The 72,089-nt window shown below is 33.7% G+C and overlaps 3 long non-coding RNA genes across 3 annotated transcripts; all 3 read right to left on the bottom strand.

Moving 5' to 3' along the window:
- Positions 1-11,818: 11,818 nt before the first annotated feature.
- LOC145691648 (uncharacterized) lies at positions 11,819-15,495 on the bottom strand. Its single transcript, XR_014132460.1, has 3 exons — positions 15,470-15,495; positions 14,395-14,545; positions 11,819-11,987 (listed from the first exon to the last, which is right to left on the bottom strand). It is a non-coding gene; the product is annotated as an uncharacterized LOC145691648 (long non-coding RNA).
- Positions 15,496-45,859: 30,364 nt separating this feature from the next.
- LOC145691647 (uncharacterized) lies at positions 45,860-48,411 on the bottom strand. Its single transcript, XR_014132459.1, has 3 exons — positions 48,385-48,411; positions 47,316-47,466; positions 45,860-46,042 (listed from the first exon to the last, which is right to left on the bottom strand). It is a non-coding gene; the product is annotated as an uncharacterized LOC145691647 (long non-coding RNA).
- An 11,106-nt stretch (positions 48,412-59,517) lies between these two features.
- LOC145691645 (uncharacterized) lies at positions 59,518-65,168 on the bottom strand. Its single transcript, XR_014132458.1, has 3 exons — positions 65,136-65,168; positions 60,919-61,048; positions 59,518-59,672 (listed from the first exon to the last, which is right to left on the bottom strand). It is a non-coding gene; the product is annotated as an uncharacterized LOC145691645 (long non-coding RNA).
- Positions 65,169-72,089: the final 6,921 nt, after the last annotated feature.

Raw genomic sequence — 72,089 nt, 5'->3', positions numbered from 1 at the left:
TTATTATTAATACTATAGTAATAATAATAAAAATTGAAGCGAGCTTACCGAGTTTCAACCGTCCGACCAAAGCAAAGTTTGGGTACCTGTTCGTTCGTCTGCTCCATGACAACTTCTCATAAAGACATTTCACTTTAATGAAACTAGTAAGTACCTTCTTTAATGAAACTAGTAAGAAACTAGTAAGTATCTATAGCTTATAACTTGGATCTGCAAAATATAAGAGATAAAACTAACCAAATGGTGCAAGTTTCCACTCATGTATACAAAATAAATTTGCAATATCAACTACGTGGATCTTTTCCCATAAAGAAGCCGAAACCCCTACACCGAAGAGCCCTCCGGGACTTGATCATTGTCAACTCGGACTGAAATTGTCATTTGAAGCCAAGACTTTAATATGAATCCAAACATTTCTTTAAAATAAACGAAAAGTTTGGAAGTTATGAACATTTTAATATTTTTGCCTTTTTCCATAAGGAGTCCGTATTAGCCTACACTGAAGAGTCCCTGAGATTTGGCCAATTTCCACTCGGACTGAAATTGTCAATTGTCATTTCTTTAGAATAGTCGAAAACTTTGAAAGTTTTAAGCATTTTAATATTTTTGACTTTTCCCATACGGGGGTCATAGCCTCTACACCGAAGAGCCCACCGAGATTTCGCCATTGACCGATCGGACTGATATTCTCATTTGAAACCAAAACTTTAATATGAAGCCAAAAATTAAACTTTTACATCAATTTGAACTGCCTGGGTTCCGGTTCACCCCATTATTATGTTTACTTTAGTTAAGTGGTAATTTGTGACAGCTTCACATCATCAAAAGAATCTCTCACTTCAACCGCCCCCAGGAGTCCGTGCTGCATCCGCCACTGGAACTAATAGACACTTTTCCTATTCTTTTTGTCACCCTTGGTTGTGTAGGGGCTCCCTCGAACAAATAAAGAAGCGGTAATATTACAATTAAGGGGTTCTATATATATTAGGTATTTCTTTAGTTACCTACCCGTAACCGCACAGGGCCATCTTCGGTAGAATAAAAAATGCTACGTTATATTCCAATCATGAAGGGGGAGAGGATGTTGTAAATATATTTCTTATTCATTTTGTCTCCCCTGCTTATCAGAAATTATTTTCTGGTCGGAGGGTACTGAAATGAGAGGGACAAAATAAAACGTCGTGCCCCCTCCCATATGGTTGCTAAAATTATTACTAAAGAAAGCATTTTAAACTAAGAAGTCTAATGTTACTACTGTGTGTAAGGATGACTTATTAAGGGTTATAATAATAATAATAATAATAATAATAATAATAATAATAATAATAATAATAATAATAATAATAATAATAATAATAATAATAATAATAATATTATATGAATGTCTTTGAAGCACCGAAATTGTGTGATGCGAATCATTACATGCAGAACTTTAAGATGGGTGGTCATAGGAGAGAAAAAAAGAGGGTTTTTTCTGTCTGACTCTCTAACGTAAAGATTGTGTGCTGGAGGTAAGAAGCATCATCATTCTACAATAGGTTGCTTTTACGTAGAATATCAGCTACTTCAGTTCTCCTCCTTCGGGCTACTTACCTCGTGTGGTGAATTCAAAATAATTTCAAATCAAGACAAATACATTGTAAAACTTTTCCGTAATTAAACATATAGGGAAAATTAAACATTTAGTGGGGAAATCTGTTATCAAAATGTCCAAACAAGTAGATAGAAGACTATTTAGTGATAAACATTGTGAAACTTTATAAAATTCTCCAAATCAGAATTAACAGTTACTGGAAAACATTCATTATGCACCAGTGAGCATATAAACAGTGAGCATAGGGGAACTAATTACGAAACTGTTTGCAAACAAAAGTAGGGACACTAATGGAAGTGCGACATCGATATTTTTTTCTTTTTCTGGTATCGTCATGAGTTTTACAAATATGCTACAATTTGATTCTTTCCCACATAAGAAAATAAATAAAAAAACATAGTAATAAAATGGCAATTACATTTCTATGGGGTTCGAACCAACTATCACCGGCACACAGATTCGTTGCATTTACTAACTGAGCTATTTGTTTCTATACTTGAATTGAAGCTGTTCTACGGTAAAGTCGATTTTTCATTACGATCGCACTACCAATATATCCTTTTTCGTAGGTAATTTCTACTGTTTGCTCTATTTATACGTTAATACTTGGCATAGATTCATATATTTGGGGTTTGCAGATAATGCACGTAATAAGACATATTAGAAATGTTTCGTTAAAAGTTTCGTTTGTAGATTTAGTCCATATTTCTCTCAGTGACATAGATGTCGCTGCTTTGTGTTGAACTGCAGAATTCCCTGGCGTTCATCAAAATTTCCTACTTTAGCAGAGTTGGTAATTCTCGTAATTTCGGCCGATTTAAGGTTTTTTGCTTCTAATTTATTTATTTTAAGATAATATTAAAAACCGGTTTGACACAAGTATTAAAAACGGGTTTGTTATTAACTTTTGCTGCTGGGGAAACCTTCCGAAATTTCGAGCATATAAAGAAAAAGGACATATTTTCAAAAAAAACTTCAAAATAAAGAGACACGTCATTTATTTTGCTCATAGTTGTACATTACAATACCTGGGTGACCAAGATATGGACACCCATTGGACACACAAGGGGAATCAGCAAATTTTGACATCTAACCTACTGAAGTTTAATTTAATAAATAACCAGTATTAATTCATAGTATTTTTATTTATTTTGTTCTTGCAAAACATGAAGCAAAACCAGTACTTGCGGGAAAACGAAGTGAAAAGAGCCCTATGTTCATAAGAAAGTACATGTATCTGGGAATAATCGGTGAAAATAAATTCGACTTTATTATTGAAAAAATAAATAATAAAATTAAAGGTTATTCTGAAAGGTATCGGTATCATTTTCCGATCCAAATGCGAAAGAAAAGTTTTATTTTTTTAAAAAGTTGTTGTTTTTCTCTGCCTCTGTATGGAGTTCTGATTTTTATGTTACATTTTTATTTCTTCTGCCTGACGCTTTTCTTCTCTCTTCAACTCCATTACACGATTTTTCTGTAACTTCTGCTGCCAAATTCTGGCTTTTTCGCTGAGTTTTGATTCAATATACAGACGGTATTGTTCAGATGTAACACCTGCAGGAACACCTCCCTTCCTTCTTTTAGACAACTTCAGTTTATCCTCAGGCCAAGAGAGCTCTTTTGAAAGGAGGTGGAACATCAGGATCACACCATACTGAATTGTGGGATGTAAATGAAGAGGAAGGAACTGCTGTTGGTTCTGAACTTTTGGCTTCTGGGTTTCTGAAGGGCTGTCCCTTGTGTGAAATTCCTTCATCAGGGAACCTGCCGTACAAACGTCTGGATTTCTGGTTGTTTCTGTAAATCCTGGAGAATATTGAGCAGACATGGGCATGGTTTCAGAGAATAGGAACAAACTATTGGACGAGTCATCTGCTGCGGGATTTATGGTCTGACTAGGACCCAACTCTTTGAAAGATTCATCCAAATCTGTTTGTGTTGGATTTGGCAAAGTATTGTCGTGGGTAGGTGTGGGAATGTCTTGAACAATTTGAGCTACATAATTTATATGAGATATGATTTCAGTTTGGACCTACTTGTTGTAGCGTTGTGACTATAACTCCTTCCAAAGATAAAACGGAGATGTATCCTCGTAGGATCCATTCCATGGTTGCATGTCCTCAAGACAACGTTTAAACAGTAAAATCTTTTCTCGTGAAATTCGAGACTCAATAACTGTTACAGCTGTTCTGAAGTTGGTCGTTGAAATAACATTTATTCGACATGAGACAAAAATTTATTGGACAGATTTTCCTCTGAGGCCCCTCAGGGAGTTCACATTTTAATTGTATTTCCTGCTTTTCGCCAACTGTGGCTAAACATGCGGAACGAAAATGGATATTGGCATGAAGTTGTATAGAACCTATTCCTCAAGTAACATCCCGGCAATTGATCGTTGTAACTCAGATATGGAAATAAATTGTTCGATTTGAAACTGTGATCTCTAATTCGGCCATTTGTTTATATGTCTGTATCTCCATTCCAACGTCAAATGCAGCGATGCTTTCTTACGAATAGGTTCTACAGAATTTCTTGACCATATCCCACATCTCTTCATTGCCTTAAGTTCATCCGAAGTTCCCGAAAAGGCAAACATACAATTCACATTTGGACTTGTATGTTTGGACAATGTATGTATGTACATTTGGACAACAGAACGAGGTCCCACAGAGAACAACGTCTGATACATTTTTGTACTCTTTTGACCTCTAGAATCACCTCGCAAGTGTTGTAGTAATTATTTTGAATCACCTCGTATATACGATTTGGAACGTGCGGAAAACGTCCATAATTAGACCAAAGTTGCTGACCTACACTGCCCATTACTGGTAAAAGTCACAAGCTATCGGTTTCCTTGTGCCAGTTTTTTCAAATAACGTTCATGGTACTTTTGCAGTCTACATTTGTGTTATTAAGACATTTTCAAATTTTACCAGTTATGGACGAAGGATGTCCATTATTGGCAAATAGCAACTTTATTTTACGTACCAGTCATGGACACCCCAATATTGACCTTTCAAACTTATTAATATACATTTTTGACGCACTTATGCATTTAACCCTTATCCGGGCAAGACATTTTTGTAACGTAAACGGGCAACTGGGGCCTGTGAGGCTCAGTATATATTTTAAGTGCAGAATACACAAAATCAATACCTATTGTCACTTACTGTTTAGACTAGTCTAGAATGTACCGGTATATATTTTTGTCAAGTAGCGAAACTTCGTGTCATGCTTTTGTAAGCCGCCAAGCAGAATAGCAAATCCGGTCCAGATATTTTTGTAACGTAAACGGGCAACCGGGGCCTGTCAGGCCCAGTATATATTTTAAGTACAGAACACTCAAAATTCAATGTCTGTTGCCTCATACTGTTCCGACTAAAGGTTACAATAGTCAAGTGTTCAATATCTAATTATGTGACAATTTGATCTAATATTTGACAGGAATTTCACTAAAGTTATACGGGGCCTCCTAGGCCCCGGTTGCTCGGTTACGTCAGGAAAAGATTTTCAAATTAAAAAAAAAAACATTAGCTTTACCAACTCGATATGTTCATGATTTTAACTTCGACGAAAGATAGAAGAATTCGGTATTTTATGTCTTCGAAATATTTTTGGTTATTGAGAAATTTTAGAAAAATGAAGCTACTGGGCCTGGGAGGCCCCGGTTGCCCGGATAAGGGTTATGTACCAATATTAGTGCGCAGAAAAACGCACACCTTTCAATTTCTCTAGCTTTATCATAGAGCTGCAAAGTGACTTCTTACCTTATTAAACTTCTTAACACAATGTGAAAGCAAGCTTGTGAAATCAAAACCACGATTTTTCCCCAACTGGAAAGTTCGTAAATCTAGCAGACTACAGCCTAACGATCTTGAATGGAACCAGTATATCATGCATATAATTTCCAACACAATGCAATTATCCCTGTGTGTGTGTGTGAATGTCTATTTTTCACACATTTCCTTCAGTGTCCATTACTGGCAGCAAATTTATCCGTATCCATGACTGCCGTGTTTACCTTACGTAAAAGTAGATAGCGCTTAAAGAAATGGACCATTATTTAATGATTTTGTTTATTTTGGTTTTAATGGGTAGAGATTGACATAGCCTAGTATTTCCATCTTTATTTTAGTGACCACAATGCTAAAACTTATTAACTCACAAATAAAAGCCTTAACTGCCAAAGTATTTTCTTCCAAAACTTTCGTAAGCATATTCTCATATAAAAAGTATACAGATAATTCAGAAACGCCAGGATATAAAATAGTACATGCTCGATACTCCTTTCGATATAAGGTTTTTTTACCACTGGCTGTAATCATTTCTCTCGGCAATATTCATCGTTATCATAAAATAGCCATTTCTATCTGGATGCAGTGTTTGTAGGTTTCTTTATGAAAATTTTCCGACAAGATTTTTTCCCTTTTCTTATCAAAGTTTCTCGAGTTCGTTGAGTGTTCAATTCCCATTACAGAAATTGTATGATAAGGAAGTGGTAACTGCATTTGTTTAGTTCATTTTTTATTGTTTCTATTAGTTTTACATTTTCCTTCACTTTTGTATTAAAAAAAACACAGAAATACACCTAGTCAACAATCCACGCAGCTATCGTAATGATTTATATCTTAGGAAAATTTATATTCGTCAATCAGTTAGGACCAGAATTTACCTGGACGTTTTATCGAAGTTTCCCCAGGTTAGGGAAATTTCCTTCAAACTACGAAAACTGACTGGATGCTGTGTGACGTCCCCTTATGCTTCTCGGGTTCTCAGTAAATGTCTCACACAGATAGAACAAGGAGATTGCAACAAATTTTGTATTAATTAATGACAGTGGTGATCCCTGGTATATGCCGGGCTAACATTGCCATAAATGCCGAAAAACCAGAGATGTAGCAATCGTACCAATTGAAACAAAATAAGTCAAAAATTAATAGATGATTCGACTTCAGCAATATTATGAACAACTTGATATTTATGACAGTCATACTTTGATGATAATTCCTTTCACAGACTATTTTGCTGATTTCCATTCAACGGCAGAGCCTAAGGTGCCTATCTGCAAAATATTGTACACTGTAAAATGTATGCCTTTTTAGTCATTTTAATATTATTTGATTGTTAGTATTTTTTAAGTATAAACATAACTTACATTTTAACAATGAAGTGATAGGACAAGTTTACTACTCGTACTACTCTCTAATATAACGTACAACTCAGACACAGAGAAAATGAATAACAGGACAATTTTAGGTAGTCAATAACACTAGTTAACAAATTTAAACTTTTGTTTGTTACATGAGAAAAATCACCTGATCTTAAAGGAACTTTTTGCGCTGAATTCGAATATGCACTCGGTTTCTCTCCATCACGTACAGTTTTCCCGTAACAGAGGGATTTTCGGGAAATTCCGTCAAAAAATTCCCTTTTCCAGATATTTTATTCCCCTAGCTCCTTTCCCCTTAGATATAGTAAGATAGAAATTATACCTAAGTATACCCTGATTTATATTTAATAAACCCTCCAAGTTTCGTAATAATCGCTTTATTCTTTCTAGAGAAATAAATATATTTGTATGTATACTGTGTGCACTGTTTATTGCACCTGATAGTAATGCTTTCAGATCTCCTGAGTTGGGGTAAAAACGATTTGCTTTATTACTACAAACACAGACATAAAAATGAATATTTACAATAGTCAGCAACACACTTGTATTGCTCTCTGTAAATACTTCCAACGTATATTTTTTTTAAACGTACAGTATATGTATATCTTAATACATATATATATATATATATATATATATATATATATATATATATATATATATATATATATATATATATATACAATTCTTCAAAGTTTTTTCGTTTTGTTTATGAATGTTATCAAATGAAACAGAATGCAAAAGAAAGAAAGAATGGAATACAGACTCATTGTTGACAACAATGAACTAATGCAGTCTGAATTTTCTACTACGGTATCGTTTCCCCCCTCCCCCGTGCATTTCTTTCTTTCTTGTGTTCTTGACACCTGGTGAGGGAGTTTTGTACATTTTTATATTGACGTGTGGTTTAACACTACTTCACTTTCAAAGTTGTCTTTGCTGCTAAGAGTGCTTTCATGTTTGATCTTAACGGCATTATACTCAACTAAGACCAGAAGTTTAGTTTGTGATCAGTACAATGGCGTCAAGAGGACAGCGTTCGTGTGTTAACTCACCAAAAAGTTTTTGTTATGTGTGTGGCCAGTTTGTAGTTAAAGGACAGTGTAGATCCATTACGCCATCGGTTAAACTAGCATATTATAAATATTTCGGATGTCGTGTGGGAGATCAGGACGAAACTTGGGCACCCAACATAATTTGTGCGTCGTGCTACGTCACTTTACTTGCATGGGCCAAAGGGAAACGGAGGTTCATGAAATTTGCTGTACCAATGGTGTGGAGAGAACCCACCAACCATCTGGATGATTGTTATTTTTGTCTCACAGTAGTTAAGGGACATTCTAAAAAAAGCAAATACACAATAAGTTATCCCAACGTTAAATCCGCAATTAGACCTATTCCGCACGGGGATGAACTTCCACTTCCCGAGCCCCCTACCAACTAACTGGGAAGAGATATGGCCAAAAGACTCTGATGATGATCATGACCTTGATGAACCATCGACATCAACATGTACATCCAAGGATCCAACGTTCATCCCTGACTGTGTTCGCGAGCCACATTTCATCCGGCAATGTGAACTTAATGACCTAGTCCGTGATTTGCACCTGACAAAACAAGAGGCGAAACTTCTGGGATCAAGGGTCCAGCAGTGGAACTTATTGGATGCAGAAACGAACATATCAGTGTACAGGAAAAGGCATGTTCAATTTTCAAGCTATTTCTCAATGCAAGATAATGTGTGCGTATGTACGGATATAAATGGGTTGATGGCGGAGCTAGGAATTCCTTACGTTCCAGAAGAATGGAGGTTATTTATCGACGCGTCAAAGGTCAGCCTTAAAGCTGTCCTTTTACATAATGGAAATAAAAAAAAAACCTTCTATACCACTTGCGCACTCAGTGAAGATTAAGGAATCCTATGACACCATGTCAACTTTGCTAAATCTTATAAATTACAAGGACCATTGTTGGCAAATATGTTGTGATCTCAAGGTAGTTGGTAATTTATTAGAACTGCAGTGCGGTTACACGAAGTACCAATGTTTATTATGTTTATGGGATAGCCGAGCTGATGACAAACATTATGAAGTGAAGGAATGGGAACCTAGAGTGAATTACGTACCTGGAGAATGCAACATCAAATACGCTCCTTTGGTAGATCCTAATAAGATATTACTACCGCCACTTCATATCAAGTTAGGACTTATGATAAACTTTGTCAAAGCCATGGACATATCTGGTGAAGGTTTCAAGTATTTGCGAGATAAGTTCCCTAACCTGAGTGATGCTAAGATTTCAGCGGGAGTGTTTATTGGTCCCCAAATTAGGAAATTAATGCTTGATGATAGCTTTGACAGCAAGTTAAACAGTGCTGAGCTAGCTGCCTGGACAGCATTTAAGTGTGTTGTTCGCAACTTTCTGAGCAATAACAAAACTGAGAGTTACACAGAAATCGTACGTAGGATGTCTTTAAAAATCCACTTTTTGCACTCCCACCTCAGCTTCTTTCCTGCTAACCTAGGTGCTCTCAGCGACGAACAGGGGGAAAGATTCCACCAAGATATAATGGCAATGGAGAAAAGGTACCAGGGACGATGGGATCTTTCAATGATGGGGGACTATTGTTGGGGTCTTGTTAGAGAATGCAACATTTCTTACAAAAGAAGGAAGTAGTGTACGTTTTTGTAACCCAATGAAAGTTTCATATATTGTGATAGTTTTGATTGTCTTTTCATGACCTTTTGGTACATTTGTATTATTGTTTCTTGTAAATTGTCACACTTGTAAATTATATTGTATTATATTTTATATATGTGTTTGTGGTAATAAAGCAAAACGTTTTACCTCAACTTAAGAGATCTGAAAGCATTACTATAAGGTGCAATAAACAGTACACACAGTATACATACAAACATATTTATTTCTCTAGAAAGAATAAAGCGATTATTACGAAACTTGGAGGGTTTGTTAAATATGAATTAAAGTATACTTAGGTATAATTTCTATGTTAGTATATGCAAGGGGACAAGATCTTGGGGTGTAAAATAAACGAAAAGTGAAATTTTTGAGGGATTTTCCCGAAAATCCCTCCGTTACGGGAAAATCGTACGTGATGGAGAAAAACCGCGTGCATATTCGAATTCAGCGCATTAAGAACAGGTATTTCCTTTTATGTAACAAAACCTTTGTAACTAGTGTAATATATAATATGAGTTTCAAACAGCGGGTCGGGACGTTTTCATCTTAGGGCTCTAGCGTCTTGCATCACTCGCATCGAATATTCATACGATTTTTTGTATCATGTTATCACACAATGCTCTTTCAAGTAGAATTAAATCGAATGATTGAATACTTCATGCTATCGCAAAACTAAAAATATTCGGACTTCTTTTAGGAAAGGCTATATTTCATACTGCAAATAACTGTTTTATTTCTTTTAAATTTCGATCGTATTTAATTGTTTCACCTAGATTGAAAGTATAGTTTCAGTGATATGCTGCTTATAACAGTTCCCTATCTTTAATTGGTTCTTAGGGATTCGTAGAACTGTTTCCTCTAACATTATGCAAACTGAAGCAAGAATGTGAAAGCGTAATAAAGAATATTTGGTTAACTTTTGAACTAAGAGGAATAATAAAGGAAAATGTTTCAAGAACAAAGGATAAGGAGACTCAAAAATTACATCTAAATTTAAAGTAACTTCAACATCCTCTAATTGAAACATTCTATATATTAGAAAACTAGAAAAATTTAAAATATTTAAGAAATATATTTGAGACGTTGAAAATTGTCTCTCAAAAATAAATCATCTTCCACTGAGCAGGAAATGATTTTTTTCCCTAATTCATTGTATTTAATCTTATCGATATATGTAAGATGTTTATTTACAACCCGATACTTTATCAGTTAAAACATAATCTGTTTTTAATCTTCATTTAACTCCTTTTCTCGTTTTAATTATTTTGTAAAGGACTATTTCTAATTAAGTTCTTATCTCTACGATAATATACTATTCATGATTTGTAATCATCCAGCATAATTGGAAAACAAACGTCGAATCACATCCTTACAGCAGAAATACATTTTTAGAGATATTCTCAAAACTAATTAAATACCTTTTTGAAAACGGGATCTGAAGAAATTTAAAACAACAACAAAAGAATCATAATCAAGGCTGACATAAGCGTTGAACTAAAACAAGTACCAGTCATTAAAATTACCGGGAATCCAAGCTATATCCCATTGCACGAGAATGGGTGGCTCTTTGAATGTGTTATCGCACTCCGAAGTTTCATTAGTCGTGGTTAAAAGTTTCGTTTTAGTTTCGAGATTTACTGCTAAAGAGTATGTTCTGAATCATTAATTGCATTTTTATCAGCACCAGTTCCTGCACGGGAGTTTTACCACTGAGTACGGTTACAGAAAGTATGAGTGTTCACTACTAGCCCACAAAAGAACACTACTGTACGAGATTTGTGTTTGCTTCTTTATGCTTTATGCATAAAATAGGCACAAGTAAAGCCCAGATATTCTTCTTTATCTCATAGAGTTTTCCATTAATGCATTATTAGATTGCAAAATTGTGGAATGCGGCGGAAGTATTAGAAAATTGATTCATATTCGAGTCCAGGAACGATTGTGTAGCTGCAGGATCGAGTATTTCTCGATTCTTAAAAGTAGTCGATTCTGCCCATTTGTAGAAGTGATGAGTGCTACTGTGTTCAGATTTTGAAACCAAAATTTCCTGCAGTGATTAAAGTTACCCATTAAATATGTACTATCGTCTTATAAATTAGATTAAATTAAATAGTAGGTACCATACTGCTATTGCATCAAATTGAGTTATCTGACTGTCCCGAATAAATCTGTTGAGACACAAGAACACTGAACCCCATCCCAGTAGCAGAATTCGAAAACCGGAACGTATGACAACTCTGGTTAAAATATCTTCGTTACAAATTTCATAATTGATTCTTTAAAAGCTTCAGCATCGAAAATCTCTGCACTTCGTTACTTCTGTTTTCCTTTGCGCATAAAACGAAAAAAAATGCTAATTAAATATTGTTTATTTATGCTAATCTATTTCTATATACACCTATAGTTACAATAAATGTCAGAATTTTCATTGGAACATTCAATCATCAGAAGTATTGTTTAACTAATTTATCCTGTTTTGATTTGTATTCCCTCTGTTCGTTTAGCCCCAGAATGGGAATCCTGAAAAAGAAGATGTTTCATTAGAGGTTGATATCCATTGAAACAATAAAAACATATTATTTTGTAGTACGATCAATATATCTCGAAATCACTATTCAATTCATACATCTATCGTATTTTATCATTCAAACTTACAAAAGGAAATTAAAAGTTTATTTTTCTAGAAAAACCTTGTAATTTCAATTTTGTGTAAACTTGAGAATTATTTGTAATCGGAATACAAAGTGATCGATGCTTAGCAAATTTACTTTGGAAAGACTATATTTTCCTTTGGGTCACGTGATTAAAAACGTTATATTTTTAATATTTATTTAAAATGAACATAGTTATATTGTTATAAAGAACATGAACAAATGTTGATAGAACAGTAGTGGGATTCATATATTGTGCTTTTCAATGTATACTATTCTATTTGTAAATAAATTAATCAATCTTAAACACTGAATATATATACTAAACTCAATGTGAAAATTTCAGTACCGACCTGTTCTCGGAACACTGTTGCAATTTGATAGATATCAAGACAATCGTTTACATACATATTGATGATTTTTTTTATTCTATACGACCACCGATTATTAAATAGAAAAATAATAGAGCAGGAACTAAACCGAGTAACTAACTTGCAATATCTAGTCAGAATTAATATTGAAAACAAGAAGTACTGAACTGAAACAAAAGGATGATCACAATTATAATTGGGGAAAAGTGTTATTAAGAAAAATATTTCTTTCCTGTGGATGTAAAACACAGCAAATTATGCAATGGCTTTCTGAGCATCATGGAAATTAACTGTTAGGACTTAATAAACAGTTTTGTGCACAATGTTGTCAGAAATTCACAAAAGAGGGAGAGACAGCAAGAATACTATACTAAACATTGTTCGACGTAAGCTCTAAAATGAGATAAACAAAGCCACGTGAAAATAAATCTCGCTGATTTGCTGTTGTCCTACCGACGCTTGTACTCCTACGCAAAATAGTTCACATGATTGGATCATTACTTTTACTATGAAGCTTCATATAAATCTGCTATATTATTATAAATGACAACAATATAATACGGAATATCTAATAATACTGCAATCGATTGTGGCTAATGAAACAATAGAAATAAACACTAAGCATGCGCAGTAATTATGGCGTCAACTCAACTGTGGACGGGTGTTCTGCTTTTAGTGTCTGAAAGATGTTTGGCATGAATCCCGGTTCCGCGAGTATCGTGGTGAAACACGAACAAGGCAAACCTTTATTCACTAAGCAACAATTGTTTACCAGCGAAATTCGAATACTTTTTTTTAAATCTTTCGGGTTTTTTCTTTCTTTTCCGCTGTTGCTGTAAATATCTGGCCAACACGAGAGAATATTGTCAAAATGCACGTGTATTTATAATTTGCTCCTCCCCGTGGGGAGTGATAGTGATACATCACCAGTCAATCGTATTTGTGACAAGCGGAAGGATACAAATATTTTGTTTATCGGAGTTTAGAACTTACGCTGAACAGGGAATAGGTAATATTTCCATCGTTAAAATAATGCAATTTTGAAACAGTGTTATTTGATCTGTAGTTCATTTATACGCTTTATAGGTCGGCATGCTGCCTCGCACTTTATATTTCAATCATTTTCTTCTTCATACGGCAAACATTTGTTTTAAAATTATTCTTTGCTATAAACGTAAACCTCTCTTACCCTTCGAATACATATTAGAAAAAAAGTGAAGTGATAGAAACACATGTCGACTCAAGTGCTTAAGAAGTGACTTTTATATATAGAGAAAAAGAAAGTACAAATTGCCCCTTCTCTCCTTAATTGCGGAATTTAGCGAAACCCTGTAGGATATGCCTAAATGTTTTGAATAAAGAGTTTAAGTGTCAAGTGTTTCATATCCCTAACAAGTTCCTAGCTTTAAGCAATTTCGATATATGGTCTTCTTATTATGACAAATGTAACCACTATTCCTTGTTTTTCTCCGACTTTTCTTGCCTGTTCTAAGGGAAATAGAAAACGAAAAAATACGATAAAATGTGCATTTAATTATTTTAAGTGAAATGCATAATTACCAAATTTTATCTCCCGAAGCTTACGAGATTTTGAAATATGATATCTTATTTCAACAATTGCAACCCTCACTTCACTTTCTTTCCGCTTTTTCCCCATCCTTTGCAGGAGAAATATGAAAATAATACTGAAACTCGTTTTCAAAAAAATTAAATAAAATCCTAGATGTCCGATTTCATGCTTCTAGCCTTAAAAAATATCGATATATAGTTATCCTGTCATACAAAATAGAATCGTACCGTCTTCTCACAAACATAATGATATGCTGAATAGTTCATTCTTGTATCATTGAAATTACACTGCAAAATGTAAACGAAAGGACACACCACATAAATTAGTTTACCCACCCCAATAGTGGTATCCAAATCCGAAAGTGTTATCTCCTTTGAGATCGTCATTTTCCTTTGCAGAGACTGGCTTCTGTCGAAGAGGAATTGGTGCTCCTTGACGATAGGCTATAGCAATGCATACAAACACTGCTACCAAAGTGAAGACCACCTGTGGTGTAAAGAAAATGTAATCTAAAACATTATGAAAAGTTAACCGTCACTATTTCTATGATTTGCTAAAATATGCCAAAGCGAATAAAGTAATTTTTAAGAATGTAAAAATAAAAATGGTTTAAAATGTTTGCCTCAAAAATTCTAATTGGACAATATTATTCTAATTCATTGCGCACTCAAAAACCTAAAATGTTCTTCTTAGATTTAAGATAATCAGGAGTTGAATTTATTCTATTCTTTCTAATGGTAAATTACTGTAGCACAACAATCGTAAGACTATTAGCATGTAGCCTTCATTCTAACGTATTTCTGGTAAAATATTACACACAACTTCAACATAGTTCCACTGAAAAGTTAACACGGTTTCTTATACAAAAGTGTTATTTACAATATCTATACGTAAATATTTCAAGCACCGAAAGGAGCTTCAGTTAGACATCTGAAAACTAAAATGTATTCAAAATTATCAAAGTGAAATCGATTCTTATGTGCGGTGAACATGTCATATCTCCCTCAAAATTCCCCATAATGTGATATTATGTTCTTTATCACACATATGAATACAGACACTGGATAGGATTCTCATAGAATGTATACCTTTATGAGGATTTAGCACAATGTATCAAAATTACAAATAAATTAATGCCTTATACTTATGATGAAATTTGATCTGTTCTACAATAACCACTTTCAGTACGGGTAGCCGATGGTACGATCCTCTAACATATAAATGTGTGACTGAAGACATCGTGTTCAGGCGTTTTATTGACGGTGTACCTCCTTCTCACTCCATGTACTTACTTTTCGTTATAAATTACTCACCTTTGTCATCCAGTACACAATATTATGCAAATGATTTAATAATATTAGTAATTTGTATCATAATTATGTTATTCCGAATTTACATAGAAAATCTCACCTTTCCGATCATCGTAATAGTTAACTTTCAAGCACTAGCACTAATTCTTAAAGATTGAACAGTTTGCTAACCTCTTATACTCAAATCTAACCTTGAGTAATTCAATATTTAATGAATCACTTGTCCATTAAAGCGTTGAAGTAATTTAATGGATCTTTATGTATAATTAAACAATGGAACGGCATTACATGATGCGTGAAAGCTCACTTAATAAGCACGTAGTTTAAAAATTATTTGAAAATAAGTATGATGTATAGGTATGTACTTCATTTTGAAGGAATTTTCTGGGTTTTGAGCAAATATTCAGGACTGTAATATTTTTGTGATAACAGCTTCCCGTTATACAATTATTCAATGTATATTTCGTCTCATTGTAGACAGTAAATAAATGTAAATAGTTTAAAATGAGCGCGTAAATATTTCTCAATTTAATTCAACATAAACTAATTACCGGTAATTAATCATGTTTCCTGAAGGTTTTTCTTGTGTTACAGCTGAATATAACATAAGCAAGTCTAACGTAACTAAGCATAACTCTTAGTGGTAAAAAATAGTTTATAATTGGATTATGACAAAGTAATCAATAATATCACTATATATTGGCAATAATAGAAGGACACTTATATAAGGTGAAGAAATATTACAAATAATTTGTTATTGGTATTGCTACTTAATGATGCTGTGCACTGAACAAAGAAGCGAAAGTTTATCTTTCTTTTTATGTGTATAACCTTACATTTACATCGATAAATTGTTACGATCTTAAAAATCGTCAGAAATTCTTTATTTTCCAGAAATCGTAAGTTTCGCTTAATGAAGATCATTATTATTATTATTATTATTATTATTATTATTATTATTATTATTATTATTATTATTATTATTATTATTATTATTATTATTATTATTATTATTATTAATGGAGCGAACGTTAAGTCTATGAGCGAAGTAAAACTAGACATTTTTGTGTCTTTCAATCTATCTTCCTCTGTTCACGATAACTTTCTTAAAACTCCACCGATTGTAACAAAACTATTAAGTATGTGCCTTTCTTCAGTGTACAGATATAAATCTATTCTTTTCAGGATGCAATACATTAAATATTAGACCATAAAAGGATAAAATTCACACACAATTTGAAGAGATTCATATATAATAAATTTTTCAGTACAAACTACATAAACATTATTAGATTTCGATAGAACATAATGTGTTATTTCCTTATAGTATTGCGATTATTCTTACGGCTTGAGACAAAAAATTGCCAAGAGTGAAATTCTAAATTTAATCTTCCTAACTTAGAAAAACTATATGTTGTGCGATAATTTTTACAGAATGTAGCACATATTTTCTTTGAAGTTTCCTAATTAACCTCTGAGAATTGGAGTTTGGAAAATCAATAAAAATAGTAGTGATACACTTTTCAATTTTATAAAAGATATTTCATGATAATGTTTGTTTAAAAGTCCATGTTGATACAATATTTGACACATAATGTATATCGATACTTTTGTCAACCTTACTACTTGAAGTTAGAAAAAACCGGAATTCACTATTTGTCATCCGAAATCGATTAAGACCTTTATCCGTAATCTCTCATGACTACACTTCATTTGCATATTTTTACCCATAGGTTACTGCATTATTTGTAAGTGCCTCAGATCTATGTCTGCAACTGAAAATATAAAACCTAATTATAAAGATAAGGAGGAAAACAACAGAATATAAGTAGTAATTAACTGTAGTCAACAGGAAATCTTTCAATATAAGATGCTGGGTGTGTTTGGATATTGTAAATAAAACATAGTTACAAATAACAACTTGTCACTTAGATTCTAGGTTTCTTAAGAAGTACTCTAAAATAATTCATGTCATCTTTTTTCTTATTAGTTACTTAATTAATTACTTCATACTTAATTTTTCAAAACACATGAGAACATTGATACCGCTTTCTCAAAAATTTTAGAGAGATACATATTATCATGAAATAAATTTAGTCAAAGTTTAAAATTTGGTGAATGTTCTCTAGAACTTAAAAATAATCGTTTGTAAATTTGGGTGCTCATGCTAATCCTTTTCTTTGGGTAAAAGATTGACAAAAATTAGTATTGCCATTTTTTGCCACGTAGTCGGTTATTATCGCAATTTATCATTTTTAATGAACCTTTAACACCTTATGCTATTTCTCTGCGGAAGCTCATGTGGTCCGGATTCTACGTCAATCAGTAGGTCCCGTCTCATTTGGGCTCGTTGCTGAAACGGACATTAAACTCAAAATCAACTCAACGTTATGTTGTTTTGTGGTTCACCACAAATTCCTATTCCCTGTTATAGGACATGGATACATTGATGCTCGTTTCTCAAAATTTTGGGAGTATGTTGACCCACTCATTAAATTAAGGAATTATCAGAAAGTAAAATTTGCTTAATGGTGTACAGGTTTCGAATAAATAACAAGTAGGTAAAAAGATTCATTTTTTTAAAATTGCCATGATTTCAACACGTGATTGCTTGTTGACATACTTTACCTTCTTTGACATGATAGGCCAACTCTATATCACCTTATATAGTTGGCCAAAGGGGTCTATTCTCTTTTATGCGCCGAAGATAAATTGTTGCTTCTTTCTCAGAATTTAGGATGGGTGTATTACCCGTCACAAATTTCAAAATTATTAGAAAGCAAAAGTTGGTAAAATTTCTTTATGAGGCAAATATATTTCCGTAAATTATGGTGATCCTTCTTGTACCAATTTGTGGGTAATATTTCTATAAAAGTAAAAATTTGAAGGGTCTGACCTATTATATCCCGTTTTATGAGGCTTTAGTGTCATATATTTATATTTGTGACTATATGGATCAATATTCTCTTTCGTAAGCATATGTATACACACACTCTCGTTTTAAAGGTGGAAGTGGTACATGAACCTATCATTTATTATTGATAAATGATCTACAGTTATAATTGCTAATATGATATGTAATTATTGATACTTGATTAGTAATTAATGAAATCGATTGATATGGAAAAGATTTTACACTTTGTACTTAAGCCAAATAAACAGTCTAAGAACATTACTAAAAATTTAATACTGGTACAATTTGATATGTTGATCAGTGGAAAGTTATTGTTGATCCAATCAGATTAGTCGACCTGAGCAAATAAACAGTCTAAGATCGTTACTGAAATTTAATATTGGTACAATTTGATATGTTGATCAGTGGTAAGTTTTGTTGATGCAATCAGATTGGTCGACCTGTTACAAATTTTTATTTATTTTCTTTGAATTTGAAACATTTTGTTTAAAATTTTTCAAGAACTATTTCAAAGTTTTTGAATCGCAGTATTGTAGTTACGACTCATAGTATAACGTTCTAGCTGAAAAGTTATCATTTGTGCAATCTGATTCCCTAATCAGTGGAAAATTACTTTTGATGCAATTTAACAGGCTGAACACTTTCAAATCTTTGTTTAGTTTGTTAAGACTCAAAATTGTTGCCCACTTTTTCCATATTTTTTTCTTTTTTTAATTAAGATTGAAAAGGTTTACTCGAAAAATTTTCAATTGGAAACTTTTGGTTTGAAAAATGTTTTATAATTTTGGTTTAAAAAATTGTCGAATATTTAGACTTGAACATTTTCAGTTCCAAAATTATCACGTGTTAATACATGGCAATTCGAATACTTTTCCATTTTTTCCCAGAAAGGGTGGATGAATAGAACAACTCAAATTTATGGAGTTACAAATTCCAGTCCAAAAAATCATTTAAAATTTTTCATTCTTTGCGAAATCCTAAATTTAAGGTGGAAAAACTTTAAAGAGAGATCATAAATATATCCATGTCCTATGAAAGAGAATAAACAACTGTACTTAATATAACGTAAGAAAGTTTCATCAAATCAATTAATCAAGGCTAATAACCTATCTCGTGCAGTTTGAATAATTTGATATTTTTCACGTTATAAAAGGACAGTCAAAACCCTCAATAATGTATACTTTTAGAAGTTTACCCACGAACGGGATAGAGATGGACCAGCTAAACTAAAAGAGGAACATATCCCGATCTTATAGTACTATACAAGATTTTTAGCTTCGGCATTTTCCAACATTTAAGAGAATTACCTTATGAATCTCTTCAAAAATTTAGTAAGTTGCTAAAGTATCCATTCTAGAAATTTAGAAGTATGGTCCTATGTACCTTCACATCATTGACCTTCGGTCCTGAGCCAGGGGTCATTAAGCCATAGTGACGGCTATACTACTATCAGCAATACCCTCTACGGATGGTAATATGAATTTGGAAACCATACGAAATAACGATCCAAGCATTGTCCTCACCGTTAAGGACTATTGTAGCAGATCCATATTTCATAAGAAACTACACTCTGATGGAGGAAATCTTTGGTGCTATCTGATATATTATTGGACAAGTACTTAAATGTTAAATATTAACAACGGCAATATCTTTTTAAATTCTCCAAGAACATAGGTAGCATTGGAACCTTTCATTGATGTGAAGGGCGGTAGTCTAAACAGAGATATATATCTAAGGTCCTTCTAATGAGAAGAAAGAAGAAAACACCATTTAATAATAAGAAAAGGCTATTACTTCAAGAACAAAGTACCAATGTAATCAAGATTCAAAAAGAAACATAACAATCAATTTTAATACATGTAGATCAAGAATCATCTCATGTTTTTCAGTTATATCCTGAACCAACTATCCCCCCCAAAAAAACGCTAGACTGCGTTATCTCTTAATGCTGGAAGAAAATAATTGATATCTCTCAAATCAACTCGAATCGATGAAGACATATGGCAATGAACAACATGCTCTCGGCTGTTTTCTTTATCATTGTTGTACCTTAAAATGAAAAATGTTTCCACTTTTAACAGCAGGAATGTTTTAATTTTACAAATTAATTTGGTTGCTTAAGATTAAGCCGAAATATGAGACATTTAAATGTAATGCTCAAATCGAATCAATCTAAACCTCATGTTTGGTTTATTTTTAATGAGTTTATTAAACCATGATTTGATGTAGTTAGAATCTCAAATGTTTATTTCTTCAATATAATCATGACTTCAAAATAAAATTAAAGTCATGGAATAAATATCTTATATTATTAATTAATTTAATGGTGGATTCCTGCTCATTTTAGGTTTCATTACCAGGGTTTAAATCTGAGAGTTAAAAATCATAGTCTTCAGTGCATAGATCTAATAATATATAAATAAAACAAGTGTTGTAACTTATTTTAAAGGATACTGATTAGATCATTGAATGAAGTGGCATTGTGAATGTAATGTATTCAACTAGTCTAGATTTAAAAATATAATCTAGGTATGGGCTTACTTTGAAGAGGGCGGTCTTGGTTAGGTTTATCTGCACTTACAAGCATTGAATTGTCATTCAAATGAAGCATGAAAAAAGTTGACATAAAATCATCGCGTATCATCAAGCTTCTTGCAAATCTCGTCAGAAAAAAATGGCTTCTAATTTCGTTAGCTGAACAATACACAGATGAAGAATAATTGCAAAGAAGTAATACAGTTCATAAAGTTTCACAGTAACCCACTTGAGCCACATAGAACGTAGTTTCAACTTTCCTTGACGAACTCAATTTTATCAGCAACATAACGATTCGTTTCGAATTTCAAATGTTAGAACATGTCTGCCCCCCCCCCAATAAAAAATAAAAACAAAACAATCAATCGGAGTACATGAAGGTTCAAGAGCAACGTTATACCCCGCAGTTTCTTCGGAAACAGAAACACACGTTTTGTCATCAAGAGAAGACATCCTTCTGTCACTCCTTTGTACATTACTATGTGATGTACTTGTACATGGATCATTCTGCAACACAGAATTATCATCATTCGACACAGAACTACTGGTGCTTCCTCCGTCACTCCATCCTAACTGAAAGTCTAGATCTTCACCTCCTACACCAATGTCACTTATGGGAGACAACGACAATACACTGAACACATCTGTAAGTACGTCAACATTCACATGCTCACGGCTGTATGTAGAAGCCATTATACCAAAATGCTGATGTCGAGCTCAACTAGGAAGAAGGAAACACAGAATAGTACAGTGCTGACATCTGCTGGATGTATGGTCAATGATATGCTTCTCTTCTACGCAATATGGCCGAATTACGTGTCTTGTACGAGTACGACAGTTATATTGCATTTAAAATGCAAAACGTACGTAATGTGGGAAAATTATGCAGTTCCCCCTTATGAAGTTTCCTCATTTTGCCGTTCCCGTTCATTTTGGATTTCGAATATTGATTTAGGAATCTTGTTTTCAAATACTTTCAGTCTGCGATTTTCCCTCAGTCAGTTACCATGTTTCGCAACCATACAGCACAACAGGCATGATTATCGTTTTATATTTTGAGCTACAAATTCCTCAACAGAATAAGCGACATCGAAATATGTTTAACTGAATAACAGCACGAAATCCCTGTTTTCAGTTGACATCAAATTTTTTAGTGATTATGGTTTGGTCTGTTAATAATGATCCTAGATATTTGAAAACATCCACTTTGTCGAAAGAAAAATATTATTTGGTATTTTAACGCATCCATAAAATGCAGTATTACGATCCCGACAAACTTCCATTTATTTAGTTTTCTCTGCACTTACTTTTAAGCCTATATCCCTGCAAGCGTTAATTAAAATTTCTGCTTTCCTTTCTATTATTCTATCATCACTTATTAAATTTACATCATCAGCATTCTCCATAACCTGGCAAATACAATTCAGCTCTAGGACCTAATTGCTGTCTTTGATTTTCCTTATCGTGTTCTCCAGAACAAAGTTAAATAATAATGATGACAACGCATCTCCTTGTTTCAGGTCATTCTCAACTTGAAAGCTCGTGAACAAAAATTTCTCTACTGGAACCTTACTTTGGGATTCATTTAAACATATCTTAATTTATCTATCTTTTTCAGTATTGCAAATTCTGAAAGCATGTTATACAATGTTTCCTTCCTAACAGAGTCTAAAACTCTAATAATTGATGAGCCAAGATGTTGTATTCTTTCATTTCGTTTCAAGTATTAGTCGAATGGTAAATATCTGGTGGATAGTTGATCGATTTTCCCTAAATTCGTGCTGATAATCTCCAATAATTTCATTTGCGTATGGAGTCAATCTTGCTAATACAATGTTTAAGAGGATTTATTGGATGTTGACAGAAGAGAAATTTCTCGATAACTATTAAATCTGTTTTGTTGCTTTTCTTCTGAACTGGAACAATGATTGATTCTCTTCAATCTTGAGATAATTCCTCCTTGTTCCAGATAATGAGTTTGTGTATCTTGCTCTACAATTTTTCCCCTCCAGCTAAAATTAAGTCAACCAGAATTTCGTTTACACCCGGAGATGTGTGTTTATTTTTTTTAAATAGCGATTTCTATTTCTGTCTGGTAAGGTTCTGGAATATACAGCTATGCTGCATGCATTTCACTTTCTCCACGCGCATTAGTTTTTGGCTATTTGTTAAGCAAATCGTCAAAGAAATCTTTCCATCTATTTAAGATGCTATCTGTATCAGTGAGAACTGTTCCTTTAGGTTTCTGTAATATATAAGCACGAAACTGATAGCCTTTCTTTAGTTCGTTGATGCATTTATACATGTCCCGAATGTTTTTGTTTTCACTATTATCTTCACGTTAATTAATTTTAACTTTCAAAAGTAGCGTTTCTTTGTTCTAAAAGTTTTAGAAGTCACTGACAGATGACAATGAAATTTTATGTAGTTATTTCCTTCGGATTTTGTAGCCAACTCAGTTTCTTATGTTTTCTCTTCTCTGCTACTTTAGTACATTCCTGGTTGAACCATGCATGCGTGCTACGTATTTCTGCGTGCTCCAATATTTCTTTTGCTGAAAGTTTAATGTTATCTCTAATTTCAACCAAGTATCGTGAACACTAGTGCACTCCGAACCTTCTAAAACCGAGAATCTATTCGACACTTCAATCTGACTCCCCTCTCACCTGACTCTCCTCTACTTAAAAAGAATTAAATCGCTTCGTTTTCAGATATTGAATAATTCCTTTATTCAACGATAGTCTTTCCCTTACTATCATAATCAACTCCTCTGAACGACCGAACATCAGTTGTGCTAGACTGTTCTTTTCTCTCTACTAAAACATGATCAGTTTGAATATGTGTTTTTCCATCTGATGAAGTGCAAGTATATTTATGAATGTCGCGATGTTGGAATTTTGTAATCTTTACGATAAGGTTTCTGGATATTGCACAGTTCACGAGTCTAACGCCATTGTCACAACCTTCCTTATGGAAACATTTATTCCCTATAATCGGTTTGAAAATACCCTCTGGTCCTACCTTCGCATTGAAACCGCCTAACAGAATTTTCATATGGTAATGCAGGAGATGATCAAATTCCCGTTCTATTTTTTGGTAACAACTATCTCTTTTTAATCGCCATCCTTATTTTCTGTTGGGGAATGTGCATTTAAAATAATATTACACCACCGACCCTTATGAGAAGTAAAAGAAAATATATCATTAACAAATTCAATCTATGTAATTGCTGATATTACGTATTCGTTTGTGAACGGAAAGCCCTGTTTCTAGTTGGTAATTTTTAATTTGTTTCCCGTAGAAGAACCTAAAATTTCCCGACTTCACTCCAACATTTCCTTCTCATCTAACTTCCTGATATCCTCCTAGGCCCAACCTCTATTTCTAAACTCATTTTTTACAAATTTTAACGCGCCTGCCCTATAGAGACTTCTTACAGTATATTTTATGTTACAAATGTTATGTCGATTTTACTTTGCGGCATTCGTGCCAAGTTATCAGTTCTGATCCGAGGATTCTGCGAACTTATCTTAACAATCCTCTCTTTACAGGGTGAGGTTGTTAGCCTCACAGCAAATTCTCAAGCTGGATTATCACCCATTGTCTGCCCGCGACTGCTTACTCAGTATATTCGCAGCTAACCTCTATATCCCAGAGGCCTTATCCTCGATCTACAACCTGAGGACGCGCCGTGCCGTGGTGACAAGAAGACGACATTTTACGGAAATTAATACAGCTATATTTCAGAAATACAACAGGTACTGATTATCCGAACACTGCATGCATATATGGATTCATATTAAGACTGTGAAAGTTTCGATGCCGTAAAAATCGTAAATTAGAGACTAGAGTGAGTATAGTATTACATAAATGCATCGTACATTTGACTATCCGAACTATTCTTGATGTATGACATTGTTTCGTTTTATAGCTATATAACTTTATAATATTTTTGCAAGTGATTATACTCTTTACCTGTTCTCTGCCAATAGCACCTGTATGAATTTATAATACAAAACTGAAATAAGGAGGAATAAAATAATAATAATAAAAAAATAGTGTGATATTTCGCAGGACATACTATGTAAAAGGCGCCTTGTATTCTTCACAGGTTCTGTACTACCGGTCAGTATTTTTGAATTTATTTTAAAAAAGCTGGTATAGAGGATATCTAAAACCACTTATCTATAATGTGATGTTTCATAGGGCGCCTTATGTAAAGGACGCACTGTACCTTTCACGGGTTCTTCGCCAACAGTACTGTGTGTATTTACTGTACAGAACTGTGCTATACAGAAGAGTAAATAAAATCGTTCATCTTTGATGTGATCTAGGAAGGGCGCCTAATGTAAAGGGCGCACTGCACCTTTCAAGGGTTCTTTACCTTTAAAAGTGTAAGAATTTATTACAAAAACATGTACCATTATTTATAGTGTGATATTTTGGAGGGCGCACCGGGACACGTCCTGGTATCCCGGTGGGCCAGCACGGGCCTGGCTTCAGTAGTAAGTTTTTCATACACAAATATCCTAATCTTCAATTATAATTGTGTGACTACGATCGTCATGTTATCAATTCATATTGAGAATAAACAAACAGAATATCAATTATTTATATTTATATTTTACTTTTCAAGTTCAGTTCATATTTAAGCAACACTTACTGCCCTTGTCGTTCTATCTTTTTCAACATATTTCTCTTTTTTCTGTAAATATTTTCAATTGTAGTTGTGTTTCTTACATTTCTTCTTTTTCATATACTCTTTACACACTTCAGGGTAAGCTTGATAATAGGAACGATCAGTAATTGTATTCCTTCGTTTTCCTCCCAGTCACCTGTTACTACATCATATTTCTTTGTTGGTAGTATTCTCCTTCCTGTTGGCCAGCGTAACAAGTACCCTATTTTCTTGTTGAACATCATCCCATACCTTTCCTCTGTATTTGGCAGTATATTGTAACGTACCTACTACCTAGCTACTTAGCCTTCAGTATCGTCACTGGGAGAGGGGGTATAAAATTCTCCTTCCATTTTATTAAGTATAATAGAGGCAGATATATGGGGATGGTAGCGCGTTAAAATTCCGATATTATCTTAATAATAAGATCGAACCAAATCTTCTACAATAAGCAAATAAGATGGCTCTTATCTTCGCAATCATCTATCCGTAAAATATACGTATATTCTAGGATACAGAAGTGAAACTCAATATTATGATGAAATAACAATAAATGAAAATTTTTACTGCATCCAAAATTACGATCAAGAAACAATGAGCCATCTGAACATCTGCGTTGGACCTTACAAACTGCAATAAGAGTTTGTACTTCATTAATAATAAGTAAATGGTCTAATAACGAAGAAAATAATTAATTCCATCTCACCAATTTGAGAATTCTGAACTATAGACATCAAATATAGCAGGATACGACAATATATTACATATCACACCAATATAATGATATCACTTAACAAACTCACTTTTTAATATGTATATGCCACTATCAATTTGACTCTTTAAAAACTTTAATTATATCTTGGAATATTTGAACAACTTCACTTTTTAAACAAATCTATTTGAAAAATACACTTATCTTTCCCAACTTCCGTTAATATTTTATGGTATCTATCGGAAATTTAGCGACGTAAATTCATTGACGTATTAGATGAACTATTCCAATAACTTCCAGTAGACTTTTTCCAAGTTTGGCTTTCAGAACGATTATGAACCTATCGCCTTGTAAAGTGCTATATGTACAAAATAATTCTACCAGTCGCCGCTAATGGCGCCACTAGTAACAAGTACTTAACAGCTGACAAAAGTTTCTATCCATTTTTTCGAAATCCTAAATTAATGTAACTCATTACAATATGCACCGACTGATTCATAGTGCCTTCCAGTTCTTGTTACCGTTGTATAATATTTGATAATGATGCATTGGTAGTTGTAATCAATTTTCTAATTTGTCCATACATTTTGTTAGTGGTTAATGTCACCATTGTATCAATAACATTCACACGGGTCTTATATTGTCATTCTTGTACTTCTGGCAGTCAGTTCGTGCCTTTGCATCAAACATGTAGAGCAAATTCATATCTACTTCTAGTGATTATCACAAATCACAAGTTCAGCATAATAAGTTGTTTCTTGTGTAGAGACTGGTACAATCATTTTCGTAATCAATGTCAATGTCAGATTTTTAACCATATCAAAGTGTAGCTGGACATTGAAATCTTGGTTTCGACCTCCAACGCTCCTTGCAAACAAAGAATTGTACTTTTTTGAATCCCATTGTTAATTATTTAGAGGTCTATATCTGGGATTTGCAAGAATTGCCGTTTAATGAATTTCTTGATATTTTTTTTTTTACCAAAGATCCATCTTATTAATGAAATAGCTTTTACATCATTTGATCTGGTATTGTATTTATCTTTTTCCGTGCGTTTTACTTGCTACCCCACACAGAGTTTGGTCCTGAATTCGTGAAACTGAGGTTATTATAGCAATGGGCCTGTTATTTTAATTCGAGCTTATAGTCATGAGGAGTTTATCCTACTTCTTGTTTCATGAAATGAAACATATACTTGGGTTACATACTTTAAAGATCTGTGGTCGATTCAACTACAGCACAATCTATTAGAAGCTTCCATACGATACGGTCTTTGTTTGACTAGCACGTACACAGAAGGGTGTTTAGGAGATATTATGACAAGAAACAAAGTACCTTTGTGTACATAGATACAGTATAAAGGTTTCCAAGAAAACAGTACATTAGACGCCCTCTTGGTGGCTTTAAATATTGGAATCTGTAACCTACCCAAGTTTCATAATAAAATAAAATATTTTAAAAGAAAAAGAATGTGAGATGAAACTCCGGCTTACTGCAAAGCTGGTTAATTCTCTGTGAACTGGAAGCACTGCATAAGTAACATTGACTGCTGGTTGTGCGAGTTTCGTGTCGTTCGAGATGACGTCACGTTGCTACCGAGGTTTTCGCTCTAAACTAAGAGCTCGGCACAATGCTACAAATGAGGTGAGTGGGATAGGTCGTTTAAAAATATCAAACAAATAATGGGTCTTTAAAACGTTTATCGTATAAGTGAACCTTTCTTTATTAACTTCTTTAAATAATATAAAAGTCCCAGACTAGTGAGTTTATTTAGATTTTGACAGTATTATCTGTTATTTATGGAAGTATTATCTTCTAAAAACAGAGAAAGAAAAGAAAAGAAAAATAACATAGTAAATCGTATTGTAACTTAAATGGTTTATGTAGGCATAATTGAGCCTCAGTTTAAACATGTTGATTCTTGTTTTTTCTTGGAAGTTATATTAAAGTTGCTAGTCAGGAATTGAATATACTGCTGTTACGGAAAATTCGCAGGCAAGTGGAGACTTTGAAATGAATTTTAAAATTTCCTAGAACTTTTAGAGAAGGAATGTTCAAACGATTGGACTTGGGAAACTTCAAGTTACAGTGAATATGAGAATAAGACTATATTTTAAAATTGCAAGACAACAATTTTCGGAATTGTGGTTCATCGTATACTCTAATGAGTTTGATCTTCTGCTTGGAAATGATTTTTACACGAAATATGATGCTCTGATAAACGTTGCCGATAATTTATATAATATAAAAGCTCGGAAGTTAGTAGTTCCTATGATCCAGCTGATGAACTTTTGTGTGCCCAGACTTCTCACGCTTCTGCATATACTTCTAGGAAAGGGGTGGGTGGAAAGCAGCCGCTATGCGACCTTGGTTGTCCGAAAGCTTCACCTCAGCCTAGATTTCTTGGAATTTCTAAACAGATTCGATTCGGTCGACATCAACAACCAGAGACAACGGAGTTAACACCACGTTTGACCCTGGAGTGGAATTCGTTTTTTATCAGTCCATATTGCATTCACCGGAGACTAGACCGGAGGAATCTCAAGGTAATTATACGGTTCCTGATCAATTATTACAATGTGATTCTAATTTACAGGAATATGTTAATAATTTGTTAACTTCCTATGCAGATGTTATTCGGGATAAAATTGGTAGAGTTAAGAACTTTACTTACAAAATTGAACTTGCTGATAAAACTCCAATTCGTTTGCAACCTTATCAACTACCAACTCATAAGCAAAAGGAATTAGATTCTTTTATTGCCCAGCTTTTAAAGGACGATATTATAGAAAAAGTAGATTATTCTCCTTACACTTCGCCGTGTTTCTTAGTAACAAATTCAAATGGAAGCAGGCGCCTTGTAGTTTCATACGGAGAAGTGAACAAAAAGGTGATGGTAAACAGCTATCCTTCTCCTAACATGGAGAATGTAACCTGTAGTATTTCGGATAATGATATATTTTCAAAACGTGATTGTAAATCTTGTTTCCACCAAATTCCTCTGTCTAATGAGAGTCGAATAATTACTGCTTTTGTAACAAAGAATAAAATCTATCGATATAAATCGGTATAAATGGGATTAGTGTTTTCACCTGTTGTTTTAAGTAATTTGATGTCAAAAATCTTCGAAGGGTTAATTCGTAAGAATTTAGAGATATATTTTGATGACATAGTTTTATTTAGTAAAGATATTGAGAGTCATAAAGCTCTATTAGAGGAGGTTTTATCCCAACTAAGAAATTGGGGAATTACTATTTCTAAAAAGAAGTCCTGTCAATTTCAAACTAGTATAAAATATTTAGGGTTTCGTTTTGAAAATGACAACATGTCAATAGACCCTGAGAGAATTAAAGCTATACAGGAGATACCCTAACCCAAGAATCGTAAAGGGGTTAACAGGATATGTTCATTTTTTTCTTTCTATTCAAAATATATTTATGGATATTCAGAGTTAATTGCTCCCCTTCAAGAATTAAGATCTGTAAAAATGCCATTTAAATGGACTAAAGTTCATGGTGAAGCCCTACAAAAATTAAAACATGCCTTTTGTAGTAAGATCAGTTTGAAAGTCCCTGATATGAATTCCAACTTCGTTATACATTGTGATAGCTCTTTACGTCATTTTTCTGGGGTTCTCAGCCAATATGATTCGGAAGGGAATCTTAGACTTGTGTCTATGTTTAGTCGGGCGATTCCACAATCTGATTGGAGTAAAAACATATACAAATTAGAACTTAAGGCTCTTTCTTTATCTTTAGAAAAATTTGAGTATTATTTAGCAAATCCCTTTGTAGTATATACCGACAGTAAGAGTTTAACTTGGTTACTTAACAACCATAAAAGACAAAGCAGATATGGAACGATCTTAGAGAAAATCTCTAGGATTAAATTCCGTATAGTTCATGTAAGGACAAAAATAAATTTTATAGCCGATTTCCTTTCAAGGGTTGGAAACCATCTAGAATTCTATACAAAAGATGATAATACAATTGAAGTCATAAAAGATCATGATAAAACAGTAAATTTGTCTTTCGTTAATTTTTGGCAAAATCCTGTGTTTAATGTGCCCCTTGAAGATCACCAGAGAAATGATTCTGAGTTAGGAGAGATTATCAATAAGTTAGAGAGAAAGGAAGCAGTTTCTCCGTATGTATTAAGATATAAGATTTTGTTTAAAAAGATTAAAGGCAAAGGGAATGATGGTTTTAGGATATTAATACCTAATTCTCTGGTTCAATCGATTATTGAATATTCTCATTGTCCAATAATTCATGGCGGGTGTATGGGATATCGGAAAACTATTGCTAAAGTCGTTTAAATTATACCTGGCCTACTTTATATTCTGATATTAAGAATTTTATACAATCTTGTCATTTGTGCCAAACTTGTAAAGATTCTAATCGAAAACCCATGGGCCAATATTTTACAAAAAGAGTGATGCACCCAAATTATACCTGGTTTATAGATATTGCGGGAAAATTGGCTAGTAGCTCTGTATTTGAATATATTTTAATTGTCACTGACGCCTATAGTCGTTTTGTCTTTTTAGAACCTTTAAGGCGAGTAACCTCAAAAATAATCTTTAACAAATTACAGGAATTGTTTCTTCGATATGGCTTTCCTGGTAAACTTCTAAATGATGGAGCTTCTTATTTTGTGAGTGATTACTTCTTGAAATTCTTGTATAGTTATGGTATACAAAGTGTAAAATTCTCCCCATATAACCATCAATCGAACAGAGCCGAACGTACGGTGAGATCGGTTAAAAATTCAATTCGTATTTATGTTGATAAGTCTCAACGGAATTGGACCAATTTACTATCTAAAATTGCTTTTACTATTAACATAAGTATGAATCAAACTACTGGGACTAGTCCGTGTGAACGTTATGTAGGACAGAAATTTTACCATCCATTAGATGTTAAGTGGTTGATGGATTTAGATCTTCTAGATGATGACCAGGATAAAGAGCAAAAAATAGTTAATATAAATAACAACATTGAACGCGCTTGGAAACATAGTGCGAAGGTTTATACTCAAAAGCATAGTTTTGTTAATTTAAACATTGATGATTTGGTATTGGTTAAAAGGTTGGTGAAAATCTCAGCAGAAAACATTTCAATTAGAAGATCGCCCACAAGTGGGAAGGCCCGTACCGCATTATTTCTAAACCTACACAAAATATTGTTTAACTGAAAAATATTGAAAAGCCATATGTACATATAGAACTTCATGTTCGTTTTTGTAAAAAAATATTTTCCACGGAGACAAATTTATCAAACTAATCCATAAAGGTAACACGTATAAAAGAATTAATGAGAGAATTGCGGTTAATATATTTATTAATATTTTACTTGTATATTTTGAATGATTGTTCGAACAAATTTTGTGTTGTATATATTTTTTCTTATTCCTGCAGGAATGCCTTGTCCGAGAAAGTGTGAGGTTACCCTTTTCATACTGTAAATATCTCATCATCATCCTTTGTGTATGTTTGTTGTAAGGATTAGGAGTATCAATGGTAGAAGTTTTGTAAATAAGGGGTTAGCATAAGAAATATTTCTGGAAGATCCTGGTAATGTATTGAAATAATTTTTATTATTCAACTTGGGATTGTTCTGGATAGGAATGTTTTGATGGACCCTCGGATAATATGTAACCTACCCAAGTTTCATAATAAAATAAAATATTGTAAAAGAAAAAAGAATGTGAGATGAAACTCCGGCTTACTGCAAAGCTGGTTAATTCTCTCTGAATTGGAAGCACTGTATAAGTAACCTTGACTGTTGGCTGCGCTAGTTTCGCGTCGTTCGAGATGACGTCAAGTTGCTACCGAGCTCTTCGCTCTAAGCTAAGAGCTCGACACAGTGCTACAAATGAGGTGAAAAAAAATATCAAACGAGGTCGTTTAAAAATATCAAACAAATAATGGGTCTTTAAAACGTTTTCCGTATAAGTGAATCTTTCTTTATTAACTTCTTTAAATATTATAACAGACCATGACTAGTGAGTTTATTTAGATTTTGACAGTATTATCTGTTATTTATGGAAGTATTATTTTCTAAAACCAGAGAAAGAAAAGAAAAGAAAAATAAAATAGTTAATAGTATTGTAACTTAAATGGTTTATGTAGGCATACTTGAGCCTCAGTTTGAACATGTTGATTTTTGTTTTTTCTTGCAAGTTATATTAAAGTTGCTAGTCAGGAATTGAATATACTGCTGTTACGGAAAATTCGCAGCCAAGTGGAGACTTTAAAATGAATGATAAAATTTCCTACAACTTTTAAAGAAGGAAATACAAGGAATAGAAACTATGGAATTGCAGTTGAGCTATCGGTCGTAGTTCATGCGTGTTGGCCCATTAAAAGATCCCACATTTCATTCCTTTGGGAAGACACTTGGCAGTAGCTTTGAGTTCCATACATTTTTGAGGAAATTATTGTAAAGTTTCCTATGTTCTATATTGGATTTATATTATTGGATTTAATACTTACTTCAAAAACATTCGTTACTTGGAAAAAAATCTTTTAAAGAAAAATAATTTGAAAAATTTTGCTAACGGGGATTTCTGTTTTTGCTATTGTTACTTGTTAAATGGTTAAATATTTTCTATATATATATATATATATATATATATATATATATATATATATATATATATATATATATATATATATATATCACTTTTGGATTTGTTATAATAAAATTTTTCACTTGTTAGAAAAACTTTTACATTTACAAGTAGTCGTAGAAATTCTCCAGGTACGGACTCAGGGTAAAAGGTAACAGGTCATTTTTATTCATTTTTTAAGGAGAACCAAAAACTAATTGTAGTATAGTAATAACACCTAAAGAAATAATTTTCAAATCTTGAAATTTTTGTACGAAACATATTGTAAAAATTTCAGATTTTTAAAATTATTTTTTAGGTGATTTTACTATGATCCAATTAGTTTTTTGGTTCTCCTTGAAAAATGAATAAAAGTGACTTGTTACCTTTTACCCTGAGTCCGTAAGCCTTGTCCAGTATTGAACCTATCACTCCACGTCGTCAATATTCTCAGCCATGCGGGAATGGAATTCTCCTTCTCTCTCTCCTTTTATAATTTTATATTCTAAAGGTAGGAGTGGGGTGACGTCTGTTCTCGCAGGACTGTGAATAGTGGGGGCAACTTAAAAGTTATATGTGTGCCGTTTACCCGTTACAAACCAAAATGGGTATCCGAAAAAAAACGCCGGGACCTCTCGCACCAGAGGCACGAATATACCAGTGTACAACCGTATACCAATGTTGTTTGATTAGTTGTGGAATAAAGTGGAATCAAGTGTGGTTATAGCAGCGAGGCGATATCGGATCTATTGGTTAAAAAAGTGGGTACTGAATCATTAATTAGAATTTGATCAAGGCAATTAAACTCAGTGCAAATTGTAACAGGGAGTACGCCTTTAGGAGGCACCTTCACCACTAGCGCACAATACTGTAATAGTATTATGCTGACTTCTATTTGCCTCACCAGTAAAACATGAATACGACAAAAACACATATACCTTTTCATCTCATTATGAGTGCCTCTGTTAGTTTGCTTGTGGTCGGAGTGGGGTTCAGAGTACTCGATACGTAGAAAATTGATTCCAGTTAAACCCATTCTTTATTCTCTCAGTGTGAAATCAGGTACGGACTCAATTCTCGAAAGTGTTCGATTCTACCGATCTCTGAAAATCATTACACAATTATCAGTACTTCAGTTGTCACATAGCTTAAACCAAAAGATCTCTACCGTCATAATAGCAGGCCATTAACTAAGTAAGTTAGATTAAATTTATTAGTATGCGTTTACTAACAGTAGTTAGTAACTTTAAAATAGGTATTAATAAAATATAAAGAAATCTGTTCGTAAAAAATAGGAACATATGATAATTCTTTACGAATTTGTCGGGCCAAAGAAACAAAGAGCTCAAAGCCTGTGGTAGTCCCGGAAAACTAGAACGAATGGTGTACCTGGACACTGTGCCAGAAATAAAGCTATCAGATCACAAATTCAACATCTAATCTTAGTGAACTTTGACATTGGTATATCTTGTATAAAGTTTGACTATCTAGGTTAGACTATTATTTTTCTTCTGTACAAATTTAAAGAAAAGTTTTTTAATCAATCTTCATTTATTTTTCATTGCATTCTACACATACCGAAAGCTAAAATATAATGTAAGTAACGTTGTAGATACATTCAGTTGTCAGATGTATTGTTTAGTTGTAATCTGTCACGTTGTCATATGGTTTGCTTCTGTTTGTTTAACCCCAGAAAGGAAATCCTGAAAGAAGAAATTATTTTGTTCGTTATTGATTTGAACAAGATAAGGCTTATTATTTGATTGCATAAGCAGTATTTTATCCAAATAACTAAAACAAAAATACATTTGTAGCACACTTTATCACCAACATTTCTACAACTAAACCGCACGTCTCTAGCCTATTTCATGTATTGAAAGTAAACCTTGTTTCTCTTTAGTTATTTGTCTACTAGGCGACAATTGTATATATATGTATATATGTCTTACTTTACTGAAAACATGAGTAGCCAAACTGAAACAAAACCTTGAATAAAATATACAAAATAAAAAAAAATAGTAAGACGTTTTGGATTTTTAAATCAACGATTTGGAAAAAGACAGCAAATATTTATCAGATGCATTGAATTAAACGAGGCAGACAAAGTATACGTCAACGAGCAACATCAACATTGAAAATGATTTTCTGAGCATAACGAGAACTGATAAATTTTACTTAGTAAAATTTATGTTCTTATATTCACTTTAGAATACTATCAGAAATTTACAGTGAAGGGAAAGTATTATATGTAAAACTTAGTTTAAATTATTAAAATAATGTTTCTGGTAGCAATTGTTATTATTGTTAATAACAATTATTATTATTATTATTATAATTATTATTATTATTATTATTATTATTGAAACAACTGAAAAAAAATTAAGCGAAAGTACACACCAATATAAATATTTTTACCCACCCCAGTAGTGGTAGCCAAATCCGACAGTGTTAGCACCTTTGAGATCGTCAGCTTTGTTTGTTGATGCTTGTCTCTGCTGAAGAGGAATTGCTGCTTTTTGAGGATAGGCTAAAGCAATGCATACAAACACTGATACCAAAGTGAAAATTACCTGTGAAGGAAAACATAATTTACAACATTTCTTACAACTAACCCGAGTATTTAAAAAGTTACTGAAATGAATGTAAGAAGCAAATCAATAATAAAAAGTAAATAAATAAAATAAAATAAAAAAGCAAAAGGTAAAATGATTTTATAATGTTTTTTTAAAATCCACATCCGAGGTTTTTATTACTCGATGACTATTCGAGAAAGATAATATTTGTCTGAGTTTTAACTTACATGATTAGATAAAATGACTAGAAAATTAATTTAAAATAATTTGTACATATAAACAAAACGCCATTTCTCTGCCACCATTATATGTCTCCATGTACAAGTAGTTCCGAATCCAAGGTAAACAATACCACACTACACCGAAAACTGAAACAAAAATATATCCGATTAACCCCGCCGTAGCTCGCGCCGCGGAATCACACTCCGTGGAGATTCCGTGGATAGAGAAATTTTAGTTTCCTTAGAACTGTTAAAGGAGTTTGTTCTCTAAAACATGCGTGATGAATTATCAGAAACATTGAATACAAAATATTAAACAATTTAATATCGCTTAAGAACAAAACACACATTAATATAAGATAAATAAATATTGCAGAATGAGACTCCGTGCCTTCATGTTACAATTGACTACGCGGCATATGGGGGGTTAAACAATACCGCTCTCAAAACTCCAACCAGTTTATGAAATATATAGTATTTCACATATATATAGCAATAAACTTAATTAGCAATTTCATTGTCTGCGTCCTTGCGTAGTTTTTATCAGAGAGAATTCATTTTATAAAATCAATAAACGCCTTACTTTTAACGAAATTTGGATTAGTTAGAGTACAAATATCTCTTATGGTATGTGATAAGGTTGGTTTTCAGATGAAACATGTCAATTTGTGATTGAAAACAGCATCTTCAGGGACTAGACTCTGCTGCATTCTCATTCCATGTTTGCATGAAATAATTTTAACAACATGCAATGTTCAGGTACATATTTTATCATCCGCTACATAATATTAAGCTAACGATTTAATAATGTTAGTAATTTATCAGGTAATATCTTATATAGTATTGTTTTTATCTTCTTCCTTTTATATAATACCTTACCTTTCCTATCATTGTAATAGTTTGGATCCGAAACAGTCTGTAAATGTTAAAGATCTGACAGAGTAGTAGCTTTTTATAGTTTGCTCCAACCTTGAATTATTAATTCTTAATGTATCATTTGTAAATTAACTGGTTAGTTAAAAGTAATGTATATTTATATATAACTAAACAACGGAACGCGTTACATGTTCTGTGAAGCTTCAATTACATTCAATCCAGTCCAAAAACTAATTTAATATAAACAATGAGACATAATATAATATTTTAAACTGTTATGCTATATTTCAGGCATATAAGTTATGGTAGTAGCTTATTCTTGTATAATTATAACACGCACAATATTTTTTATTGTAGAAACTAATCACTTTAAAATGAGTAAGATTTTATATGTTAAATCAAACTGAACTAATTATAGTTAATTAATCATGATTACTAAAGATTTTCATATATACAGTACATTCATTATTTGGTGTATTTTGGTTATAGTTCAGAATAAGATTAATAAATAATGTTGAGAAATTCTTTGTCTCTAATTACATAGTACAGAAATTCTTAAATTATATATGGGCGATTCCTTGGCACGTGGTCAGTTGTCAGTAAATTTTCAAAATTAATTTGAAACTATTATGTTTATACTTTTCTAGTAAGACATAGTGTAACTCTATACTGAGACATTTAAAATATTTTTGTATAATGCATTTGTTTGGTGTAGACCATATAAACTTTGTTCGCTCTACATCATGCGCAATGCTTCTCATATATCTAAATTTTCAAATAATTTTCAAACTAAATTCTAAATCTGTAATTATGTGAACAATAGCAAACAATACAAAGTAGGCAAAATTTCAACAATTTTGATTTAATTAATGTTAGATTTTGGTAGGCAAAAATCGTACTTTCCTGATGTCATGTTTTGCTGTCCCGTGGATAACGGGAAACATGTACTTTTCATGTTTCCTTTGTAATTGTACAAGATAAAGTGTTGCAACTTTTACCCTAAAGTAAAATTACTATTAGTTTGCTAGTGGTGCTCATTATTTTGTATTATCCTCCTTATTTATTTCATGATGTATAGAAATGTTGTCTTGTGCGAAATGTTACACACAGGCCATTACAGTTTTAGCAAGAAAGTGAATAAAATCAAGTTATTAAAATTTCAATATGTGTTTAATGTTACTGAGATTAAACGATGAAGAACAAACTTTTATATTAACTCAAAGAAACATGAACTTGCCGAGAGAAACTAAACTAAATATAACTAAACAAACTACCGAAGACGTCTACACTAAGTTACATAGAAAAAATCTTCCCACGAGGCTTAGAAACAAAATATTATGATAAATCGCACTTTTTCTTTACATTAGAAAGGTAGACATCTAAGCTGGTTTGACAGTCTTGTAGGGAAAATAATAGATTCACTTCAAAACGTTTTAGATCTCTTCAAAATCTTCTATTGGTTCTGGGAATTTATAATACATTCTTTCACCGTTTATCAGCAAATACGTACTAGAAGTATATTTAAAACTTAGTCAAATGAGACATAACATCATTTATTTTAATCAAAACACTACTTTGTATAACTATTGTTCATGCATTTCAGAATTGTTACTCTAATGTCCTCATCTGCTTCTACATCACTTTCAGACACACATGCATACATATATTTAATCATATTCCTGGAAGAACCACAATCAAATTTCACTAGGAGAAATACACCTGCTCTAATGCTATCTGAGCTCGAGGGTTGGAGTTCTAAAATATCATTATAAAAATTGTCTTCAAAGTTGTATTTTGAATTAATGTCGCTCTCTTCACTTGATGAATACATAATTCTGTATACTGGTACTCTTTTCGTTTTCTTTGAACCAGTCTGATTTGAATTACCTTGTTCTTTTTCACATTTTAGACTGTTTTTCTCTTCTAAATGGCCAACAACGAGCAATTGGGAATGAGTTTCGCAAAAATAACATGAGAAGAAAAGAGTGTTTAACTTGCCTATATCGCTGCATTCTCACTTTATTTTTCAGTTTCACCTTGAACTTATATTTATGTCTAATTTTTCTAGCCCTTTCAGAGCCACTCATTGCTTTTATTGATCGATTTAGTTCACCATTGATAATATTACTTGGAACAGAGTTAGTTGCCTGTGAATTCGTATTACTTATTTAAAAAAAATCACACTAAAGCAAACATTCACTGTGAAATAACAATCATTCCACATAACCAAAATACAACTCTTTCCCTCCAATTCACTTTCCCGCATTTCACCTGACATAGGCAACGTTCAAACGACCCAACGTTTGGAGGTAGCACAGAGTATTGAGCAGCTTAAATGTTGTACAAGATTGTGTGCAACTCTATCTATCACGACTCTGGAACTCACTAAAGAAATAATAAACACTTGTGACCAGAGTATATACACTTGTTTATTAAAAACTAAATCAAAGTTGCTGTAATCCACATCACTCCTTTCGTGACAGTAAACTCCTGCCGGACATTCTTTCCTATAGTTTGTGTCTAGTGTCTCTTCCCATAGTTAGTGTCTATTCAGAGTTAGAGTCTGATGAAGACAACGTTATGTTGTTGAAAGCGTTACACTGTAATTTAGTTTTTATTAAACAAGTGTGTATATACTCTGGTCAGAAGTGTTTATTATTTCTTAAGATTGTGTGGTTTGAAGGCCACCAATCAGCGTTCAAACAAGTAGCTCAAAGAAATGGTATAACACTAAACGAGTTTCTTAGCAAAGCAGGTCGATTTTAATACTTTGAATTGTAATTTAATTTACTTAAATTAAATTATGGATATATATTTTTATGATTATTGATCTCCAATTGTTAATGTTAAAATATTAATCTCTTTAGTATGATATTGCATAATAACAGTCTTGGAAAAACTAAATAATTGCATGGTTATTTTGCGTAACGTCCCGTGCGTAACAGAGAGTTAAAAAAAACAATATGACGCTAATGTGTGTGTGTGTTGCGTGTGCGCGTACGGTCATGGCAGTAGTGGGCAAAAGTGTTTTACTTATTTAACGTAGCATATACATCGCCTTACTGTTCAACAATTGCGATCTCAAACAACATTAGCAGTTATTTGCCTTCTAGGAAAACACGTTTGGTTCATGTAATAATAATAATAATAATAATAATAATAATAATAATAATAATAATAATAATAATAATAATAATAATAATAAATTATTGTTATTATTATTATTATTATTATTATTATTATTATTATTATTATTATTACTATTATTATTATTATTATTATTATTATTATTATTATTATTATTATTATTACTATTATTATTATTATTATTATTATTATTATTATTATTACTCTTATTATTATTTCAAAATGAGCCAACAGCTTCTGAGTTATGACAGGATATTTCGTCGCTCTAGCAAAATATATTAGTTTCGAAGAAGTTATTCTCCTTTCTTAATAATAGCATAGTACTTACAGAAAATATTTTGACTATGTTCGTTTACTGTCAAGATTGGTTATTTCGAGACTGGAAGTCTAATTATTTAGAGAAGTACGCAACTAATGACATTTCAATTGCAACAGTGATTCGATTTTTCAAAGAAAAGGACTATGCAGGAAACACAATACATAAAACCTTCGGTGGAACCATTTTGCCACAGTGAATTTGATTCCTTTATCTCGCTACAGAGAAGAGAACGTAATGAATTGACCGGTCACTCTGGAGAAACAAATACTTCCGGATCAATGTCCGAGCCCTAAACAAGAAATATTTGCAATCATTTTGTAAGGAGCTAACTGATTTAGAGAAAATCCTGTACGTGTTATCTACAACTAGGGACAGTTCTATGAACCCTAAGATATCTGTAGCTGTGCTGATCTTCAATGTCTTGTAGTTCTTGTTTAGGACCTTCATCCAAAAATAATAGTTTGAGAAGTTCACTATTCGCTTGAAATCATAAAATTCAAATTGATTATTATGTAATTAAGGCGCATGAGAGGATGATTCAAAGTAGCAAAGAATTGGTTATTTACCAATAAACCTTCTCGTTTGGCAGTTAGAAACTGTTGATATGTTTGGGAACAGCAAGCTGATTTCTTTTTCAGCGGTCAAGAAACAAGGGTAATCATGGCTGAGAGAAAAAAAGGTGTAGAGAAAGGAATACATACCACAGAATAAATAAATATAACATATTTCTTCTTGTTCACTTCAACCATAAGTTGGTGAACAACGGAAATTTGGTGGACAACGGAAATTTGGGTATTTTTCCCTCCCTTGAGAAAGCTGTTTTATAACTTAATAAGGTAACTGCATCTAAATATTTTATCTTTGGTCTTCCTCTTCCTGGTTTTCCTTCTGTCTTTCCCTCTATCCACACTGTGATCCACTCGGAGTGCTGAATAACATGCCCAATCATGATGTTTCTTCTTTTTATTAATATCCTCACTATCTGTTGTCCTTCATTAGCTACTTTTAGTACGTTCCTTTTCCTTTCGGTCCATGATATGCTCAGCATTCTGCGCGAACACCCTATTTCAAATGCTTTCATCTTGGATATTTCAGCCTTTCTCAATGTTCGCATCTCTGATCCGTAAAGCGCCACACCCCATACCAGAATCTTAATAAATCGTTTTTGAACGTCCAACGACACATTTCGCGATGTTAGCAGTCTTCTTTTCCTATTGAATGCTTGTTTGGCCTGCGCTATTTTGGTATGTACGTCTTTTTCACTTCTTCCGTCCAAAGAAATTAGACTTCCTAAGTAGGGAAATGTCTTAACGTCTTTGATTTTCTCTCTCTCCAGCCATACTATAAGCAGAGCACAAAGCAAAAGAATAAGCTGAGGTGAAGGAAGCGCGATTTCTATGTTACGTCACTATTCCGAAAAACTAAAATATACAACGAAAGTAGGTAACCCAATTTCTATCCATATTGGCAAAATCCAAAATTAAAGCTGGTTTATATTTATAAATAAAGAAAGGTTCTTTAATCTCCCGTTTGTTATTGTTTGTTTTTACTGAACCTATTACATTAACCTTCTTTACATTGTGTTCATGTTGTTTGAAGTGAAGCGCCAATCCCGACATGTGCTCTTGTTGTGACTTTTTTGATTCTCTAATATGTTCTTTAATTCAGGTGTTGATATTACGTTTCGTTTGACCTATATATGAGGAGTCAGATTCCCATTGAGCAGGATAAATAGCTGACTTATTTAATAGACAAACAAAATAGTTTGTAAATCCGGTAACATCAATAAACAAAGTTGTACAATATATCTCACTAGCCCATTTATACTCGATGTTCTGTGAAACTGCTTTGTGTGGGTTATGGGTTTCATGTATGGAAGATCTTGCTTTCAACCTGTGAAATTTATTGTTTTTTTATCATTGTGACTTTCTACAGAGCGTTCTATACACCTCTACACACCTGAAGTCTCTATACACCTGAATCGTGGCAAGTCAAAGTCACATTCAAAGTCACATGAAATAAAATTTTATGCGAAGGTTTGCAACACTGCTATATTATCTCCTTGCGTGAAGTTCCTTTCTTAGATTCCAGTCGGCAAAGTGACGTTGAAGTGATTGTTGCATCTAGTTAGCGGTCCCTGAAACAATGGTGTTAACTTAGGAAAAACGAATATTCCTGGTTGAATATGTGTTCCGTGAACAAGGTGAGTACAAACAGTATCAGGTTACGTCAATGCCCAGAACTCACGTTTGTGGTGTGCAGTTCCTCTGCATGACCAGAAAGTAGGGGTGTGGATTGCAATATCCAGAAGAAGAATAGGCGGCCCCATATTGTTCAGACAAACAATAGATTCAACTCGTTATTGTGAAATTATTCACCAGTCAATGGGAGAACTAACGGAAGACGAAATTCGTAATGGTTGGATACAATAAGATGGCGCTACAGCACATACATCTCGCAAATCCATGAGATTACTGCAAGAGGTTTTTGGAGATCGAATAATTTCAAAGGGATTGTGGCCACCTAGGTCTCCTGACTTGTCTCCTCCGGATTTTTACTTCTGGGGTTATGCAAAGAATTCTATTTATAAAGGGAATCCCTACAAGAACTCGAAACAGCTATTCGAGATTTTGCTCATAGCATTCCACATGAACAACCTGTGAGAGTATTTGAGAACAAGAAGAAAAATGTGCAAGCATGTTTGGAGGCTCATGGGGGACATTTCCAACATTTGCTGTGAAAATGTGTGTGTATATGCTACGCCCTGTACATAGTGCTTTTATGCCATAAAATATAATAAATTTTGAGTAAAATAATTTTCTTGATGCTTTGAATATGTGAGAGAATTCAGATGTATAGAGAATTGTTGAACGCTCTGTATAAATAATGATATTGTGGTAATAATTTAACATTTATTGCAGCATATATAATTACAAAATATGACATCAATATACGAAGAACGAAAGTCAGCGAGAAAGAGGAACATATTTTACTTTAATATTGCGGTTTGTAAACAACGCTTCCTGAATGAAAGAAGAGCCCGCGGAGAAAAGTAGCATAGTAATAAAAGGTGATGACAAATGTTCTTGATTTTTTAGTACTGCTTTCAAGGGTAAAATAGTTTGAAGTACAGTGAACAAATACTTTTGTCAGAAAAAATCATATTCCCACAAAATTGTTTTTGTGTAAGAATACAGAAAATACCTAGGTAAAATACATAGACGTTATTTCGTATAAATGTCAAATATAAAGTTAATCAAGGTTTTATCGCTTTTTCACCCACCTCATTCGAACATCGATATTTCACCTAAGACGTATCTGCAAGATCAAGAATGTTCCCGTCATCATCGACGAACTTCTGACAACGTTCTGGAGGGCAATGGATTCCATCGCGGTAGAACGTGGTGATCTTGAATCGAAAAAGGTATCAAGCGCATTTTGCACCTCTACTAGGGATTTGAATTGGTGTCCCCTACGGTGCTTGCCCAAGGAACGGAAAAGGTGATAATCGGACTGTGCAATGTCCAGGGCGTATGGTGGATGCAATAGTGCTTCCCTTTCAAGTGGTAGAATGGTGTACCGGGTTATCGTAGCCACATGGGGCTTAGCGTTGTCCTGTAACAGGAGGACCCCTTTGCCATTCAAAAGTGATGGCCCAAAAGTTTTGATTTTTTTCTTGAATACGGCTCTACTGCTGACAGTATAGACTACCACTGATGCTTTGACCAGCTGTAGCAGTTCCCGAGCAGTCCACCAAACACACAGGAGGACATTCGTCTAGTGCGATGTTGGTTTCGGCAGTTTTGGAAACGATTCATGGTACTCTAACCAATTATGAGAGCGCGTTGAGCTTGGTATAGGACCCACTTCTCATCACATGTCAACACTCTGTCCAGAAATGTGTCCTTCCTCAGACATGACAGAAAAAGCACAGGTTGTGCTCGAGGTGCCTTCTGGTCCAGAGTCAAAAAATGTTTGATCCATCGTCGTAATTTGTAGCGCTTCCCAAGCTGATACAGGTGCTACCGAATGGTTTCTCCACTCACACTTAATTATAGTCCGGGTGCCTCACGTGTCTGACCAGTGTTCGCCTCAATTGCCGCCTACATATCTTCATTTTGTACTCGTGGTGGTCTTCCGGCAGGTGGTACGCCTTCGAATGTTTCGCCACCGTCCTTAAACTTGTTAAACCACCGCTGCACTGTCTGCGTAGTAACGACATTTTCACCACAGTCCAGACATATCTTCCGCTACGCTGAAACTGCGTTTGACTCCAGTTTGAACTCGCCATCATACACGCCTTTATGACGCTCTGTAAGGGTCCCACGTTCACTCTATCCTTACTCAAGTTCACTGTGCAACTGAACTGCCACAACCAGAAAATATGTTGGATATACCCATACCAGCAACTGCAATTCGTCTTATCTCCATTCGTATTCAACTTAGGGTGTGAGGGCCAATTGAACACAGACCTCCACAAAAAGCGTTAGAACTTTCTTGGTTACCTTTATATATCACATGAAGGTTTGCTTATAGTAGGAAAATAATAATAATAATAATAATAATACAATTCAGATTCAATATATCAGTTACTTGGTATTTGTGATATTCCATCAGGGCAGTATGTACACTAGAAGTTATAGTATACCCGTATGAACAGTATATCTGATGTACAGGATTTCACTGTGGCTCTGAAAACTTTGCTAAACTGTTGCTTTTATGAAATGGAAGGGTTGGCTAATCATTGGTGAAAATTACCAATATCAATTTTAGTACATCAATGTTTAGTGTTGCCATAAACTTGGGAACTAAAACTTGGATATTCGTTTAAATTGCTCAAAATGAAACTTAACCCCTCACTCCAGAGGTGAGATTTCTACAATTATACCGCTATACCCCAGTTTTGGTTAATTTATAAGTTGTAATTTAAAGTTCCTTTTTAAAACCAATGTTGTGTCACACGGAATCTATTGCTAAAAATAGATTCCGAATCGTTAATAGCAGTTTCGTCCGTCGCAAGTGTCCCGCAGGGAATTGTATCCGAGTGCACGCGTGGAGAAATCTCTTGGGTTAGACACTTGGATATGACATCAGTGTGAGACCTCTGTGAATGCGACTTTATACTTTATAAGTGAAAGTGCACAACCGAAATTCCAGATATACTATTCGTTTTAATTTGCTGCTAATGCACTATTGAAAAGTATCACCTGTAGCATGGTAGAAGCTATTAAATTTGATTTAAAAAAAGATTCAGAATTATTTTTTCGCTAGAGAATATTAGTTAATTCTTCCCATCACTAGAACTGATTTCATGTTTGCCACTATGAGTATTGTCACACAATCTGGAATAGAAAAGTACTGCGGTAATAAAAGTACTCAATTAATTAAAATTTTCAGGTGAGCCGATTTAAAAACAGTAATTATGTACCAACAACCAGTGTTTCTTTCAGAAAAAAATGTTCCTGTGGTGCACATTTAGTATTCAGTGGGCACATACATTCTTACCGTACTATTCTATTTATTATTATACTATAGACGTATTATTTTGTTCTCCTCCGGGGTCCCTCTCTGAGCTCCGGAGGGGCAGTGCTTCCCAAGAACATGTCTGAAAGAAACACTGCTAACAGCAAATAGTAATCTTAAAACAGATATATATAAAATGATAATAAAAATATATTCCATCAATTTCAATGGAGAGAATACCAGTAAACACTTAAAATTCAGTGGTATATCCGAGAAAAACAAGAAATATATCGATCAACACTGGGTTTGGTTCCCGCTCGGTAAGTGAATCAAAATTTTGAACATTTAACATTTGATAAGCTTTATCATTAACAGGTAGGAGTATATATGTTAGATCATTATTTTGTTTTGTAGAAAAAAATAAAGCAAAACATCACTGTTAAGGACTGTTAATTTATTCTTTGCTCATTTCTACACAAAACTGCAGTTAAAATAAAATGAATGTAACATTATAGGCACATTTACCGAAACCATAAATCCATAAACTAGAACTAATGTTTAACTTGAATCGAGCCTATTTTCACTTGTATGGTCTCTGTTCACTTAGCCCCAGAAGGGAAACCCTGAAAAAGAAAATAATTTTCTTAAATTGTATATTGGTTGGAAACAAGATGAATTATTTTGTCAAATAGAAGTATATGACATAAATTATTAAAGCCAACAGCATAATGTAAAGCCTTTTATCACAGAAACTTCAGAACATGATTTAGGTTTCAGTCCTGTTTTATCTATGATTAGAAAACCTTTTATCTTTTTAGTTTTGTGTCAAATTAAGAACTAGTTGATAAAAAAGTTCACGCTAAACAGACGAGCATTTTCGTTAGATTATTTCATTAAAAATTTAGAACAATAATATATCTATTTTTACAAAGAAAAAGATAAACTTGAGAAAATATTAGTGTCTTATAATGTGATTCTTAAATGCAAGGGAGCCGATTCCACTGTAAATTTTTGGGGGGAGGAGAGGGGGTGGAACATTCAGATGTAGGAGGCATATATGAGGATTTTAAGACAAATTGCATTCAAATTGTGTAAAATATTGTCTATTCATAAATACAATGCTAGGGGGGAGACTTTGGATCGCAGCCTTTGATTAGATGCCCCTACCAAGGTCAGTACATAGTGAACTTTTAACAATTAATCTACATATATTAAAGTCAATAGTATGACAATTTTACTACGAAACCGTTCCTAGAATACTGCAGAAAAGTAACAGATGTCGTCTATTTATATGAACGATTGACAAAATAAATAGTTTTTTGAGCAGATACATACGTATTTTTAATTTCCTGTCATTATTTATTATTAAAAAAAAATAATAGAAAAGGAAAACTGAAATGAATGATCTATGTTCGGTATTTAGACAGTACCGTACTAATACTTAAAACAACAAGTGCTAACTTAAGGGAGTACATTTAAAAATGAAACAACTGTATAAATAGAAGTGACTAAAGAACACTTAGTAATAAGAGTAGGAAGTATTTTATGGTCCTTTAAATCAGGAGTTTGGAAAACAACAACCAATTATAAGGAGAATTTAGGTAAACAAGGCGTACACATTCATCCGAGAAAACAGCAAGAAAATTGAGAGATATTCAATTGCTCAAAGTATGCTCAATTATCCAAATATGAAATTATTTTTTCACTGTTAATATTTTAAAATTCTCAGCAGTCTATTCATACTAAAAATTGACAACATAAGTGTTTCGCTCAGATGCATATATAGATTCTTTGTTATATGGGATATTTATAAATCTAATTGACTGTCCTGAAGCTTTGATATGATCACATTTGCCAGCAAACGGAAAAGCACATCAATATAAGTATTTTACTCACCCCAATAATGGTATCCAAATCCAAAAGTGTTATCTCCTTTGAGGTCGTCACTTTCCTTTGCAGAGACTGGCCCCTGTTGAAGAGGAATTGCTGCTCCTTGAGGATATGCTACAGCAATGCATAAAAACACTGCAACCAAGGCAAAAAGCACCTGGAAAAAGAAAATGCAATTTATATCTCATATAAGGTTAATTATCAATTCTTTTTATAATTTGTTAAAACTATTTAAAAAACCGAGAAAAAAGAAAGTCAAAAAATGGATATTAAATTGGTTATTTTTTTCAATATTCGGTTTTAAAATCCTAATTCTACAACATATATTATTTGATACATTTTCGGGATTATACGTTTTATTCTAGATTCAACACAAATCACGAGAACACATACCAATACATTGAATTTACCATAATTTGCATAGATATATATAAAAGTTTACTGGGTTAAAGAGACTAATAATTCCAGATTACTTTACACTCCACAATTAACACATAATAAAGATGCAGAACCTCGTTGCTCTGGCACATGTTTTAGTAAATAATAAACCACGATAAAATATATCCATGTTAATATTATTTATAAAATCCTTTTAAAAATGTATATATTAATACACTATATTGCAAAATGAAACTATAGCCTTTCCGAGTAATCTAATTGACTCTCAATATTCCCTGCCGTATGAAATAAAATCGTCTTTTACATATACTAACATAAACACTGGCTAAGGGATTGCGTGCTTTTATAAAGTTTTAGTCACCAGGTATGATTTTTTTTAATAATAAAAAAATGACTCTCGTTCATGAAATTTATATCAGTAATAGAGTAATCTCGTTGGGTGAGCGATAGCTTTTTTTTAAATCCATGAACATGACAATTTGTGATTGTCAACATCATGTTCTGAGTTTCCTCGGGATATCCCGCTTTCTGAATGCATGCCTTTACTTATATGATAACTTACTGGATTTTGCAGACAACTATATAATAGTATGCTAACAATTAATATGGTGAGTTATTTCTCTCATAATTATGTTCTACTGAATTAAAATATTACATTTTACATATATTGCTTTACCTTTCCGTTCATTGTAATAACTTTCAAACACAGAAATTAACTGTAAACAATTCAACAGACAACTAACCTCTTATACCTAAATCCAACCTTGAATTATTTAATTCTTAATTAATCACCTGTCAATTAAGTGGTTGACTAAACACATCCACTTATATGTATAATTTAACAAAGGAACGACATAACAAGATGTATGAAACTGTTTAATACTAACTCAGCTGAAGAAATACTTAAAGAAGGATAACGGTAAACGCAATTAAAATAAAAAATGTACATATATTTTATGTTATTATCTCAAGCGTGTAATGTTTTTATGGTAGCGGCTTCCTTGTTCTATAATTATTTCATCTTTTTACACGTTGATATGGTTATACTCAATCGCGGAAATATTTATAAGTTAATCCAACTTGAACTAATTACAGTATTTACCAAATATTTCTATTGTAGTGCGTTTTCACAATTCACTGCGTTTTATGGTAGTAGTTGAACAAAACTTAAATACCAAAAAAGGATTCGAGATAACTGTTTCTCTTTGAATTATGAAGAAAAAGTGAATAATCAAACGTATATAGTAATCATGGAGGAAGTAAATTACTTCCAGGGAAACATCAATGTAATTTTATTACTATTAGTAATAATAATAATAATAATAATAATAATAATAATAATAATAATAATAATAATAATAATAATAATAATAATAATAATAATAATAATGTATTGAAGGCAGTTTACTCAAACATGATTTTAATGTGGAGCTGATTTCCATCCATATGTCCTTGAGTGATGTCAATCACTAGTAATCATTCCAAAGCATGAATGATAATATACGCACTTTTTTTTTGTGAAATTACGGGTATTTTATAGAACGTTATGGCTAGAATAATTATGTAAGGTGTGATGAAATCGCTCTCGTCCGTCTGAGTAATTGCAACCCCAAAACAAGTGCACCAACTAAATTTAAAAAGATAAGAATAGGAAGGCTGCTGTCCACGTAGAAAGTTTTCATAAACTCATTTCTAAATAAGGATATCGTTCTTAACAAATTAACTTCCTTATTATTGATTCAATTGAATTCCAAGCAGTGGATATGATTGCAAGACCTGAGAGAAACATACTGCATATTTCATTAAAACTTGCTCTTTTTTCGAAAATTGTCGTGCGACATGGTATTAGTGAGAAGGGTAAAATCAAACGTCGTTCTTGACCTATTTCAAGCACAAGCAGGGCCGGATTTATGCATGGGCCACGTGGGCCCAGACACTGGCGTATTTACGATTTAGTTTCGGGAGGGGCTTTGCTAACTTTCGGGGGGGGTTCCTGGAAATGTGAAAATTCTGCAAGATATTTCATTTACTTTACTATACTAAGATTTCGGGGGGGAGATTAAGCCTGGAAGCTACCCCCCTAAATACGCCACTGGGCCCAGATCTAGGGAGGCAAATTTTGAGGGACGGCAATTTAAAAATAATAAAACTAGAAAACTACTGAAAATACATATTTCACAAAGACTCAATGAAATAAGGAAAAGCGATTTTTTAATGGTCGTGACTACGATGATATTGTAGCAGATTAGTCGTTGCAAATATTGTCAAAAATCAGTTGGTTATTATGATGGTTTGATCAGTTGTTAGTGGATCTGATGGAAAAGGCGGTAGCAGGCAGCTCGACACTCCAAATAATGGCCATATATTGGAATTAAAGTATATTACATAAAATGAGTAATAAGAAATACGAACAATAATAACTAGTAATAGCAATAATTATAATTTCGGAGCAAACATAAAAAAGTACGTAATATTTTAAGAAGTGGATCCAGGAGAATGGAAGTTTTGGAGAGCGATACGATTGGTGTGTAGGGGCGGCAATTTTGCTAGGGCCCATGGGAGCGAAACATGGAAATCCGGCCCTGAGCACAAGCTGTAAGGATTGCGAAAAAGACTCAAAAAACCCACACTAGACTGTATCAATTTTTAATACTTTCTTTGATACTTATAAAGTACTCAATTTAGATTGTGGTCGGGGTCTAAATTCACTCCATCATACTTAAATGGTTCAAACCTATTAGCAATGGGGAGGTTCTCAGTTTCAGAAAAGTAATTATACAAATTCCATAAAATCGATTCCTTTTATCGAACATTTTCTGGAACATATATCTTTGCAATATGGAGGGGTACATTCGTTCCTTTTCAAGGTAATTTTAGCCCCATTCTTGACTGACATTAAGCTCACGAAAAAAAAACGCAAAGATATTGTATAAAAATCGAATATTTAAGCGAGAAATCGCCCGAGAACTCTTTTTGAAACTATCTAAAGTGAGGACACCCAGCTTCTCTTTCTTGATTGATTGAAAACTTATACAGTGATAATGATTATGAAGCCTCAGGAACAACAACAATTACATTATATTACACGAAAATTGAATATCATATATGAAAGTTACTGTCAAACACAGTTCTCAAATCGCAAGAGGATAATTACTCCGGGAGCAGTAAGTTTCCCATAATTCTTGCCTCCTTTAAATTTGAAAGAGAAGAACCTCTAAATAATATAAACACCAGATTACATAAAAACGTCTTATTACTTTAAGAAAGTTATTATGGAAATAATTTTTAAATTACCAGACAGGATGGAGGATTAAATTCTACTACTCAATCTTGCCTAATTTTAACTCCATACAGTGTTGATTACGACACTAAAAAAGTACATACTAAATTCAGCCCAGTAGGCAGAAAGAAGCAAGAGCGGACAATTTCCACACTAATAATTTTTGTCCCCTTTTATATTAAACATTCTTAAGATTTTTTGAATTGACTCAAAACTACGTACAGTGTAGACTTTTTTGTAATTTATTTATCAAATTAAATTAAATGTGGAACATTTTACTCATTTTCTGTAAAATAATATGTTTTTTTGCTTAATGCACCAAAAATCTATCATTAAAAAAATATGTAACTGAACTTATGTATCATTTTCGATTTGCATACTGTGGCTTTATCAGTTTAGGTGCTACAACTACAACATATTCAATTTTAAGTAATAATAAAATAATCTTCGTCTGTGTTATCAGTTTTTTCGCATATAAAGAAGTCACCTAAAGCCATCGAATTTTATACATAAACATATTTTTAACACATCAGAGAACGATTACACTCTTTATATTCTTTTTCTTTTTTTCTTTTGCTCCTTTATCAAATTTCAACTTGAAGTGAGGGGATTTGGGGTAGTATGTATGTAAATGTATGCTGGTGTGCTGGATGTGTTTGAAAATGGATGTATGATTCTATTTGTTTCTAAGAAGTTTTATCTGTATGCAAACCACATGACATAATAGGTGTGCGGGCTTACATAACAGCAGATGATAAATACTCGAGCAATGTACTTCCTCTCCCTTTATTCCGGTTCTCACCCACCAACACCGAGTGCTTTCTCTGTGCATCCAGGTTCTGAATTCATACCCAGTAATTATTTATAATTAATAAATAATAAATAAATGAACAAATGTTTACTATTCTTTAATGTCCATACCATTGCTCCATCACTATTGATTTCTACTTACCCTAAGAAATCAGCCTGTTTACTAGACTGGCTACACTGCGTGACAATTGAGTCATTTTGGCGATCTGCATAGAAGGAAATTGTTTTATTATCAGTTTAATTAAATAATGAAATCCTACAATTTGAGAGAACTTACCAACTTTTACTCGTACTTCGTTAACCAATTTCAGCCGAAATCAATAAAGTCTATGGGAATGTCGTTAAAGAAAAAGTATACCCAATGTTTAATTTGTGTTGAATAAATTTCTCGTAGCTTTTGGTAAGGATATTTTCAAACATGAAACATGGGTTGGACCTAATCATTTTTCATAGATTTCAAAAAAAAAAAAAAAAAAACTTGCTTTTATGTTTTGGAGGAAAGTATACATTACTAATAACAATAATAAATTATTTTAATTGTCACTAAAGCGTAATATTTTACAGATTTTTTTTTCATCTTCTCAAAAAAGAATTTTCTCAGATATTGTTTCACTGTGTCATGTTCTCTACATTCGTTATCATCAATTTTCTCCATAATAAACTTATAGCATAATTCAAAACATTAGAATATGTTTTGTAAATGTGATTGAAATATCTAATGTTCTGTGTAGTTTTTATGGCAACGAAAGCTAAATAACATACCTGGTTAGTCAAATTAGAAGACAGCTGCAATCACACAGTTTTCTAACTTTTCGATTTTGTGACAAAATTAGTCTTATATCTGCGATACGAAGAAGTCCTAGGGAACCTGGTTATGAACAGAGACGTCATTTGAGGATGGGGTCATTTGTGTGCAATTCCTCCCCCCGTTTCGGAAACACATATATTTTATTCAATGGTAGGAAAGTACGCAAGTGATGGATCCGGAGGATACGGATCTCCTCGAAATTGTTCCCTTTTATTAATGTAAATAGTAATGATTTTACAAATTTTAATATAATTTATCATCGTATTATATTTAAATCCCCTTCGAATGTTTTAGACCAGTACCGACATGAATCCCAGAGCACGTCCTGATCAATGGTATATTACTTTATCAATAAACAACTTGAAATTCCTAAATGAGTGGACACTCTTGCCTCCTCTAGGAAAATTTGAAATAATGATAAAGCATTTTATACTGGGATTTATGGCTAACTTTTCTATGCTTTAAGGGGTAACTGGATGACCATTGATATGAAACATGAAGACATCATATCTGGTGCTCATTGCTGGAATCTTGCCACGAAACGTGTGGTCTATTTCATCGCGTTCAGCCCTGTCACGATCAGCTCTGATCGTTTCGTTCCGGAAGCTAGGGACATGATGGATCCGAGCACCATGGACCATCATATCAGCAATAACATCTGCGGGGGGTCAGGTGGTTTTGAAAACCATGTTGAATACTAATAACGGTCCAACCGTTGTCTTGACTCTTTACAATTGTTCCAGTGCTGTATATACGTGTTTCATGCAGAAGAACATTCTGGTTATTCAGCTCCTTTGGGAAGCTACATACTTCCAAACGGAGGTACTTGATGGCCAATGACGAATTCGGCATACGTAGCAACAATGAGTTCCAACTTTTCCCCTCACTTAGTGCACGTAGTGGTCGAAACGAAGGTGGTGTAATTTATGACTAACTTGACTGTAATTAAACTTGACTGCTTTTCCCAGAGTCACCTTCAACCATATGCCCGGATATCACTTCAAAACATGCATTTGAGTGCTCATTATGAAATCTTGTACCACCTGGACGGAATTTCGCAAACTAATAATGTTTGAATTGTTCACACTTACTGGTTTTCTACGTGAACTCTTATTTTTTTATCGCTAAGTGTGCAGATTGTCGAGGATTGAACTCGTAATTTAAAATCACTTGATGTTGTGCTCTCAGTGATGTACTTTCACACAACGTAATGAAACAAACACATTGCCATCTGAGTGAGTTACACACCAGTAGCTATATTTTAGGAGCACATGCTTGGTTTGTAATGTTGTTCTTGTCACCTGACTATATCCATTGATTGTAGTATAAAGATTTGTTTCCCATTAGATGTAAAAACGAATCAACCTAATAATATCAGATAACGGAGCAATAGCGACATTAGGGATCCATTCCAGGTTGCCAGTGAAAATGCAGTCCGAAGTCTTTCATGTAAATTGTCAATTGGAAAACGAGAAGGATCCACCGATGGAATATGACATTCTCCCGAAATTCAATCTAGTACAGCCTACGTTCAGCTACGATATTTAATCCTTTTCACTGGCGGTGAGTGCAGCATCTTGAATAGCTGGGTTATCCACTTTTTCACAGCAATATATTGCTAAATATGATGGTGCCAAAATAGAAGTATGTTGTTAAATTTTATGAGGTCTATATTCACCTCACACGTAATTGTAACCTTAGGTAATTATATACATTAACACCTCTTGCAATGGCAGTACCGAGTTTTAACATGAATACCGATTGAGTTTCTCACTTGTAATGATGATTTCTGTCATACAAGGTTATGAGGAGAGCTCCCGCCTGACTAAGCGCTTAGCGTACGTGCCTTTGGCGTGGGAGGCCCGGGTTTGATTCACGGCGGGAGCTCATGTGGTTCGGATTCCACGTTAATCAGTAGGTCCACGACTCATATAGTCTCGCTGCTGAAAGGGACGCTAAACTAAAATTCAAGAACAAGGTTACGAAGAAAAGTTCCAAGTTCTGGATATAAAGTAGTCAAGAATGTGAAGTGAATGCTTGTTACTTCCAGGAATCTATTATAAGCACAATCTGTCGAAAAGAAATTACACGTTTCAAAAATGTACAGTTGTGAATTATCATTGACAGAGCATAAATACATAATCTCCAAATGTATAGTTGTGTAAACACAAAATGAGGATTTGTCTTATTCCTTCTATACATTTCACTCTAAAACTTTGGGGCCTGGCAATTGAAGTTTTGTGAATTTGAACTGATACAATAGCGTGTACGTTGCATTAGCTTAAGAGAAACTACAGGGATGAATGATATATAATTCTTATGTATGTGTTCTAAAATAGTTTGTTGCAGTAGAAATTGAGATGTGAAGCTTGAATTCCTAATGCTGGTGAGCGGATTTAAACAATCGGTGATAGCGATATTGTTTTTATAGGGTAAATCTACACTTTAAAACTCTCATTTATAAATCGATAAACTATCTATACATACATAGAAAGGCCAAGAAGAGACGGATGAAAATTCAGAAAATTTGTTTTTAGCTTGCATGAGCTATGCAATGTGTACATTATCAGAAACCTTGAATACTTTCATTCTTCGTAATAATTGTACTTCATTCTGTTCTATGGACATTTGAAAGTGAAAATATTCAAAATTCGGCTAATAATCTCAAATGATGTATTTCATCAATTACCAAATAAGAATACAAAACGTATTGTGCGATTTGAGTCTTTTGGCGGGAGCCTTGCCATGTATTGTTTTATATTTTAAAAAATAAACTATTAATTTAGCAACTAAATTTAGAGTGCAAAATAAATACGTCTCAGTGATCGGAAACACTGCTGACAACTTTTCTATACAGTGTGCGGAAAACTTTTCTATACACAATGCTGTATAGTGTATCTATAAGAAGTAACTTTGGTTCCGAGGAAAATTTTCCATGTATTGTCTTCTTTAATTGCAATTCTTAAATGAAATGACGAAGGTCAATAATGACGACAAAGAGTTATTTTCAGCATGTAAAATTCCAACATTGTAATTCTGAAATATATGTAAATCCTTATTTCTGTGCTGCAACATGTATACCTGATTTCCTGAAGTTATCAAACTTGTTCGGACTCTTCGTTCGTTGTGGTTTCTCAGACCTCTCTCGTAGTTATTGCAGACCATTTGTGAGTGTTATGTACTGACATGTGCAATTAAGGTATGCAATGCGTCATTCAAGACAGATAGTACAGTGCGTCCCACTAGCTTTCGAACCCGAAAAAAAACGTTATAGTTTCCGAACAAATATATATAGGAAAACGAAATTCACAATACACGTACCTTGGTTCATACTGAATACACGACCGTCACAGCAGGTGCTTAAAGTGTCCTTCCTGGACGCCAAGACGTTTGTACACGGCGTTCCATATTGTGCAAAGTCCGATGTAGAGTCCCCGGTGTGATCTCATGAATCGCATTCTTAATGTTGTTTCCCAACTCTTACAGTGATCGTCTGTTGTTTCTGTAGACACAACTTTTAAGAAAACTCCATAAGAAGAAATCAGGTGGTGTCAAATCCGGGGATCTTGGCGGCCACAATCCTTTGGAGATTATCCTGTCACCAAAAAAGGACTCAATTTCTGCCATGGCCACGTTGGAAGTATGGCATGTTTCTCCGTCTTGTTGGAAATAACCGCGACGCAGTTCTTGATCGTCCAGCTGATTCACAAATTCACTGAAGATGTGTAAGTAAACTTGTGTGTTTACTGTATCTTCAAAGAAGATGAGTCCATTGATACGCTGTCGGGAAATTGCACACCAAACTCCCACTTTCAAGGGATGAAGTGGGATCTCATTGTACACATGCGGATTTTCGGCGGCCCACACCCGAGTATTCTTCGAGTTCACATAACCGGAGAGATGGAACCAAGCTCCATCTGTGAACCAAGTATAGGCTAGGATTTCTGGATTGTCATGCAACAAAGCTTGCAACCAACGACAATACATCACGCGCTTTTCCCAATCTTTAGTCTTCAACTCCTGGAGAACTGTAACGCAATATGGAAACCGCTTGGATCTTTTAGCGGCTCTTTGCACAGTTGACTTTGACATCCCTACCTCTTGTGATAATCGACGCAGGTTCTTCTTAGGGGATTGCAAAAGACGTTGCCGCACATTCTGTACTGTCTCCTCGGACATCCGTGGACGCGCGTCTCCATATTCCGTAAGCAACGTTCCTGTTGTTTCGAACTTGTTCACCAAATGATGTATTGATGACTTCGATGGTCCTTTACGGCATCCAAATTCACGGCAAAATTCATGTTGAACGGTCTGATACTTTCCCGATATACAATATTTTTTAACAATGAACACGTTTTCCTGTACGGTGTACAGAACCATCCTCGCGATGCAACGACTCGAGTCACACTAACGCACGCGCACCACGCCAAACAACACTTCCCCTGACGCCACCTATCGTCTTTGTTTTGAAGTGTGCGCTTCTGTGAACCCTTTCACGTGTTTAGCATGAAACAAGGTACGTGTATTGTGAATTTCATTTTCTTATGCACATTTGTTCGGATATTATAACCTTTTTTTAGGTTGCGAAAGCTAGTGGGACGCACTGTATTACTTGCATATGATATTTAGAAGTATTTGTTCTAAGCTATAAATTATATTTCTGTTTGAAAGTGCAAAGTGCGTTATGTGTAAGTATGAGAAATTCTGTAAAAGGGCTATGTTCGACGCTTTATTGCGATTGACAGTGTTAGAGCAAAAATGGTAAGAACACAAATGATTTAGAATATGAATGGCACCAAAATTAAGTTCCATCATCTCCCTTAATCCTCAATTCCAATCGGAAGTGATAGATATATTTTAATTGCAGTCTCAATATTGATCACGACACACCATAAACCCGTAGGGAAATGGATGTTCAAGTCAATCTGGAATGTTTAACTATTTAAAATAGAAACGTGGATGAAGAAGAGCGTGGACTACGAACTGGCATATGTGTCATGTTGCTAAAAAATGATACTCATTTCGCTCGCTGAAAAGGCGGACAATAATTTGAACGTATACGCGGAACATCGTCCGGCGGTAAAGTTCACAGTAAAGAAGGGCATAAATCCAGCTGAAATTTGCAGAACACCTTAGTCAAAACACGTTGATATGACACTCAGCCTAATGTAATATTTGAATGGTGTAATCACTTCAAAGGTGGCCGTACATCTGTTACAGACGATCGATTATGTGCTGGATATCCACAGCACTCATTGGAAGCATTGAACTCAGTAACATTCACAATCGTTGTATAACTTATGACATTCCAATCTGTGTACCTTTCGTTAGGAACAATAGCCATAATAATAATAATAATTAATGACCACTTGCTGCTTCAGAAGTGGAATTTACTGTACTCTGTATTCCAAAAACCGCTTTCCACTTTTGTCCGACATTGAAAATATTACATCTGCACTAAATTAAAGGACTGCCAAGCAATTAACACTTGTTGGGGTTCCAAAAAGAATTGTCTCGAGTTCAATTGTCTGTGCAATGATAACCATGAAAAACAGGCTGTTCCAGAATGATTCAAACTTGCTGACAAAATTTCTATATCAAAAGTAATAATTAAACTCTGAAATAAATATACTCATAGAACTGTAGCATAGGGATATATCGAAAAATTAATGGTTTCCACTGTTTTAAATTTATTATTCTATGACATTATTATTTTTATTATTTTAATATAACCGGACGGGAATTCTCATTCAATGCTGGTACAATAAAAAGCACGGAAATGGATAGCTATAAGTCTTCTTAAACGTGGATTCAATGCTATAAGAGTTGGTTTCATTTTCGTACTTATATCTCTTTTAACCCTTTCCGGAAAAAAAAAACGGAAGAACAAGCTCAAATAGGAGAGCTATAACGCAATGTACAATGAAACACCCATATGGTACAAATTGTACCATAAGTACCCCAAAGGATTAAAAATAGAAGTCATCGTTCTAGTAGTTCTTATTTAATATTGAAACAAAAAATGAAATCTTTGATTTTAGTCGCATCGGTTATGTAGTGTGACTAAAAGGAGACTGTGATGATGAGAAATGAGTGGAGGCAAGTGGAACAACCCCGAGAAAACCTACGCACACAAAGTTAATTCACCACAAACTTTACTGGGCGCTAGTTAAGATCAAACTATTAATCCCATGCACCAGTGGTGAACTCTTTACTACTAACCCACAGTGGCCCCTGTTTTAATATTAATCTTCATAGATAGCTACAATTTTAAATTTGAAACTAAATCCAACTTTTGATAACTTGCAGTTGATTCCACCATAATGCACTATTTTAGAAAGATATCTTCCTTGTGCTTGAACATGGTATTATTATTATTATTATTATTATTATTATTATTATTATTATTATTATTATTATTATTATTATTATTATTATTATCTAAATTATATTTGTTTTTCACGGGATGAGGGTAAGTCGCAGTGATGGTTTCCTTACAGATATTACTTCTCGTTATTATCATATTGAGGAAATATTCCTTAATAAACGCACATCTTTATAATAATTCTCTGAGTATGTTTCCTGAATCTCAAACACTTATCTGAAAAAGTACCATGGGATATCCATAGAAACAAATTTTGTAAATTATCATTAGGTGGTAGACTATTCAAAGAGTACTACAGTTCAAGATATCAACAGATATCCCCTAAAAGAGAAAATGCGTATAAACATAGATCATGAGTCCTTTAATTTTCACTGCCATTCCATAAATAATCACGTCAGAAACTTCAGCTCTCAACCTCTTGAATGTGCTGCTTATTAACTTGTAACATTGACATTAGAATTAAGCAGGAAAGACTATGTCATGCCACTGTCTGTTATTTTGAGTAAAAATAAAAACGAATTGCTTTTTAATTATACTTTTATTCATAGGTAAACCATATCCACAGAAATACATGTTTAAATAGAATTAATAGATCTTTTGGATACATTCAAGAAACAGTGCTTAACTAAAACCAGAATTGATATGTATTTCATCTTTTCGTTTAACCCCAGAATGGAAAACCTGAAAAAAAAAATTTAAAACATTATACTGCATTGAACGAGGACCTAATATATTGTCTGATGTACAGTATATTAATGAAATTACTAAACAATATATGTAATGATTCTAGCATATGTTATCATACAAATGATAAGATCAAATTTATTGGTTGTTGTATATTTCCATTTATTGCGAAAATAGCCTTGCATCTATTTAGTATTGTGCTCCTACAAAACAAACCTTAATCAAAATACAAATATCCCTATAAATACAGGCAAGAACTATTCAATGTAAATATCATCTTTTCTTACTGAATATTTCTTTACAAAATAAAACCATTATTATTTTTAAAGGGGAATACAAACTCTTTACAACGTTCAAAACGTTTGGTATTTTATTTTATTATTATTAAATATTCGTACCTGAAACTCTTCGATTGACCATAGATTCATTGAACTACTAAACAAAATTATATCATAACTTGACTACCACACCGTCTGAACAATTCTACACGGAAAAAGCGAGTATGTTTCATTATTATTTACACTTTTTTTATTTAATGCAAAACTTGCAGACAAAGGGGTCTATTTCAGAGAGAGGAAAAGTGAAATTATTGACTACTTTGGGTATTAAAGTACCGTCATTACCCGGAACTAAAGTACTAATGCGCAAAAGCATGAATGCAATTACATGAATCAATTTAGTAGCAAAATATAGAGTGTATAATTTAGATGTTGCAATTCACAGTTCGGAAAAAGAGAAAATATTGAATTTTACGTGGTAGAAACTCAGTAAATTTTGGAAATCATTTTGTGTTGCTGTCAGAAATTCACAATACAGGGAGTTGTACAACGTACGTACTGATGTTTATGTAATTAATAAGGTTCTTTTTCCAGTTCGATGTTTTTTCTGTAGTTATCCATTCCTAAGGCTTAATGATAGCATAATCAAATGAATGCTTCCCTCCCATCTCACTACTAAATTTTGGTGTGTTATTTTACTCGGTATCAAATGTATCAAAAACAACTTAAAATGTTATTTTACAGAAACAAATTTTTTAAATGTATGACAATTGAAATGAAAAATAATCTAGTTACTTTATTTGAATAAGCACAAGCAACCTGGCACATCCTGTTGTTAAGTTTATAAATAGTACACTGTTTTTACAGCACAATTCTAAACTAAGAGGATGACGTTGAAATCTCAAAACCATGTCACAAAATGTAAAATAAATGATACTCCCCGACGTAATATTCAATTTACATACCCCAATAATGATATCCAAATCCAAAAGTGTCATCTCCTTTGAGATCGTCGGCTTCCTTCGCAGAGACAGGTCTTTGTTGAAGAGGGTAAGCAGCAATACAAATGAACATTGCTACCAAAGCGAAAAGGACCTGAAGAGAGAAAACGCAATTCTATTTCATAGCTGCTCCTGCTGACACATTCTTATATAAAAGTTACAAGGCATGACTCAGTGGTAGAGCGTTTACATCAGATGTTATTAGTCAATAGTTCGATTCCTAGAAAGAAATGATAGTTTGTGGTGGGCAATATAGCTACTGCCGATTTTCTATAGGTTATTTCGTTTCCTTCCAGATTCTTTATCTGTTATTAGTTTTCATAATCATACTCTTTCATTAATCAGCTGCATCCTTTATCCCCCAGGGGATAATCGAGTGATGTAAACCTTGTTATTTCGTTTTGTACTTCATTTACATAATTTAAAGGTGCCACTATAAAGATAACCATAAGTTGTTTTTTCAATAAGCTTTTAATTGATAGCAATCCGGGTCGTTAAAAATATTTATTTTGTAATTTCCATTTTAAGATTTCAATCCAAAATCATTTATGCCGATCAAGGGTACTGAATAACCAGAATCCTGGTCAGTAATTTAAGAAGAATGAGAAGAGAACTGTTTTATAGCATTTGCAATAAATTGCAAGAAGGCTGCATTTGCAATAGATTGTTAAAATAATGGATGCAAAATAGTTTTATAAGTCGTAATTAACACATATTAATCATGAACTATGTTATGTTTCTATTTTTATTTATTTATATTCTAGTTTTATTCTATACACTACATATATTTACGTAGTAAGTGTTTCGATATTGTTCTTATATATGAAAAAAATAGGAAAATAATAAATAGATAACCATGTTTTCAAGTTCCACTTTCTTCGTTTAGTGATGAAAAGGTAACCTTAGAACTGATAGTATCTACAGTAAAAGAAATGGTGTATGATTAATTCACTAGTAGGCACATTATTTGAGGCCTTTTGGAATAATATGGGTAAAATGTCAAACCCCGGAAATCGATTCCCACACTGAAATGTAAGATGTGATGAGATCAATAAAATATTTCCACATTTATTTTCTCTTCTGTAAATTATTGAGATATTTTTGCCAATAAAATATTGGGTTTCTATGCATACAAGAATCAAATTAAGAGTGATTCTAAGAAGTTAGAATAAAAATTTGAAGTATTTTAAACAGTGCAATAGAGTCCCAGGTTAAGTCATTCTTAACAGAATATTGAAGTTTTGTAATAATCTTGTAGCACTGCAATCGATCTGTCAACTAAGTACTTATGCAAGAGGAAAATAAAAAACTATGTTTTAAAGTTGGCAACCATTATTTTTCTCTTTGAATATTTATTGATTTTCTTAATACAATAGTGATTATTTCGTGTATCGGATTATATGTACTCTTCAAATATGGCATATGAAACTAAACATAATTCTAATCATACTTTCGAAAGGGTATGCACTATAACGATTAATTGATATGACAAATGACGATATTATACTGTTGAATAATGTTAAAGTTGGAAGAAAGTGGAAAGTTTGACTATAGAGATAAACAGAGGTAAATACTAGTTTCTACGTGTAATTTCGACCATTACACCCTGCTCTTTTCATTCTGAACACTATGTGATGAAATGACCTAACCTCTACGTATATAAAAGATAATTGGTTAAAGATTTCAGTCTTACACTTCCTAACTTCGTTGTAACAAAAGTCATAATCATCGTCTTAGTCTGTTGGTCTCTCCATCTTTCAACAGGTATCCAGTAAAAAAGGTAGGTAACTAAGGTATTAGTTATTAATGGGCATTTAAGGTCTTACGAATAAGTTCTTTGTCCCTTATCATTGTACTAAAATCATCGCTTTCTAATACGCTTTCCAAAGTTTCCATACGCAAGAATTTTAAATATAAAGCAAACAAATTCCAAGTGATTTAAAAGTTCTGTAAAAATAACTTTTCGTATTTAATATACTATTCAAATAAATAATTTCATTCACATTTCGAAAGCAATGTAAGAACAGTACTACATTCAAGGACTCTTAAGAGTTAAATGTTTTGTTTTTAAAAGTAAATTAAAATTTTACATAGTACAAGATCGTTTTACACACATATACATGTGGAGATAATTTATGTATGTATATATTTGGTCTAGGAATTAATTCGTGCGGTTGGTACGCACACATTGAAGCTGTAGTACAAACACAAAATACATAAATACCTTAAGAAAAATATTGTCCATCGCTAGCCACCACTTTCGCCCATCTGTCAGGCAATGTACGGATTCCGTGGCGAAAGAATTCCTCATCCTTGGAAGCGATCCAGTCAGAGACCCATGTTTCGATATCTTCTGAAGAAGTAAACCGCTGTCCAATCAAATCGTTGTTCATGCAATCGAACAAGTAGTAGTCCGAAGGAGCAACGTCTGGTGAATACGACGGGTGGGGTAAAACTTCCCATCCGACATTTTCTAAATAGGTTTTGACCGGTTTTTTGCGACATGTGGGCGAGCGTTATCATGTTGAACAATAAGTTTATCATGTCTGTTCTCCCATTCTGGTCGTGTTCTGGCCAGAGCTTGCTTCAAACGCATTAATTGTCGTGGATAACGTTCTCCATTCATAGTTTCACCCGGTTGCAGCAGCTCATAGTACACCACACCTTTCATATCCCACCATATGCACAGCATAACCTTTGCACAGTGAATATCTCGTTTAGGTTCTGATGGACCTGGTTCACTTGGTTTCACCCAGGCCCTTTTTCGTTTAGGGTTCTCGTAATGGATCCACTTCTCATCACCCGTAATAATTCGATGCAGAAACCCCTTTCTGCTCTGTCGTTGAAGCAGCAATTCGCAAATGGTTTTTCGTCTTTCAACGCCTCTGTCTTTCAATTCATGTGGAACCAAATGTAACATCTTTTGAATCATTCCCATGGCTTTCAAGCGTTTGGAGACTGTTGTTTGATCAACGCCTAATGCTGCTGCAAGTTGTTCCTGCGTTTTACACGAATCCTGCTCGAGCAATGCTGTCAATTCTTCGTCTTGAAATTGTTTTGGCTGTCCAGCTCGCTCTTGGTCTGCCAAGCCGAAATCACCACTTCTAGACCGTGCAAACCACTTCTGACACGTTCGCTCAGCTAGAGCATGGTCACCATACACTTCCACCAAAATACGATGACTTTCAGTCGCACTTTTCTGCATGTTAAAGTAATGCAGCAGGACACCCCGCAAAAACACTTTATCAGGCACAAATTGCGCCATGTTCACTTAACTACAAACTGGTGTTGTTGACGCTTTAATCCACTGCCCTATACTACGAACAATACGCGATGACAGGGGTTTGCAACACATGTGTGGATACACGGAACTGTGGGACGCTCCGTTCGTTGCGCCATCTCTTGTCCACCCGCACGAATTAATTCCTAGACCAAATATTAACTAACTAACTAACTAACTAACTCTATGGCCTATGGAACCCGGAGGTTCAGTGCCGCGTTCACAAAAGCTCTCCACTGACTTCTATCCTTAGCTAATTGCATCCAGTTTCTACTTTGTATTCCTATCTCTGCAAGATCCATCTTAATATTATCCTCCCATCTGCGCCTAGGTCTTCCTAATGGTCGTTTTCCTATGGGTCTACCAGTCAAGACTTTGAAAGCGTTTCTACTTTCTTCCATTCTAGCTACATGACCTGCCCACCTAAGCCTCCTAGACTTGACGACCCTAACAATGTTGGGTAAACCATATAAACTATATAGTTCCTTGTTATGAAGCTTCCGCCATTCCCCATTCTCGTTCCTCTTGGATCCGAATATTCTTCTCAGGATCTTGTTCTCAAATACTTTCAGTCTATGTTCTTCCCTCAGAGTAAGCGACCATGTTTCGCAATATATAATTTCAAAATATATAATTTCAATTAGTTGCGACAACTTTTCGTGTAAGATGTCCTTAGTTCAATTATAGGTCAAACTTGTGGTTGAAACAATTTCTTTTTTTTCTTTCTACAGTGGTTTAATCTTTTATTATTCTATGTTTCTTACATGATAACCTAGTAGATTTTAACAGAAGATATAGGATATAATACTGAAATAAATGATATTGTATAGGAGAAAAACAAAGTTACATTAACAATAAGAATAATGTTACATTTATATTAACAATAATTTGAAGTCCTTACCTTTCTGATCATTGTAATAGTTGCTTCTTCTAGTACAAAGCAAATTGTTAATGATATGACAGAATACATGCTTTATATAGTTCAATACAGCCTTGACGAAATGCCGTTATTAATGAATCCTTTGTTATATTAAATGCTTGGGTGAATATAATCCATAGATATATATCGTTATTTAATGATTTGCAAAGCTTCAATGAATACGTTATGACTCAGTCTAGGAATTACTTCGCAAGTTGCAATGATGTATGAAATAAATAAATGAAGGAGGGAAGAATTAATATTAGTGTTATGCTAATATTTTACACGTGTAACGATTCCATTGTGATGCTTTACCTTTACATAATTAATAAACTTTATATATTTTTGTTATATAGAGTTAAACCGGTGTATTCTATTATATAGAATTACTTAATTAGGTATTAATTAAATCAATTTGAATTAATTATTATTTATAATAATCATATTTACAAAATATTAGCTATTTATTTAATTTTAAGAATTTGCAAAATTCTATGGTTACAACTCACCGCAACTTAAATAATACATAAACAGTGCTTAGAAATAATTGTTCATGTACTCGAAATAATTAAGAAAACACACACAATAATTTTACATATCCTTTAATTTCCAATGTATTATTGTGTTAATACTCCACCTTAAACTATGTCCACGTCTCATGTAGCCTTGATGTTCAGAACAGACACTCAATTCCACCCAACCAATGAACCATATATACAAAGAGTGATGCTAGAATATCCATAAATATCTCTAAAATAATTCAAGTATAAGATTATATGTGTTACGGATCACTTTGGATCACTTCTAGATTTCCTCCTGTCAAGAAGACACATTGACTTATGAAAGTACGTCATGTTAATTCTATAAAATAGAAAGTTTTCGATTTGTGTTAAACATCTCCGAATTTTATGTTGAACAATGCAAATAATGCTTTAATGTTTTTGCCTTCACTAATGTTAATGCCTACATCAGGTATGTTTTCTCTTGTTAATGACTTATTTGCCAATGTTATTGATATATCTTTCACGTTTTGAGCTGACATTAGGGTTTATACACATGCGTTTATTGTTTATCTGTTTTAGGATATTACGTTATGATAGATTGCAGCAAGAATTGAATCCTCTATTGCAAAATAAAATTAAAACTCAGTTAATTACTTCTTCCACAAAAGTTAACCGGTAAGCTAGTACTGCTAAAATACTGTGAACCTAACAGAATTAACTGTAAGTGAATATCTGTTAAACTATTTATATGTGAATATGTATATCAGTAAAATATAGATTGAGGACGCATTATCAACTGCTGGGCCGTCGACATTCTTAACTTCGTTCCGATATCTTGAATATAAAAAATATCAAGTTGAATGTATATTACGTATTATTTTATGAATGTGTCTATGTATATCACCATAAAGAATGCATAGTAAATTGTATCATTGTGTAAATTGTGTCAACTTTATGTCATCGTTAGCATGAAGCGACCTGAGGTGTATTCCCTATGTTCAGTTTGGCCCATTCATGCTACTGTAGGGGTTCTTTGTATATTAAGTAATGAAATAACTTGAATCAATTAATCTATTATTATACACATACTTACAAAAAAGTTCAAATTTATGAATGAAATAACCGTAACGTCGAAATATTGGAAATAAAATATATATTTAATTATGGAATATGTATGAAATAAAATATTAATGCAGATGTGTAGCCACAGTGAGTTGATTTACATGTAGGGAAAGTTATTCCTTATGTTGGCTGAAATCAATGGATGGTTTGTCATCAATATTCGTTCATTGGTGGTGTACATAGGTACGAATAAGCATAATTGACCATAGGTTGGCATACTTTGACGAGGTGTACCATGTTTTGTCATTTACATTTGGAATTTTATTTAGATCTTATGACCGACCTTTGTGGGTTTATCGTAAATAAAACTATATTATCTCTCTCTCTTGTTTCGCTTGCTCCAAACTTTGGTTTCATGGCTTCCAGCACCCACAAAAGGTTGTCATAAACCATACAAGCAATCCCCGTCTCCACCGACCGCTGGAATAATATCGGGGAGAGAAGAGTGCTTGCATTAAAGATAGATGAATAAAACAAATTAATGTAAATAATCTATAAATTGTTACAACGCCCTGTAAAGCTATAAGCAATTACGGCTAAGAATTAAACGTGAGATTAAACTTGCGAGTACTATGTATTGTAATTAAACAAACAATATACAATAAGTAAATTACAAGCAAATTATATATTTAACAACCTGAGCGCTCAAAATGATTACTCTGAATTTAACTTTTATTTTCTTAAGATCATTTACTTTGATCAGGTGGCTTTTTCAATTTGTAAAAATGATTCTTTCTCAATTCTACTTACAGTTTGCGTTGGCGGCATGGAATGAGAGTAGTGAATAATTTATATAACACTCGCGTTTTACTATGCACTGCACAAGGAGGGTGGGGATTAAGTCAGCCGCGGTTTCCTCTTCTGCGCTGTCCTCTCCACAGAAATCTGGTTCTCAAGTCCAATCCAATAGTTCATATATCACACGAAAGAAAGCATCCAACAATCATGCTGCTCGCAATAGGATCATCGTTTGGAGGTTCTCCTGCCAAGATTCATTGACTGCATCGAAGTACGTTTAAAACTAACTTGCTAGCCCTTTATCTTTTCGGCCACAACAACTCATAAAATCACAAAACGAATTTAGATTCAAGGCTTCTTCTATAATTACACAACAACAGCACTTGGTTCCTTTCGCTTCAACTTCTTAGGAACAACAACGGGCACAAAGCTCTGGAAACTTAAAGTCAGGTCGACGGGCTGGGTGCGAGCCCGTGTAAAAGCCTACTCTACGTGCGGGACGCACGACAGGTGCAAAGGCACCCCTGGCGGGACCGAGTCTCTTCAATAGACTGACTTGCTTTCTTCGCCAACCTCTTATGCTGCTTTTCCAAAGGGAAAATCCCGGTTTTAACTTGAAACGCAACCAACTGATGCAATGGCTAAATTTAGCAATGAGACTTCTTGCTGGAATGTTCTGTGGAGCGATTCTTCTTTCTTTTTAACCATAAAAAGGACTGCTGGGCGATTCGATCGAAGTTGGTTGCTCACACACATTCAAACATATATGTATATGCTTGAGAAGAGAGAGAGTTCTTGGTAAATTTCCATACGAGGTCTGTTTATTAATTTTGAAATTTAAACTGACTGTCTTTCTTCTCTTAATTAACACGATTAATGAGCGCCAAAAAATCTGTAACAATCTCTTTTGATATATTTTGTTGTTACTTACCGTTCCTTTTCTAAAGTGCCTTCTTCACTTTTTTGGTACCTGCGATCAAGCAAACATCGTTTTCCTGAAAAACATCTTCACGGGTTCACGCAAACTCGGTTTCGCAGCAAAGCAGTGGTTGAATTTGGTGAAAATGAAAAAGTTTTTTGAACTCGTATGAAGAGACAGTTTACTTACATTACCTTGGTATTATTGGAAATATGTACAAGGTAGTAGTTATTCAAATGCGTAATGTAGAACCTCATATTTTCTATTTTATCTATTCTATTCTATTTAAATGATGAAAAATGACAGGAACCTTTTGAAATATAGGTGTGGAGAAGAATGAAGAGAATTAGTTTTGTTTAGAGAAAAACGAATGATATGGTCTTAGTAAAGGTGGATGAAAAAGTACAATTCCAAACTTTATATAGAAGAGGATGATAAACTGTTTGGAACATTCGCTGAGAAGGAACCGTATCATGGAGGACCTCCGAGAGGGTATGTTGACAAATAAGAAAGTAAGGTGGCGAAGCAGACTACAATTAATGTACGATATCAAAACAAAAATCGTACGTGAAGACGAATAAGTTGACAGAAGACAGTGGAGAATGGAAAGTGACCTACCAATAATAGCAAAATATCTATGATTATGATGGTAGGTAGGCCAGCCAAAAAGTTAGTTGCACTACTTCGTAAGCATTTTCTTTCAAAGGCTATTTTGATGAAATTGTATGGCAACTGTATACACATGTAGCTGTATCGTGTGACGTTGAGGCTTTCACGCGGCAAGTGTTGTTGTTCTGATAATCAGTCGTAAATATGTCTCGACAGCTACAAGTGGAACCCAAATTGGAAATGCTTGCAGTGATTCGTTTCTTGTGGGTGAAAAGGTAAGTGCACTGAAATTTATTGGGAGGTACATGAAAGTTATGGTGAAAATGGAATGTCACGTCTATCGCGAAGTGGTGCAACATGTTTAACAACGGACGTACAAATATTCGTGATACTGAGCGCAAGGGAAGACCATCAACTGCGACAATTCTGCAAATCGCTGCTCGCGTGAATGAATGCATTCTTACAAACAAATGCATAACTATAGACGAAATCGCAAATTAACTTGGTAGTGTGCATAACACTATTGGCGACTACCTGAAATTTCATAAAGTTTGTGCAGCATGGGTGCCTCGTCTATTTACGGCGGAACACAAAGGGAAGCATTTTGCAAGTGCGTTTGACTTTCTGTAACGTTAACAAAAGTAAGGATATTCGGTTTTGGACAAAATTGTGACTGGAGATCATACTTGAATTCACCATTTCTCACATAAAAGAAAACACAGCTCCCTCGAGTGTAAACATTAAACTTCCCCGACTCGGAAAATGTGTCGAACTGTTCCATCTGCTGGATGGGTGATGATGAGGCTGTTTGTCGACAGAGAAGGTTTGGTACATACAGAGTTCATGCCGAAGGGTGCCACAATAATCCATCTTCTTATTGTGAAACACTAATATGATTGTGGGATGTACTTCGACGACCAGGTAAATTGTCCAGGTATTATGTTTCTGCCTGATAATTCAAGGCCACATGCAGCACAACAAACATGCGAACTTCTGAGGAAGTCTAGGTGCGAAGTGTGGGATCAACATCCTTATAACCTTAACCTTTCACTGTTCGACTTCCATGTGTTTGGTTCTGTGGAAGATGCACTTTCAAAGCGACGATACCACTCGGTTGACGAGGTGAAAGCTGCAGTCCAAGAATGGTTGTCTGCCATTGGATGGAATTTATTTGCAGAAGGCATAGAAAAACTTGTACCACGCCTCGAAAAATTTTTAAATAAAGGAATTAATTAGGTTGAAAAGTAGATTCTGAATTGAACGTTATGATACAGATAAAGCTATTGTAAAACTTCTATCCTGTTTCATTTTGTTAAACAGTAGTACTAACTTTTTGATGACCCTCGTACTTTAAAACAGTGAAATTGAATAGTACGAATACCAATGATTGTTTCCGTCTTATTCTAATACCTCTTAGTGCCTCAATGGATACGATTACATATTGCATTATTTGAAAAACGGTCCTAGCACATTGACACAAAAATTGATTTTATTTGGGCAAAAATAATCATGTTTATGAATTTCAGTGAACGTATAGGTAAACGTTTAAACTTTAAAAATTAATTGTGTGTCCATTTTTTAACGAGATGGTTGAACATGTTCAAATGTCCATTACGAGTAGAATGGCAATTCGCGTCGGAAAACTAAGGTTACACGGTTATTAATGCAATGATTTAATGATACGTGCAATTTTTGTGTGCAATTGCCTTCATTGTACAAAACGTCTCTAAATCGGTACTGGTTTCTGTGTCTCAAATTTAGAGTAGTCTAGTATCTTTGCTGGAACTACATTTCTCTTTGTTCCTGATTTCCTCAATGTGTATCCAGAAACAGGAACAATTTGTAAATATCTGCTGCACCTTGTGATTCCAGAAAACGTATGGCGGAGCGCAGTTTACCATTAGCGGGATAGTGAATCAGAGCAATGGATATAAACATGTATTACTAGCAGTAGACTTGACGTAGCACAAGCAACATCAGCGAGAAGGAAGCAAAAACTGAGCCAGTAAGTCAAATTCAGGCAAGAAAATGTTACTTGTTCATCTACAGATGTTATACCTCACTTACAGGTAGACCTTGCTTTCTTTAAGGATAAATCTCCTTATATATAGACTGTTCATTAATTCGTGTAATTTTCTACATCACTGGGAGAAGATTAAGTTTTCACACTATTAATGTAAAATGTAGTACACTTATTTATTGAGAAATATCTCAATTTTTCGAATTTCTAAAGGCAATAGGAGACAATTGTTGTTTAGCCCCCCTTTTGGGGATGTAAACACAAAAGTTCATTTTCCTTATGGGAGATTCAATGTTAAATTTAGGAAGCAATTTCTCCAATAATTATTCGTAAAGATTTTGGGGCAAATGAGTTGTATTTGTTACAAAATGCAAAAACACTCATTCACAAAGCTAATAAAACCGTCCCAAACACTACTTTGGGAAGGCCCCTCGTTGGGGGGCAAGGGGCGTAAAAAGGTGGAGGGTCATGTGTTACCAAAATCCCAAAATTTACTTTCGGAGTGCCAGTAAGCGTCAGATTAATCACGAATGTCACAGAATTAATGCTCCAATGCTCCTTACATGTAAGAGTGACTGATAATGGGGCTACAGCCCCCTTTCAAAAATAAGAAAATCACTATAAATATCCTTAGTAGGGACTTACGAGAAGAAAGTATTTTATTGTTAATTAATGTGAAATTTGGCGTCATTATATCAAAAGAGTATGCGTTTTTGAAATCTGGAATGCTATTTTGGTAACCTTAGGGGTGCACTAAGGGCGAAGCTTAGACGATGGATCTTTATAAAAATTCAAATTTTTTTCCGGAAATGCCAGTGAATATCAGATTTTTCACACATGTCACAGAATTAATATTCTAATGCTCCTTGATTGTGCCAGTGACTTATGTGGGGCTATAGCCCCCTTTCAAAAATAAAAATAGGGACTTACGAGAAGAAAGTATTTTTTGTTAATTAATGTGAAATTTGGCGTCATTATATCAAAAGAGTATGCGTGTTTGAAATCTGTAATGCTATTTTGGTAAC

The sequence above is a fragment of the Thermobia domestica genome, chromosome 8, assembly GCF_964235325.1.
Source record: "Thermobia domestica chromosome 8, izTheDome1.hap1.1, whole genome shotgun sequence".
Taxonomy (NCBI): Eukaryota; Metazoa; Arthropoda; class Insecta; order Zygentoma; family Lepismatidae; genus Thermobia; species Thermobia domestica.
This window is presented reverse-complemented; position numbering and strand designations above follow the sequence as displayed.